Source organism: Nanorana parkeri, unplaced genomic scaffold, assembly GCF_000935625.1.
Source record: "Nanorana parkeri isolate BGI_ZX_2015 unplaced genomic scaffold, ASM93562v1 scaffold826, whole genome shotgun sequence".
Lineage (NCBI taxonomy): Eukaryota > Metazoa > Chordata > Amphibia > Anura > Dicroglossidae > Nanorana > Nanorana parkeri.
The window spans coordinates 357,866-429,954 of record NW_017307094.1 but is presented as its reverse complement, the minus strand read 5'-3'; the positions used below and the strand labels follow the sequence as shown (position 1 = coordinate 429,954).

Sequence of the window (72,089 nt, the reverse complement as noted above, 5' to 3'; positions counted from 1 at the left end):
CAATGTCAAACTTCTTCCTACTCACAAAACCTGACAGCATGCTTGCTAAAGTCACTGCAGAAACGCCCATGCTAACGTACATTAGAAATCCCTTGCTGGCCACCATCTGCTGAGGCCCTCACTCCCAGCTCTATTGCACATCCTCAGCAGCCACAGATCCTGGAGGTCTGTGTCTGAGCACTGATGCAGAGTGCTGGGATCACACAGGGCTTACCGCAGACACAGCACAGGATCAACACAAGACAGAACCAACAGCTCTGTGACTAAAGCTGACCATACAATATACAACCTGATTGTACAATCTCCTTTAGATCTACCATTAACTATGTAATGCTTGGGCCTGCCTGATTTGTTACAAATGGAATGGGTTGTTTAGGTTTGGCGTCATATTACATCATATTGTTAAATCTAAAAGGAGATTTTATAGGGATAGTACAGTCAGATTGTGCATGGCCAGCTTTAAGGCCTGGTTTACACCTGGGCGTTTTACAGCGCTGATCGACTCGCTGTAAAACGCCCAGCAAGTGAAATCCCATACTTTCCTATGGGCATGGTTCCCACCTAGGAACGCGCTGAAAAACACCCTACGCCCAAAGAAGTACATGAGCTTCTTTGGGGCGTTTTTCTGCGCGTTTCCATTGGTATTCCCGAGTGTGGATCTGGGTTAACAAAGCGGTAACACTCGGGAATACAGCGTACAGGTCTTACCTTGTCCGCGATCCTCGCTGTGTCCTCCAGCGGCGCAGGGGGGCGGAGCCGGCGGGAAGTTTGAAAGTGAAAAAAATATATATTTTGTTTTAAAAAAGAGAAAATAAGGAAAAAATAAAATCATACCACCAGTGAAACGCGCGTAATACTGAACGGAAAAACGTGCTAAAAAACAAGCTGAAAAAATACTGCCGCCAGCAGTTAAGTGCAAGTGTCATCATTACGTGCATGCACGATGACGTAATGCACAGGCATAATGACACATGCATGATGGCGTCCAGGCGGGTGACACCCAGCGGCCGCTCCGGTTGACAGCCGGCCTGGGGATGCCTATGTATCTGGAAAATGGCCTGGATGGGAAGGGGGTTTAACACCGCGGATGTCAACTGGTTAAGCAAAGTTTATATAAATAACACTGAAATGGTCAGGGAGAAGTTAGAGGTCTACCACCTGCCACTGTCAGAATGCAATAGTCCAGAGGTAGGCAACCTTGGACCTTCAGCTGTTGTGGAACTACAAGTCCCATGAAGCACGACTCTGACAGCCAGAGACATGACTACCAGAGGCATCATGGGATTTGTAGTTTCATAACAGCTGGAGTGCAGAGATGGATCTGCCACTGGTTGCTGCCTGTCCACCGCCTGCCCTTTCCAGAACTGGTAGACTTTCTCACTTTATGGCGAATAAGTCTGCCAGTTCAGGATAGAAGCAGCCAAGGGAGGAGGGTGGGCTCACAATGAGTGGCTTAGCTCCTCTGTGGCTTGCACAGTACAAAAAGCTGACAGTGGGGGAAGGGAAGTGTTGACCAGACAGCATTTTAGGAAACCGAATTGTTCAGTTTAAAAACCTGGCCGGTGACAACCCTCATCTAATGTAATCCTACACTGCACTGGCCATGTCTTCCCCCTCTCTGGTCTTTGCTTGTCTCTTCAGATCCTGCTGCTAGCTTTACAGGAATAGCACAAAGGAAATGTTGGAGTGGGCAGCCCTCCCTCCTCGTTTCTTCATGACTACACATCCCAGAGTGCTTTGCAGCTACAGGCTTTATATATCTGTTAAAGCGTGCAATGTGTACTCACTCTACGTCCTTTTTTTTATGCCCACAGCCTTCTCTCTGGTTGCAAAAATTGATTTTTCTCCCACCTCTGACACTTCCAGGAGTGTCGCCCGAGATCCCGTAGAAGCTCCCCTCCCCCTTATCAGATACAGGAAGTGCTGTGCAGGCTTAAAGAGACATGGTCATCAATAGGCAGTTTACAGAATTTGGAACAGTTGCCCATGGTAACCAATCAGTTTCTCTCTTTCACTTTCAAAAGTTAACTGAACAAACTGAAGAAATAAACTTTTGGTTACGATGGCCAACCGCTCCAGATTTTGTCTGCTCCCGTTTTAAATCATTCCCCCTAGTCATCAACTCACAGTTTACAGCAGGGCAAAACTCTGGCCCTCTATCTGTGGTGACGCTACAAATCCCATCATGCATCTGTTTCTGAGAGTCATGCCTGTGGCTGTGAGAATCTTGCAATGCCTTTTGGGACTTGTAGTTCTACAACAGCAGGAGGGTCAGCATTTGCCTACCCCTGGTTTACAGGCACAAAATATATGTTACAAATGTGCAATGGATACTCACCGTGTCTCCTTTTGCTATGCCCACAGCATTCTGGTTTCTTCTTCCACCTCTGACACTTCCAGGAGAGTCAAAGCTGTGTATGAGAGCTTGCAGTTATACCCCTCCTCATCCTCCTCTCCCTTCCCTCACCATGAGGTCAGCAGCTTTCCAGGCAGCTGAAGGGAAGGGGGGAGGGAAGTGGAAGTCTCATCCGGTGACAATGCTGATTAACCGTTTTGCTGCTAGAGGGTTTTTTCTACACATGTGTTAAAATGCACATCTGAGGACTGAATATTGCTTACAACTCTCAAAATATTATGAGGGGAATCTATCAATTCGGTCACATCAACAGCATCTTTTAAACTGTCACATCCCTGATTTCTAATGACAGATTTATTGTCCTCATTTATGTTTCCTTCTTAAGGAGAATTGTCTCTAAACTGTGGCAAGCTTGCAGGGAACCTCCTGGATAACAGCTGAATAGCCTTGAAGTCATTATGTAACTGGAGGGCATGAAGCTGAGTTATTTTTGTGATACTTGAAGAAGTGCTCAGGAGGACTTCTAGAATGTGCGACAGTTTGGAGGTTTTTTTAGGCCACATTCACACAAGAAACGGCCGGCACTAAAAGCTCTGTGTTGCGTGCATGGCCATATCGGGCAGCTCCCGGGAAGGACAGGCGCTGCGTGTGATTAGTATGCAGCCCCTGTCCTTCTCTATGGGAGTACATGGCCCGATCCATCCTGTCAGCGTACAAGTACGCTCACCCGAGATCCATAGAGATGGACAGGTCCCATAGAGATGGACAGGGTCTGCGTACTAATCACACGCAGCACCTGTCCTTCCCCCGGAGCTGCCCAAAACGGCCGTGCACGCAGCATGCAGCTGTATGTGCCGGCCGTTTCTCGTGTGAATGAGGCCTTAATGTTACAAATGCTGGCAGCAAATACTGCGCATGTGAGAAATTATGCAAAATATCGCAAAAAATAAATATGTTGCAAGAACACTTCAAAATGCTGCATAACTGAGATAAAACGTTGCGGTTAGTTAGTAAGACATTTCGGTCTTTGCAACCAACATTTTTTGTCACAAACAAGTTGATAATGTGTTTTCTGAATGACGAAGCTATGCTGTATGACCATTACCCATGTGCCTCAGTGTTCATAAATAATGCATTTGATATCATCTAAATTATTTGAAATTAGGAAAATTAGAACATGGAACAATGCAGAATGTAGAAGGCCTCGTTCACACCACACACCGTGCGTTCTGGCGAGAATGCACTGCATCATATTGCGGCCGGCTCACTATGTCTGGTGTGAACGAGGCCGAAAGCAATGTTAGACAAAGCTTTTCCAACCCTGTCTGTATAGAACTTTGAGACGCCATTAACCCTTTGACTATCAAGGATGTGAACCACACATCAAAGCTATAGATGAGCCTGGGCTTGGTGCAAACCCAATCCACTTGAGTTTGCTCAAGCCAGCTCAAAATGGTAATGGTAACTCAATCAGTGGCAGCAGCTGCAGTAAGGGCATTTTGTGCCTTTGCGATGTATAGCTGTGGAGTGGAGAATTCCCCTCTCCGCAACTGACGGCAGGGAGCAGAAGGCAGCAGTCACAGTTTTGAGCACTCTTGGGGCGAACTCGAGTGAACTGAGTTTGCGTCAAGCTCAGGCTCATTATCAGTCATGGCATTCAGAGGGATGAATCAAGCAATAACAGCTATGAGCTCGTTTTAAAATGATATAACTTACTCTGTACTTTAATGTAAAAGTGAACAGGGTGGCATTGTGCTCCCACTTAGCTGTACAGTCCCCATGCTCACCTGCAGCTCCTGGGAACTCTGGAATGTATGTGTAGCGCTCACCTCCGATGGAGCCGCTGAGTAGGAAATAGGTTCTCCTACCTTGTGGTTCCAGCTACCTGTCCCCTTTGATCAGCAACAGCACACCGACACTCATGGACAGAATGGAGTCTTAGGGTCTTTTGGGATATTTATTTGTGGATTCAACAGGAGAGAGAGTGTTTAGGATCTGTAGGATGTCCTTGGAAATGCTTCAGATGACAGCTTTCTCCCTTAGCAACAGCTAAAGTTAGTAGTATCGTGGCCCCATCAGAGCGACCAATAAATGAACAGTACAGCGTAAGCCAGGATAGTCCAGGACTTTGAGAGGAAGGGACTATCTCTGGATTCAGGTAGCAACAACTGGCTTCTTCTATAGCGATCACCTGGGAAACATCATTCATCCTTACTCACAAATTTCAATCAATTAAAACAACTTTTAAAAAATAAAAATTTTCAAGGAGCAGTGATTTTAATATCACTTAAAGGGTAACAATAAAAATTAAAAATTCCTTTACATATCGTGCCTGGGGGGGTCCCCTTAATCTGCCTGTAAAGTGCAAATCTGTACAATGTATATAACCTGCTGCAGCAAAACTGACATTTCTAAAGAAAACATTTTTTTATTTTTTTATTTTTTAAAGCGTGCAGTTCCCCCTCCCAAACAATACCAGACCCTTTAGATCTGGTAGGAATGTTAGGAGGGACCAATTTTATTTTTAAAAAGCTTGGGGTTTCCCCCTAAAGTCATACCAGACCCTTAAGAGCCAAAAGCCTCACAGCTGGCAGCTGGGCGGAGCCAGCCGTGATCTCACGGCTGGCTCTGCCCATTTGCAATGACAGATCAGTGTTCCCAGGGGACACAGTGTTACCTGGGGATGCTGAACTGTCATTAAATAATGACAACTGGGTGGAGCCGGCCGTGACGTCACGCCCAGCTCAGCCCAGTTGTTATTCATTGGCCGGGACCTGCTAGAATACTCTAGCAGGTCCCGGCCAATAGAAAACAGTTGGGCGGAGCTAGCTGTCACTGCTAGCGATGCCCAATTGTTTTTGTTTCTTTTTTTCTTTTTTAAAGAAATCTTTATTTATTTTTTAGATTTATCATTTATTTAAATTTTTTAAAAATGTTTCTACTTATTTTCCCCAACTGTTTTCACGGAGTCTCTAGTCTGAATGGTACCACGAAGGAACCGAGCAGAATAGCTGAGCCGAATGCCGCTCGGCCGAATGCCGCTGGGCCCCTAGGTGAATAGGAGCGAACGGCAGCAAGTGAAGCCAGCCAATTCAAGCCAGCCAAAGCAAGCTGATGTACAGCTGATTTCAGCTGATGTACGGCTGAAATCAGCCATACAAGCCTGAAGTGAATAGCCGAACAGCATTCGGCTCACTTCACTTCGGGTGGGTTATTCACTCGACTGCCTTTGGCAGCTTTGTGAATAACCCTCTTAGTTACAAAGAGTAGAGGGCTGGGTGAACCTACAGTGCTAATGTCCCATGAGAAAGAAAAAAAACAAAGGACATCAGATCTAAGACACCAGAAATTAAAATAGTAAACCGATACTAGAATATATACTATATAAATATAATGTAGATAGAAGTATAAAGGATCCAAGTATTCAATTCTAATGGAATAATCTAAATAAACTATTCTAGTGAAAAACTGGCCAAATATATGTAACGGCACAGGAGAGGATAATTGCAATAAATGTGCAAATGAAACAGTACACCAAAAGCATATCCGGTGACCTTTGAGAGAGAGGTACTAGAGGGGTCAGTGAAATGCTGTGGTAAGTTCAAGACCTTCGTTAAGACCCTTGGGAGACAAACTATTAAGAGAATAAATCCACTATGCCTCTTTATGAGTCTCTTGTGTCTAGGGATGCTCCGATACCACTTTTTTAAGACCGAGTACAAGTACCGATACTTTTTTCAAGTACTCACCTATACCAATTACCGATACTTTTTCTTAAAGGGACAGGTCACATTTTTTCTAAAGCAATACAAAATCATGATTTTAGGTCAGTTTCTTAATATTATGAAGAACATGAACATGAAATGAATATTTACATGAGCACATGTCCAGAACACTGTATAGTTTGGCACAGCTATATCCAATTCTGCATACCTGGCTTTATATTATAAGAACTTTATAATATAAAGCCAGGTATGCAGAATTGAATATAGCTGTGCCACACTATACAATAATACAGTGTTCTGTTGGTACCACGAAGGAACCGAGCAGAATAGCTGAGCCGAATGCCGCTCGGCCGAATGCCGCTGGGCCCCTAGGTGAATAGGAGCGAACGGCAGCAAGTGAAGCCAGCCAATTCAAGCCAGCCAAAGCAAGCTGATGTACAGCTGATTTCAGCTGATGTACGGCTGAAATCAGCCATACAAGCCTGAAGTGAATAGCCGAACAGCATTCGGCTCACTTCACTTCGGGTGGGTTATTCACTCGACTGCCTTTGGCAGCTTTGTGAATAACCCTCTTAGTTACAAAGAGTAGAGGGCTGGGTGAACCTACAGTGCTAATGTCCCATGAGAAAGAAAAAAAACAAAGGACATCAGATCTAAGACACCAGAAATTAAAATAGTAAACCGATACTAGAATATATACTATATAAATATAATGTAGATAGAAGTATAAAGGATCCAAGTATTCAATTCTAATGGAATAATCTAAATAAACTATTCTAGTGAAAAACTGGCCAAATATATGTAACGGCACAGGAGAGGATAATTGCAATAAATGTGCAAATGAAACAGTACACCAAAAGCATATCCGGTGACCTTTGAGAGAGAGGTACTAGAGGGGTCAGTGAAATGCTGTGGTAAGTTCAAGACCTTCGTTAAGACCCTTGGGAGACAAACTATTAAGAGAATAAATCCACTATGCCTCTTTATGAGTCTCTTGTGTCTAGGGATGCTCCGATACCACTTTTTTAAGACCGAGTACAAGTACCGATACTTTTTTCAAGTACTCACCTATACCAATTACCGATACTTTTTCTTAAAGGGACAGGTCACATTTTTTCTAAAGCAATACAAAATCATGATTTTAGGTCAGTTTCTTAATATTATGAAGAACATGAACATGAAATGAATATTTACATGAGCACATGTCCAGAACACTGTATAGTTTGGCACAGCTATATCCAATTCTGCATACCTGGCTTTATATTATAAGAACTTTATAATATAAAGCCAGGTATGCAGAATTGAATATAGCTGTGCCACACTATACAATAATACAGTGTTCTGGAGTCTGGACATGTGCTCATCTATTTTCCCCACTATGGGGATACAAGCCTTAGTTAGCAATATCTACATAGTTATTGCTTTATTTAATTTCTTTTTTTTAAAATATTATATGCAGTTAAGCAGCATTTTTGTGCCCAGCCCCCATGCGGTGCTGCAGTACTAATAGAAAATTATTTTGTTTTTACCTGGAGATGCGAACCATTTAAATTACCCTTTATCTCATAATTACTTGTCAACCAGATCCGTAACCAAATGAACCATATATACCAAAAAGATAAGCCAGCTAACAAGCGTGGCTGGTTTAAAAAGGGTTAACAGAGGATCGGGACAAGTATTCCAATTACAAAAAGAGTTTATTAGATAAAATATCAGTTTTGGACATAAATATCATATCACTAACTGGTTTTAAAAAAAAACAAAAAAGCATGACATACAATTATAAATCTTCAGGTATCTTCAGGTATGCAGATCTGTTTGTATAATGTGCTGTCATTCATATATGCTAATCAGCTGACACAACGTTTCATATAACGTATTATCCTTTGGTGTCCGCTGGTATCTGAAAAACACGTATTAATCTCTAGTGGGAGAAACAAGGAAGTTACATAGTAGCACCTTCTTAAAAAATCTGTTAATTTCCCATATGGTTTCAGCTGATTAGCATATATGAATGAGAGCACATTATACAAACAGATCTGCATGCCTGAAGATTTATAATTGTATGTCATGTTTTTTAGTTTTTTTTTAAAACCAGTTAGTGATATGATGTTTATGTCCAAAACTGATAATGAATCTAATATTCGGCCAATCAGCCGGAGAAGAGGTCAGAATGGAGCAGATGACTGAGGACTTGGTGGAGGAGTTCGCGGCCATCTTGTTTCATTGAAGACGCTATGGAGGTCCTGTGTGCGGCGTTTTCGGGTCCTTGAAGATGGCGGACGCGGCACAGGTACTCGTTTTTTGTATCAGAGTATTTGCACGAGTACTCATGCAAATACTCGGTATAGCCGCCGATAGCAATGCTTGTATCGGTATCAGAGCATCCCTACTTGTGTCTATTGCTTTCGTCAATGTCCGTGGAGGTTATTTTGACCCCGAAGACCTTTAGTCCTTCGGGGGTTCAAATCATGTGCTTGTAAGAAATGTTTTGGGAGTGAATGATTGTCAACGTTTTTCAAAAATATTTTTTTTATGCTCCCCGAACCTAGTTCTTAATGTTCTTGAAATGCGTCCCACATATAATTTACCACAGGGACAAAGAATCTCGTAAATCACATATCGGGAAGCGTAATTGATAAATTATTTGATGACAAAGCTTCTACCATTGGGCCCTTCAACTGCCTTTTTCCTGTGCCAGATAAAAGATCATGCTCCGCAGTTGGGTGCATTACATTTAAAACACCCTGTTTGACCAAATAGCCCTTTGTCTACATTGGAGCTTTTGACTTACTTGATTTTGCTTGGTGCTGATCCTGTGAAAGAAAAAAAAAATTGTCTTTGAAAGTTGTCTTGACAACCTTCTGGTGCAATGGCAAAACTGGATGTCCAGGGTCCATAGTCAAAGCTGGAGTTGGAACAGTCATTTTAGTAACAGGTTACTGCTCTGAAAAACATACATTAATTCATGGAAAAGCCAACCATTGATAAATAAAATGCCGGTAGGAAACATTTTGCTGTCTGCCGTGTTTTATGTTCTGAAACAAATGATATCAGTGTTGAATCTATTCTCAAGTCAATTGAATTAGGATACATGGAATTAGCAAAAGCACACATTATGGCATTCAAGCAAACGTTTTATTCCCAACTATCAATTACTATTGGCAACAACATTGCCTACAAGCTTTGAAACAACTTAGAGACCTAAGATGCCTACGGATCCCATTAGAAACAACAATAACACTACAAAGCATGTAGATAGTCATATCCCCTGCCCAACTTAGAGTGTATATGTTGTATTAGAAAGGTTGAGAAAGTTAGAGCAAATTTGAATCCAATACTCTGTATTGTATTGCTCTCCCTGCATGCTTGTATAATAAATAAATTTTTCATTTTAGCTTCAGCAGCCTTTATTGAAACCCCTCAGTTTGGGTTTCTCTGTCATTTTTATTTTTTTACAATAGAAATGCATTACTTCTCCACATTAAAAAAAAGAAATGTGAGACAAAAAATTATGTAAAGTTTTCATGGCTCAAAATTGTCCTCATTGAGAGTGATAACTTGACTCTTGTATTATTCCATTATCCCATGTTGTAAAGTTTTTGGATATTTATTGCTAAAAAAATCAACAGCCATAAAACCCATTATTAATTTTTCCTGAACCAAATGTAATCCTTATAACATTTTAACATTTAACATTTTATTCCATTTAGCCCAAAGCCACTGCATGGCTGTTCGCAGCTCTTGGACATCATCACATACAATGCAGGCTTAGCAGTCCTGCACTGTACTCAAGGACTAAACAGCATTGGCCACATCCTGAGAACCTGTGAAAGGGAGAAGAATTCTGTCTTCGGTTTAGCTAGGAAAAAAATAAGCATTTGGGCTTATTCATTAATTTAATCCACTGAGTGCATGGTGGACACCAGTGCATTGTTAAACGGTCCTCAGAGTGTCTAAATATTGGTATATAACAATGTAAATATAAAGTGTTATTGTTTTCAAAATTGGTTTCATTTTAGAAAAAAAAAACTTTGTTGACAAAAAAGTTTACCTCTAATTTAATGTTCTTTTCAATATTTATGAAAATTAATACTATGCCCTTTTAGTATGATTAAGAACACGGCATTAAAAATGGATTTGAAATACATCAGTGCATTTTCTCGAAAATATGTTAGCACATACCTTCAAAACAGTTATCTTTTATATGTTTTGGTGACACCCAGTGTCAATGGAACACCAATTAAACAGTGCAAGGGGAGGGTGTGATGGCCCTCTGTGGTATATACAAACAAATGTGAACATAAAGAACATAAAGAACACAATGTGACAATCACAAATACCTCCTACCCAAGAGCAGGTAAGTATGAATTACTGTGTGACAAAACTAATAAAGGTCTATACTCCTATGCAATCACACTTCCTAAGTCTGTATACATGGCTATGTGCTTCTTCATGAAAAAATATTTGTGTGGAGTTTCCGCCACTCCTTCACAACTTTTGGTTTAATGGCCCTGCCTCTTGATGTGCCATCAAGACATTTCCCTGCATTTTTATTTGTCTTCATGTATGCAGCTGCAATTTTGTTATCACATAATTCCTGTTGCATGCAGTCATGGTACAGGCCTGATGTGATGACAGCATTGCAGCTCCATGCAGGAGGAAAAAAAATTGCAAGGAATTGTCGGCTTGACGGCACATTAAGACATTTAAAAAAAATTATATATTATAAATACTGTATGTAACATTATATTTTAAAGAATCCAAAAAAGTAGCCCAAAAATATATTTTCATGTTCATTATAAATAAAAATAAAATATACACATTTAACATAAAATAAACATGCTGTACAACAATAATAGCGGGCAATATATTATAAAAACAAATAAATACAAATTGAACAATCTAAAAAGGGCAATACAATTAGGAAATAAAGGAAATTAGGAAATAAAAAATGTCAGATGTCAAAAAAGAAAACATATATATGCACAAAGCTACCGAGCTACCACAGAGGTACCGAGCAGAATAGCCGAGCCGAATGCCGCTCACTGCTGTTCGGCATCTATGAGAATAGGCCGAACAGCAGCGAGTAGCCTGCTGGAGGTTCGGCTCAGCCGATCCAGATGTTGGATCGGCTGAGTCTAACTCCTTCTGCACTTCGGGTCGGCCGATCATGCTGACCATGTTTGGCCGACCCGAAGCCACCCAATGAACGGCTGATTTCAGCCGTACAAGCCTGAAGTGAATAGCCGAACAGTGTTCAGCTTACTTCACTTTGGGTCGGTTGTTCACTCGGCTGCCTACGGCAGCTTTGTGAATAGACCCCATAATGATTAACAAATGTAAACCAATGCTATTTTAAGTAAACAAATGGCAAAGAAAAGAAGACTTTCAAAACTGAATTATAATTCCTGTTGTTTGGACTACTATTTTATGGCCAAATTATATTTGGTGTTTTTAAGTTCAATGGTTGTACGTGTCGGGCATATTGCTGGTGTTACCTTATGAGTATTTTGCATACTTAGATCTTTTCTTTATGTTTTGTAGTTAAAAAGATTGTTGGTTCACTGTATGGAAGTCTGAATACTATTTACCAATACATATCTGTTATTGTGTTGAGCTCGAAAATCTCATGATTGAATCCTCATAACCAAATACTTATACTTAACTTAATACTTAACTTAAACTAGTAATACTACTAAAAACTAGTAGTACTACTGGGTAACATTGGATAGATACTTTGAGGGCCATTTGAAGCCCACATGTTCGCCTTTTCAGGAAACTTTCTGAACAGCGCACAAAGGTATTAGGATACTTATACTTTCATTGCTAAAATAACATGAATTATGAAAATTGCCTGAAGTTAGACATGTGCGATTCGTTTCGTTCCGAATCGAAATTCGGATGACATTTCGGAGATTCGTATATATCCGAATTACAGATATAACTAATTCAAACGAATCCAAATTTCCGGTTCCGAAATTCGTTAGCGGTAGTCTGTACGAAATTTTGTTTGTTTGTTGCAACAAACGAACGAAAAAAACTTTCGTATAGACTACTGGTAACGAATTTCGTCCAAATCCCAAAACAAATTGACTTTCGGACCTGAATCCCGAAAAACGAAATAACGCAAAATCTAAATCAAAGCAAAACAAAACAATTTTTTTGCAGGTGCACATGTCTAAATGGAAGTATTAAATGCCACTGTTCCAGTGCCAAAAAATTGCATTTGTGTCAGTTGAAGGAATGCTGACCTTGTGTCAGTGAGCAGTGTGAGTAGTAAATGCCCCTATGTCATTGGTCAGTGGAAGGAATGTTAACCCTTTGTGATTCATCATTGTGATTCATCAGTGGGGAAAATGTTGCCCATGTGCTAGTGGGATTAATAAATGAGTGAACAGGGGAGGAATAGTTCCCCTATGTCAGTTATCAATGGTAATAATAAATGACCCCGTGTTAGTGCTTAGTGGAAGGAATCGTACCCTGGTGTCATTTGTCATGGAAAGGTATGATGGCCCTGTGTGAGTGACCACTTCGAGGAATTGTACCACTTTGTGGATGGCCAGTTGGAGGAACTGTGCCCCTGTGTCATTGTTCAGTGCGAATAATAAATGCATAGGAGTCTGTGGTCAGCAGAAGGAAAGGTGTCCCTGTCTAAATGGCCAAAATAGTGCCCCTGTGTCAGTAGTAAGAGAGCCTGCTCATTATAATTCAGTGGCATTTACCTCCATGTATACCTTCATGTCCCACACAGACAATGTAAGCTGGCAAACTGCTGCAAATTAAAAATTTGAGTTCACTTTAGTGACATTTACTACTCCTTGTAGGCTTTTTATGAAGATGTAAATGTAGGGCTTGCAGGAAGTCACTCCAAATGCCAATGTACCTGTAATGATGTACTACCCATGTTCATTTGTCCCTGTTGCATCTTTACATGAAAATAAGATAATTTCCCATGTAGGGGGCTGTGTAAGCCCAATATAGTACACAACAAAAACAATTAGCCTCCTAAGAGCCAGACGTGTTCACCAGACCTCCTGATGGAGATGGACTTGGCTGTGTGTTGACCCAAGGACACGACTTACAGGTTCACCCAACTCAGCTAGCAGCAGATGAAGACTCAAAGTTCAGGATTGGCTACGGACACAGGTACAGGGAACAAATCAAAGGTTAGGAACAGGCTGAAGACTAGGACTTCCATGGACAAACTGAAGGTAGGAGCAGACTGTATAGAAGGATTTCCAAGGACGAGGCGAAGTACAGGTCAGACTGCAGAGAAGGATTTCCAAGGACAAGGTGAAGTACAGGGCAGACTGTAGACAAGGATTTCCAAGGACAAAGCAAAGCATGGGGCAGACTGTAGAAAAGGATCTCCAAGGACAAAGAGAAGCACAGGGCAGACTGTAGACTGATTTCCAAGGACAAGCCTCAGTACATGGATAAATGCCAAGGAATTCAGTTGCAACAGCAAACAGGGGCCTCAGTATCTAGCTTAGGAAAGCATTGCTCGGGCAGCGTGCCGTGTGCTGCCCTGGGTTTAAATAGAGTATGCAAGAGGGAGGAACCATAGGATTGGCCATGAGCTGACTGCACTGATTAACTGAGAAGCTCCTTACGAATCAGCAGGAGAACGGCTCACCCCTAAAGCTGTCAGACTAGTCCAAGAGTGAGTTAGGAAGAGAGCTCATGCCTGGAAGACTACAAGTAAAATCACAGCCTTGCATGCCTGCGGGAGTAGGGGTAAAAGGTCTGCACATAGTTGCGGAACTACAAGTGACAGCTCAGCTGCAACTCTGCAGCTGAACTGTGACAAATTAGTAGTAATTGAATTGCAATAAAAATGTATTTGTACATATGATTTTCATTTAGATCATCTATCACAGGGTTCAAAATTTCCACTAGCCCCCTTGCAATTGGCGAGTGAAAAGTGCATGGGGGCAGGGGGAAATTCATCAGGGGTGGCGCCGCCGGCAGGACGAGGGGAGAAACTGCAGCCGTTTCAGCAGTGGCGATCACCCGTTCAGCTCTCCCCTTCTCCCCTACGGCCGCTCTATAGCTGCAGCGGCCGAAGAGGAGAAGAGAAGGGAGAATGTTCAGCTGGCTGTCCGTCATCTGCAGTCTTCCTCTGCCCATGTGGCTTGGAGGAAGACGGCAGAGCTCCAATTAGCTGGCTGGCAGGACAGCGCGGGACCTGAAGGGAGGCTTCAAGTCGGACAGATCGCTGTACCCCCCCCACCAGGAGAAGAAAAGGGCACCTGAATCAGGTCAGCCATGTGCACTGTGCGTTCTTGCTGACCTCTGCACTGTGGGTTCTTGCTGACCTCTGCACTATGCGTTCTTGCTGACCTCTGCACTGTGCGTTCTTGCTGACCTCTGCACTATGTGTTATTGCTGACCCCTGTACCGTGCATTCTTGCTGACCTCTGTACTGTGCGGTCTTGCTGACCTCTGCACTGTGCATTCTTGCTGACCTCTGCACTGTGCATTATTGCTGACCTCTGCACTGTGCATTATTGCTGACCTCTGCACTGTGCATTATTGCTGACCTCTGCACTGTGCATTATTGCTGACCTTTGCACTGTGCATTATTGCTGACCTTTGCACTGTGCGATATTGCTGAGCTCTGCACTGTGCGTTATTTCTGCCTTACACTGCTGACCTCTGAACTGTGCTTTATTACTGACCTCTGTACCGCTGGACTCTGTACTGTGCGTTACATTACTGAACTCTGTACTGTGCGTCATCCTGCTGACCTCTGTACATTTCTGTACACGAGGCTGCTGGAGGCTTCACCTTGTTACATTGAGGCAGCATTGATGCACCCCCCCCCCCAACACCCCCACCAGGAGAGGAAGAGAGCACCTAAATCAGATCAACTGTGCACTGTAAGTCCCTGTTTTTTCTGTGTGAAGGTGCCCATACACCTGCCGATTTTCGGCGGGTTGGTGGCATGCTCGGAAGACGAAAGCCGCACGGGCCAGTGTGCGCAAGCGCATACTGCCCACTCAGCATTACAATCATCAGCAAGCCCTCACCTCGGCAGGCAAGGCTTGCGATGATCGCAAGGCTTGCGATGATCGCAAGTACGATCTGCCTGTCCAAGATGGGCAGGATGGTTGTAAGGTGTATGGGCAGCTTAACACTGGTGACCTCTGCACTGCACTGAGTTACATTACTGACCTCTGTACTGCTGACCTTTGCACTGTGCGTCACACCGATGGCCTCTGGACTCCGCATTGTTACTGATCTCTGTACTCTGCGTCACACCACTGTCCTAGCGGAGTTAAGTCCGGGGCAGGGTAGGGGTTAGGTGGGGTAACTGGTGGCGAGTAACTTTTAAGGCCTGGCTAGTAGCTCAGGACTTTAAATTTTGAGCCCTGATCTATCATCATATCCTTTTTTATTTTATATACAATCCATTATAATTACACCAGCATCAATCTACTTATTGATCAGGTTGTGGCCAGGTAAGCAGTGTGCTCCCATGTGGGCATAGAGAGAAGGCAATGACATGCAAGCTTAGGATCAGCCATATGCCTGCCTTCAATCCCACTTAAATCTAAGCCATTAACAACTACAGTTCCCACTGCATGGTAGTTCAATGGTAGTGGTAGTGTGCCCCAGTGATGCTGCACAACAAACGAACGAAAAGTAAAGTTGTTATATCCTTGATACCTCCTTCAGGTGCTTGGACATAGCTGTGCTTTCTCTATCCAAGTTATGATGTCATAAATTTCACAAAAGTAGTTTTCTCCTAAACTAGGAACTTTTAAAATGACATAATTAACATTTTGCTCTATTATTTGTTGTACTCCATTAGATGCAGACCTGCAGACACCGTCTTATGGGCTTTCTTTAACCCCACATAGGTTACGCATCTGAGATTCAAAGAGGAATCCAAGGGTGTAGCCATCTTTATCTCATCCCAAGTAGAACATGATGGGGAGGGAAGATACATTTTAAGTGTTCCAGAGTAGTAACCTGGGGAATGCTTATCTGCCTAACCATAATCAAATCTCTGCCCTACTTTCCATTTTGGACCGATTAGAAGACTTTGCTGAAGGCCTGCTGATAATGGGCGTTGACATTAATTGTACCCTGGAACCCTCCCTAGATTCTTCTACAGGGCAATCTCATGTTCCCTTATCCCACCTTAACAAGGCTAAAAATAAACTACACTACTTTCAGCTGGTGGATGTTTTCATCCGACTTAACGAGATTACACTTTGTAAGCTCACCTACACCCAATACATAGCGGATTAGATTATTTTCTAATTTCCCACCATTCACTTAATTGGTCTCCTAGGGCCTCCATTGACTCACATTTCTGGTCCGAACATTACCTTATTACCCTTTCTCTCCTCATCCTGGATTCTCCTAGACATACTCCATCCCGGTTTCTCAACAAGCTTCTTTTACAAGATCTCACCACCCTCAAGCCAGTATGCTCTACAATGTTTCACTTTGTTCTTGTCCATACACATGATCTTACATCTCTCCCAACATAGTGGGAAGCTCTGAAATGCCTTATAAGAGGGGTCTTAATCTCACATAACTCCCGCTTGAAAAAAGAGAAATCTGTGGCTTTCTGCTCTGACACATTAGATTCAAACTTTAGAATCTCATACAAATCTGCTAATGACTCTACCATTTTCCAAACTTTGGCCCGGTAACATACTCAGCTTCATGAACTTCTTGATCAAGTCAACTTGAAGCATAGAGATTCTCTTAAACGATCCTTCTACAAACATGGTGAAAAATGTGGACGAATGTTGGCCTCTATTCGATCTAAACGTACCTGAATGTACATACCCAAAATTGTATCTGTATACTCTCACTTGGTATATAGCTTGGATATTGCAGAGGCATTTCATGCAACCTCAAGACATCAGCCTCTTCATCCTCCTCGGAAAGATCAGACGCCCTTCGTTATATTCAGTCTACCCCAACACTATCTGAGGAAGCTAGAGATCATCTCAATCAATCCTTTACCCAAGAGGAAGTGACAAATGTGATCCTGGATCTTTACACTGCAATGTCATCATATTAAATACTTAAAATTACCCAGTTACCCCTGTTAATTTTACGACTTGAACCACCTTAATTACCTACCTCTGTTACAGACAACAGCGGTGAGGCTCCAACAATGGTCGCCTCAACCTGGTCAGGTAGAATGTGCCTTTTTAAAATGGATATTCTTCCACGCTTTTTAGACTTGTTTCAAACAGTGCCAGTCTATCTTCCAGCTTCCTTTTTTAAACAGGTGTGGTCTTCCCTCCTCAAATACATTAGGGTCCCTCAAACTTGCTAAGTTATGATACTCTTTACTCATTTGTCGCAATGGAATGGAATGGGGTGATGGAATGGGGTTAACTGACCTGAAAGCCTACCATAAGGCGGCCCTCCTGATCCACATTGTGAATAGGATATTTAATAGACAACACAACATCTCGGTGACCTTAGAAGCCCTGTTTTCTCCCTCACCTGGCCTTCGACAACCAAACCATTATAGCCAGCAACGGAGAAGCAGAGTGGTAAACTGGTCCTTAGGATAGAAGATCTGTTAGGGCCCAGGGAAAGTCAATTAGTAATCTGACGAGCTCCGTGTTCCACATCTGCCTGTGCTAGTTTGACGTGATGAGAATCACCTAAATGAGTCCTTCTGGCTCTGCAGCATCTACACAAACTTGCTAGAGTGGAAAAGGAGTTTTCTTCAGAGGTGAGAAGACGTCCGTACTTCTAGGACACGATCGAGGACACGATCAAAAAACTGGTGCAAGATGGGAGTGGGAGGGTTTATATTAGGCTGTCTTACAGCTTTGTTGGTTCAAGCTGCTAAATGCAGCAGCATAACCCAATGTACTAGAATTACTTGAGCCTGTGTCTCTTACTGAACAATTAAGAACATTTAATCTATATTTACTTTGGTTATTTTGCTAAAAATGTGTGTAAGCTTGCATGTGAACATGTTATGTTTTAACTTATTTGTTTAATAAATATTGTTATTAAAAATACATCCTTTGTATACTGCCTTTCCTTGTAAAGGGATCTGTCTTTTATTGAGATTGCATTGTCTAGATAATTAATAAAAAATCACCTAAAATGTCTACTTAGGATATATCTTTATCTATTGATCCCCTAAGGTGTAAGAAAAATTGATAGTACAGTACAATAGATGTTTTAAACTGAAAAAATTCTTAGATTTCAACAAGCACTGCAAAACAACATACCCCTTCTAGAGTGTGGAGGGAGAGCACAGGAAAGAAACATGTAGCAAAATAATTTTAATGCAGCGCCCAACAAAAGGGTATAACCTATAATAAGCCAAGTATCAATTAACAACTCTATTACATAACATTTTTAAAAGATTAAATAATACCTCCATAAAAATCAACTCTTGCAATGGGGCTACCTCTGCACTGCAAGAGTTAACTGCTAATTTTGGTCTGGGGCACATGTGTCAAACTCAAGGCCCAGGGACTGAATCCGGCCCACCAGGCCATTTCCTAGACTTCTACTTTCAGATCTAGGTATTAACTTATTACTAAAACCGGTGATAATCGAATGCAGAGGCAATTATGATAAAGATTAGATGTATTTATATAGTCGTACAGATACAATATTGTTGTTATAATGTTGGCCCACGATTAAATTGAGTTTGACACCCCTGGTCCAGGGGCTAAAATAATGAAAATATCATCACCTGATCTATGCTCCTGCTTGTATGATAAAGCAGTCCCCATAGCCAGGACCCATGAAATCACCACGCCTAAAGCAGGAGGATGCTGAAGGACATTCCGCCTGCAGAATGGAGGGGGAGGGAGGTGAGCAGTCACCACCACAGAACTAAGGATCAGGTAAGTATATTTTCTTTATTTTAGCCCCCTAGACAAAAACAAGCAGTTAACCCTTGCAGTGCGGGGGTAGCCACACTGTAAGGATTAATTTTTACATTTTCTGGAGTTTGTTTAAGTTAAAGGGAAAGACACAAACTGACTTGTAAAGTTGAAGGTGTTATGACAACTTACAATCGACTACAAACGGTAGTTGACAATCTTGTTTGACTGAATATTGCAGTGCACAGTATCTGCTACATTAGCTTTTCAATGTAAAGTGATGACTGCTAGCAATGTGAAATCAACACATGGTCTTAAGAAAAAGAAAAGGTATTTGTACTACTACAAGGCAAACTAAGAGGCAAGGTCAATTATTCTTGGTCTGGTGTTGATCTCCTTTTTTTTCTGGAAATGAATCTGGAAAACTGTGTGGCTCTAAAATCCAAATTGTCTGGTTTCTCTATTTTGACTGTGTTAGGTGGCATTGAAGGCTGTTTAGGAACCCACAAACTTGTCTTATTGCTTTTTGCTATTCTGAGGGTGTCCTGCAGGATAGGAATGAGATGTGTATTTGACACTGCTTTATTCATGTTATACAGTAGCCATTTTTTCCTTCTCTTGGGTGTAACCAGCTTAGTTCCTAAAGGGGTTGTAGCTTGCTGAAAAGTGTCTGGCATTCGGTCAATGTAGTGGTTGTGACTTATAGCCACCAGCCTTGCTCTGGCTTCCATTGCATCAATAGAAAAATGGGTGCCTTTAGTGTAACAGTTCAAATAATTGCTATGGAAGACCTCTAGTGCATCTGTATGGCAATTCCACACCAGGTGATCTAAATCTTCTATGAGCTTAGGGTTGCAAATTATTTGAGAAATGTTGTCATAAGCAATTGTGCCTTCTTTCAGCCATAATGTTCCAGAGTATTCTTCCTCAGATAATGGTGCATGCGCACATTTATGATAAAGCACACCACCCTGCCATTTGTGGATATTTTGTATATGGTTTAGAAGAGACAGCCATTTTTCTTTCAGCAGAACCACATTGCCCTTACTCGTCTGAATACTCCACCAGAAATGTTTAAGGATTTTGGATATCCATGGTTTTATGCTTATCCTGCTGCATCCACGAGAGGCAGATAATAATTTTCTTTTCAGATGTTTGGCATAATGCCGAACATTATACTGATAAGGAATGTTTTGATATTTTGTCCTCATAAGTTTCTGCACATTGATGTGCCTGTCAGAAGCAAACAAAGCAATGTCTTGTCCACTCGATTTTGCTCGGGACATGCAAATATCCAATCCAAGACTCTCCATCTCCATGGAGGAAGTGCACTGAGTGCTCTGCACTACCTCAAGATCTAAGATTTTGTCAGATATCATATCCATCATTGTATACACACAATATTTGGTGTTGTGAGCAGGACTAGCGCATTGAATGTTAGCACAGATGGCTACTGGTGTGTTTCGCAAATTGTTTTGCATCTGCTTTTGTTGTGCCTTCCAGGAGTCATGGATTGATGGAAATATAAAAAGCCTCTGATACTGGTGGAATTTTTTTTCTGAAATATGGCGAACACCAAAACATTTAAGAAATGCTTGAATTTTCTGAAAGTTGTGGCCAGTTGTCAGCAGACTTGCTGCAAGCAGAATGTTACCCGCATAAAAGCGGTTGATTTTGGGTTGACTTTCCCAAATTCGAAAGTAGTGCCCATCTTCACAACTGCCGCGAATAATAACTGCTGACCCATGATATTCTTTGTTGTATTTATGAACAACTTTACTGCAACCACTTGGATCTTGACACTTTACCTTGTGAAGTAGATCATCCAGACACTGTTCAAACACAATATATTTTGATTCTTTCACCATTTCTGCAATAGGATCTCCAACAGCATTGGGACTGGCATTGCGTTGCTCATCCTCTGAAAAGGATTGCTGGGCACTTATTTCCGTAACATACACACTATCTTGTAATGGTTTGTAGTCCTCATCTTGTCTTTTATCTACAGTTTTCTCTTGCTTTGATCCCCCACCTAATGTAAATGCAAGAATGCTACCTTGAGTTTGCTGTTCTTCAGCCTGTAAAGGCGGTTGTGGGATACTAAACTCAATGAATGCACTTAGAGGATCTATTAACAATGCTCTAACACTATCCTGGTTTGATGGTCCTTCTATGCATTCAAAAGGCAATCGTGCTCCAAGATTAGGGCATGCTGTTTCCTGAGATTTTGCAACTTCCACATTTGGGGTAGTATGAGTGAGAAGGTAAATGTGCTCTACTTGTGGCACTGTAGGACTCCAGATGTGAGATTCTGTTTGCGTGGACTGATCAAGCATTTTTTTACCAGATGCAGGTGACATACCACAAAGGAAGCATACAGAGCCATCAGCATCAGTTTGGCTTTCTCGATTTTTTGATTCAAGAATGTTAAACTCCTCAATCAGTGGTCTACCAATCGTCGGTTTTGGAAAAATAGTGGGTAGAGCTGTGCACTTCAGTTTCTTTCGCTTACCCGTATTAACATAGCTGTCTTCAACAAAGTGAGTGGAACACAAGCGGTACAAATCACTACGCTTCCCTTCCAGAATTATGTCTGCAATCTCGTCCAAACGTTGGAATGATTGTCCAGTCTGCAAAAGCCATTGCTTTATTCTCTCAATTGAATTTGGAAAACCATGCAAAATTACACTTGGATTAGTAGGTTTTCCTCCAGTCTTGTGAGGGCATTTTGTTATTATGCACTTAGGCATGATGAAAGTATCTCTGGGAAGCTGGAAACAATTCAATATATTAATAATTTATCAATAATTGCAGTAAAATCAGAAGGATTACATAAAAAGAAGAGAAAAAAGTGTTGATTTCCAATATTACCTTTCCAAGGCAGTCTGTATTTAGGTGTAACAGACAATACTTTGTTGTATGCAGGCAGCACTTGAAAAAAATAATTGCACTTTACCTGAAAAACAAAGTAAGCAATAAATAAGGTCTTTTAATGCTTTCTCCAATACACCACAATAGGAAATGAATTACAAACTACAAACATTGCAATAGATGATGACAGTAACAAACCTCAACAAAATAAGGGATTGCCAGCTATCACTATTAATTGTAATTTGAATTTTGATGTAAGGTACAAAGACCAAAAATCAATGCACAAGTGCTGTCTTGTGTTAGGCACAGAGACTTCTTTATTTATTGGCATAGACTGAGATCACTATGTTGCATGATATTTGCAACAAAATGTAAAATACACTTAAATTAATTTTATTGCACAAAAACAGAATATAATACCCATTTTTTTGTAAAATATAAAAGATGGGGATGTGTCGGGTAAATAGTTACCAAACATGTTAAGCCTTAAAATTGTGAGTGCCCATTAAATTCCAAAAAAACTACCATATCCAAAATGGCCCATAGGAAACACTTTAAAAGTTTTTACAGCTCATCAATTTAGTGTTAACAGTGATTGATGGCCCTACAATTCAAGCTCTCACTTCGATATTTGCAGTATTATGTAACATGTATGATGCAATCGTCATTTTTGCGTGTAAATGCACCTGAGACTTGTTTTCGTTTAAGTATGCGTGTACATGGGGGGCGAGATAATGTTTTTTTTTTTTTTTTTTTTATATGCAATTTCAAATTTTTAAGCTTTTTTTCACACTTAACTTTATTACTAACATATAGGGAGATAACAAGCTATCATAATCTATATGATAGAAAAGAGAATGTGACAGGTCCTCTTTATGGAGACATCAGGGGTCTATTAGACCCCTGATGTCATCTATACAACCCAAAGAAGCTGAAGAAGCACAGATACTTCTTCATCAGCTTCTTTTCTGGATACAGAAGCCAGAGAAATGAGAGACTGTAACAGGAAGTGATGTAATACACATAACTTCTGGATTCAGTGATCGGGGGAATTACCATCCAGCTGGGAGGTCCAGTGAGGTAGGGACAACCAAATCACTCATGCTTCCTGAATGCTGAGTGTAAGACCCAATATATTACAAGCTTGGATTAGAATGTTTGAATTTTTTCTTGGGAAAGGAACACTTAGCTTGAGCTGGCCCACAATGCATTTTCAAGCATTGATCAGTCTCCCCATTAATCCATCTAAGCCTATGAGGGGAATTTATAAAAACTGGAGCAGACAAAATCTGGAGCAGATTTACACTGCAACCAATCAGCTTCTCTTTCTCATTTTTAAATCTTACTTGAGCAAACTGAAGAGAGATGCTGATTGTTTGCCATGGGCAACTGCTCCAGATTCTGACTGCTTCAGTTTTCGATAAATTCCCTTCTATGTCTTTTAGACTATAAGCACTCACAGGCAGGGCCTTCCTACCCATCTTGTCTTGAATTGTATTGTAACTGTCATGTCTTCCTTATATTGTAAAGCGCTGCACAAATTGTTGGTGCTATATTAATCCTGTATAATGATAATAATATTACTAATGCAGACACCATCTGAAATGTATGCATGTGGACCTTGCGGAATTGCTTCCACAGCAATTGTGTATTAAAAGGTATGCATTTTAATACATCCATCGGCTGATAATAAATGTAAGCGCTCTACTATTGTTAACTGCTCTATGGAAAATGTAATTCATTTGACAGTCCTCACAACAGTCTAATATTCATATGGTTTAAACCTTTTCTCCAAAAGAAAAAGAAACTGTTACTTTAACTGCTTTAAAAGTTTTAGCAGGAGTTACACTTTAATGTATCACTTGATTAATTATATCTATAACAACATGACCACAAGGTGGCTGTGAAAAATGTATTTCACTACAAAACATTGTTGTCACCCTGCTGACAAAAGTTGAAAACTAAGCGATCTACTGGCAGGATCACCAGGTAATAAAACTATGGGGATACAGATAAACAATAAATTATGTCATGCAACCAGCATTCTACTTCAAATTACCTATGTGGTCTAGGAGATGTAGGGATGACCATTTTGGCAGTATTTAACTGATGTGGCATAAGCCATTATGATATTAGCCTCTTATTTTACCGCCTAGGTTGCATGGCTTGAAAAAAAAATCTACCTGCAAAAAAATGTTCTCATTTTGCTTTGCAAGCCCTGTGACATCCCCTCAAGCCGTGCATAGCAACCATTCAGCCTGGGAAATTTTGGAAGTCAATAAGGTTGAGATTATGGGGAGGACCAAGGGCTGGGGATCATAGCAGATTGTGGGGGTTAACATTGATGTTGTAGTGAGGTGAAGGTTTCATTAGCGGCACACAGATTATGCTACAGCAAAACATCCAGATAATAGTGATAGGCCTGCAGGGGATTACATTATAATAATATGGTCTTCTGAAAAAAAACTGTCAATCCTGACAGAACATGGGCTCTAAATGGGCAAACATTACAATATAAGGGCTACAGATGGGCAATTATTACAAAATAAGGTCTACAGATGGGCAATCTTTATAATGTACATGTTACAAATGGACAATCATTACAATATACATGCTACAAATGAGCAATGATGCAATCATTACGATATATGGGCTACAAATGGGCAATCATTACAATATACATGCTACAAATGGGCAATAGTTACAATATAATTATACAATATATGGGCTACAAATGGGCAATCATTTCAATATGTGGGTTACAAATCAGCAGTCATTGCAATATACAAGCTACAAATGAGCTATCGTTACAATATATGGGCAACAAATGGGCCATCGTTACAATATATGGGCAACAAATGGGCCATCGTTACAATATACATCTTGCAAATGGGCAACTATTACAATATAAGGGTTACAAATGGGCAATCATTACAATATACATGCTACAAATAGGCAATTATTACAATATATGGGCTACAAATGGGAAATCATTACTATAAAAGCACTACAAATAGGCAAAGATTACAAAATACATGCTACAAATGGGCAATGATTACAATGCATGGGCTATGATTTGTATATTGTATATTGATCACAATATAGGGCTACAAATGGGCTATGTTTAATACGTATACAGTCTACAAAGGGCCAACAAATACAATATATGGGCTACAAATGGAAAATCATTGCAAAATACAGGCTACAAATGGGCAATGATTACAATACGCAGACTACAAATGGACAATCATTACAATATATGGGCTACAAATGGGCAATCATTTCAATATGTGGGTTACAAATCAGCAGTCATTGCAATATACAAGCTACAAATGAGCTATCGTTACAATATATGGGCAACAAATGGGCCATCGTTACAATATATGGGCAACAAATGGGCCATCGTTACAATATACATCTTGCAAATGGGCAACTATTACAATATAAGGGTTACAAATGGGCAATCATTACAATATACATGCTACAAATAGGCAATTATTACAATATATGGGCTACAAATGGGAAATCATTACTATAAAAGCACTACAAATAGGCAAAGATTACAAAATACATGCTACAAATGGGCAATGATTACAATGCATGGGCTATGATTTGTATATTGTATATTGATCACAATATAGGGCTACAAATGGGCTATGTTTAATACGTATACAGTCTACAAAGGGCCAACAAATACAATATATGGGCTACAAATGGAAAATCATTGCAAAATACAGGCTACAAATGGGCAATGATTACAATACGCAGACTACAAATGGACAATCATTACAATATATGGGCTACAAATGGGCAATCATTTCAATATGTGGGTTACAAATCAGCAGTCATTGCAATATACAAGCTACAAATGAGCTATCGTTACAATATATGGGCAACAAATGGGCCATCGTTACAATATATGGGCAACAAATGGGCCATCGTTACAATATACATCTTGCAAATGGGCAACTATTACAATATAAGGGTTACAAATGGGCAATCATTACAATATACATGCTACAAATAGGCAATTATTACAATATATGGGCTACAAATGGGAAATCATTACTATAAAAGCACTACAAATAGGCAAAGATTACAAAATACATGCTACAAATGGGCAATGATTACAATGCATGGGCTATGATTTGTATATTGTATATTGATCACAATATAGGGCTACAAATGGGCTATGTTTAATACGTATACAGTCTACAAAGGGCCAACAAATACAATATATGGGCTACAAATGGAAAATCATTGCAAAATACAGGCTACAAATGGGCAATGATTACAATACGCAGACTACAAATGGACAATCATTACAATATATGGGCTACAAATGGGCAATCATTTCAATATGTGGGTTACAAATCAGCAGTCATTGCAATATACAAGCTACAAATGAGCTATCGTTACAATATATGGGCAACAAATGGGCCATCGTTACAATATATGGGCAACAAATGGGCCATCGTTACAATATACATCTTGCAAATGGGCAACTATTACAATATAAGGGTTACAAATGGGCAATCATTACAATATACATGCTACAAATAGGCAATTATTACAATATATGGGCTACAAATGGGAAATCATTACTATAAAAGCACTACAAATAGGCAAAGATTACAAAATACATGCTACAAATGGGCAATGATTACAATGCATGGGCTATGATTTGTATATTGTATATTGATCACAATATAGGGCTACAAATGGGCTATGTTTAATACGTATACAGTCTACAAAGGGCCAACAAATACAATATATGGGCTACAAATGGAAAATCATTGCAAAATACAGGCTACAAATGGGCAATGATTACAATACGCAGACTACAAATGGACAATCATTACAATATATGGGCTACAAATGGACAATTATTACAATATTGAATAATGTGAATGTTTACCATTAATTTAATAAATTATTACAATATGCGGGCTACAAATGGCCAATCATTACAACAAAAGCATATAGAAACCATATTCTGTGCAATAACAAATACAGTCTAAAAAAGCCTCAATTAATTCATACAAGCTGATACAGCACTCTAAATATCCAATCTCATGCTAACTCCACCCAAAACGTAATGGCCAGGATTTGTACCTAGTATTGATCAGCTCAAAATGTATAATAAATATGACTAACCACAAATAATATGGTACTCCAAATACCCTGTATCACAACAGCTCCACCCAAAAGTGAATGATGTTATTATAAATTCAGAACAATATTTTGCCATCACATATTTGTATGTATGAGGTCAGAGCATTCAGATGAGTTTTGAACACATTTCTGTCATTATTTTTTTACTTCCATATTTGGTCTGTTATCATAGTGACTAATTTATAAAAAAAAAAGCTATGTTGTTTATGTGTGTCATTGTCGGGTTTTTTTGTTTTTTTTTGAAGACCACATTAATCTGCTTTCCTAATAATGTTGGTCTCACCTTTGGATGAGATGCAGCACAGCTTCCATTTACTGTGTGTCTTCTAAAATTACCATTAGACTGCTTTCTACATTGCACTTTTGTTTCCTTCTGCTGCCTGTATTATTGCTTCAAACTGGCCATACCCTAGTCAAAGTTCGTCTGAATCCTGCTGATGTGGCCTAAATTCGACCAGTGTATGGCCCGTCATCTGATGGAGACTACAAGTGGCTGTTTCAACAAACATTATGAGGGCATGGACTGCTGAAGTCATCAGGAGTGCATGCATGTAGACAAAGTGTGGCTGCAAATAGGCTGCAGGAGATGCAACAAAGGATTCTTGTTTCCATGTTCATGAAAAACACATAAAAGAATGTATCACCAGCACACCAATAATTCTTCATTTGGAAAAAAATCTCTTTATTGATGTTCATTCAGCATGTACAAAAAGCAACATTTGGGAACCAAGCAAGGTCCCTTCATCAGGCAATTAGTGACATTTAAGTGTGAACACAACATCAACCTATATACCAATGATGAAATGCAGAATACCAATCAAAATGCTGCCTCCCCGACGTCAAAACAACATCACATCCCTGCCATTGTGCTCAAATTAAATGCATTAAAAAGGCATAAAAATTATACTCCAGCCCAAGCAGAAGGATGATAAAATTGGTCAGGTGGCAGAATACCTACATGGCACTTGCACCAGTAGCAGTAAACAGTGACCTGCCACTGTAAAGCAAATATGTTGCGCTCGGTCTATGTGAACCAACTACACACTTAAGTGTTAATAAACAAATCTGTGTAAAATTACGACAATCCATGTGAAAAAATTGATGCAAGTGGATTATTTACATAGACATTTATTTATTAATTTATTTACATTATTGACTAGAAGGTTCAACACACAAACATAATAAGAATAATACAAATCAACACTGGAACCTTCAGAATTAGTGCCAGTGATCAACCTCATTGGTTCGGCATGTATATCCCAAAACATGTGAACCTCTGGCTAGCGGTGTAGTAAAACAACACAGAAAATTTTAATTTAAACCGTGATATTAATTCAAGTTGTGAACAAACTTTGAGAAGGAAGGAGGAGCTCTGTGGTGGCCCTCCAATACTCCTTAAAAAAACCGTGCAAATAAATCAAAACTCTAAAATAATAACAGCAAAGAAACTGACATTTCAAGGGGCATGTATCATTACATGCATAACCAACGAACAGCACTTAAGAAAGGGCAACTTCCCTCTCTCAGTCACACTTGATCAATCTGTCCCGCAGTCCTCCAAACATTCACTGACAATTCCCCAAGAGGGGCTCCTTGTTAAAAAGGTCTTTTAAGTTCTGGTTTTCCAACCCCTTCTAATGTCTCCTTGTCAAGTACCGGCGTGGATCTCTCCTTCTCCTTCGGTCACCTGATCCCTCGCCGCCCGGAATGGCGGCGTTCACCTAATGGTGTCCCACAGGGAAAAAATTGAAGGAGACAAAGAGGAGGCTATCTAAGTGCAGTAACACAAATACTTATTTCATAAAAGAACTCAAATGCACTTACGGAAACAACGAAAAAAATCGAGCTTTTGAGCGTTAGCAGCACTCAGCTAAGAGAGATGTAGGCAGGTTTTCCTTTGACATGTTTCGTTCAATGACTTTCTCAAAAAGATTCCTTTTTGAGAAAGTCATTGACAAAATCGAGCATTTGAGCGTTAGCAGCACTCAGCTAAGAGAGATGAAGGCAGGTTTTCCTTTGACATGTTTCGTTCAATGACTTTCTCAAAAAGATCCCCTCTACTTTTAAAAAACACCCTGTAAACATCTGAGGAGAGCAGTTGCTGGAGTTTTTGGAGAGGAATGTTGTCCCATTCTTCCCTGATATAGGATTCTAACTGCTCAACAGTCCTGGGTCTTCTTTGTCATATTTTTTGTTTCAAGATATGCCACATATTCTCAATTGGTGAAAGGTCTGGACTGCAGGCAACCGGACTCTTCTGCTACAAAGCCATGCTGTTGTCATAGATGCAGTATGTGGTTTAGTATTGTCCTACTGACCATATGCTGCTCCAAAACCTGGATATATATTTCAGCATTGAAGGGGCATTTCCAGATGTGCAATCTGCCCATTCCATACGCATTAATGCATCCCCATACCATCAGAGATGCAGGCTTTTGAACAGAGCACTGATAACAAGCCTGAAGGTCCCTCTCCTCTTTAGTGTGGAGGACGCAATGCCCATGGTCATCAAAAAGAATGTCAAATTTCTATTCGTCTGACCACAGAACAGATTTCCACTTTGCAACAGATCATTTTAACGGCTGTGTTTCAAAATCATTTTCTTCTTTGCATGATAAAGCTTTACCTTGTATTCTTGGGTTCACAGACAGTGATTTTTTGACATATGCCTGAGCCCATACAATGATGTCCATCGCAGAATCTGTTTTTAATGCAGTGCCACCTGAGGGTCTGAAGATCATGGGCATTCAATATTGTGTTTTGGCCTTGCCCCATGCACACAGAGATTTCTCCAGATTGTTAGAATCTTTTGATGATATTATGTACTGTAGACAGGACAGCCTTCAGAAATTTTGGGGGGCCCCTTACACCGCAACCCCCCACCGCACCGCCCGGTCGCCCGCACCGCCGCCACGCTGAGCCAGTCACACTGTTATTATAATACATATACAGCTACTCCTCACTTAACAACCTATCTGTTTAATGACCGCTCGGACTTACAACCAGCTGCTATTGTAATTGTACGAGAATTTGGGTCAAGCTCATCTTACATCATCCTTTCTCAGTCTATGTCTCATTCCCGCAGTTGGTCAGTCAGTCAGTATTCACTACTGTACTGTACATTGGTATTTGCAGTATGCAAACCTAAGTCATGTACTGTATATTAGAGCTGATTTCCTCTATTCCTCACTTAGTGACCAATTCTCTTAACAACCTAGTCGTAGGAACGGAACTCGGTCGTTAAGTGAGGAATGTCTGTACTGTATATAGCTCTGACATATATATACTGCAATGCTGTACAGAGAACACTGAGCCAGTCACATCAGTCTCTGTACAGAGGAGCTTACACTCTAATGTCTAAAAGATAGCCGGCTGCAATGCGGGCAGTGCATTCCGGCCAGATTTAGACGGAATGCACTGCTTATGGTGTGAACTAACCCTTAGTGATGCCCTGTACTCCGGTGTTAGTGACGCGCTGGACGCAGGGCTTAGTGATCCCCTGGACGCAGAGCTTTGTGACCCCCCCGGACGCAGGGCTTTGTGACCCGCTGGACTCTGGGATTAGTGACACGCTGGACGCAGGGCTTAATGAAGCACTGGACGCAGGGCTTAGTGACGCGCTGGATGCAGGGCTTAATGACGTGCTGAACGCAGGGCTTAGTGACGTGCTGGACGCAGGACCCACCTGAGACCAAACACATACCTGAGAATGATCCTGCAGAGCCCGCCATAGATGCTGCACAGCCCATCTGATACTCTCTATGGTGGGCTCTGCAGGGGTCTCAGGGATCCAAACCTAAAAGAAGCAATTTCAGGGAGGTGTCCCTCTCATTTCAGAGAGATGCCCCCCCCCATCCGCGGAGGGGAGGTTAGGGGGGCTAGGAGAGAGCACCCCCTGAAATGATGGCAGATAGCACAGGAAGCAATAGCTTCTTTGCGATCTGCAGGTTTTTTTTTAGTATTCTGACAGTTGCAGTCGTCATAATAATAAAAAAAAAGCAAACTAGCTATTGCACCCGCCCTCTGGTGCTTTCAATCTCCAGAAGAGGACCTGATAGAAAACTTCAGGTCCACCTCTGCTGATTCACAGCAGCAGTGGGTGGGTAATTGGCTATTACCCATCTTTATTTCTGACACATTCTGACTCTCTAAGATGCTCTTTTTTTACCCAATCATGTTTCTGATTGGGAAAAACTACAAGTAAATGCGCATCACCATGACACGCGTTCCCACTTTGCAATGGTGTGAATGGGGATTCACAGTGCTGGAGATGCATAGCACTGCCATTCATTTGAATGGCACCCCAAACGTACCTCCCATCTGCAATGGGCTTGACTGCACTGCAACTTGCAGTGCCGCAATACCATGCATGGTGTTGCGGTAAACAAAACTGCATGTATGAACTTTCATACAAAAATCCACCAGTATATAGTCATCTACAGGGTTTACTTCTACTTCAATGTTATACTGAATCCTCTTCATAGCAATTTCATGTGAAATAAAGATTCTATCCCTATATACACATTCATACTGACTTTGATGTAATAGATTATCTAAGTCTGAACACTCAGGACAGCCATTTCCTTATCATGTTAGAGGAAAACTTCTAATGTAACGCTGCCCTACACTGGCCATGTCTTTCCCCTGTGCCCTTGTAGTAAATCACAGTTTGCAGACTCAATATATAAAAGCATGCAATTACTGTAGTACTCACTGTACCTCCTTTTGTTTGTGGAATGCCCATAGTACTCTCCATTGTTTTCTTCCACCTCTGACACTTCTGGGAGTATCAGAGGCTATTCATGCCTAAGATCCCGCAGCTTCTGCTTTAAAATGAGCAGCTTTCATTAAAATAATACCCAGTGATCCTACCAGGAAGATCCTTATTCAGGCTCTTCCTATTGTAGGGTGACACTGCTTTGTCTTTTTTGTCTTCCAACTGTGCTCCTACATTGTCACCCTGTCACACAGGCTTTCAATGGAGGCTACTGTTTTAATAGACATTACACAGGCATGTTGTCACCATAAGAAACCAGGCATGGAGTGTGTGAATGTGAACTAGAAGGGAAAGAGGCTGCAGGAGATCTTCATTACTGAGATGTACCAACACATAAGAAAGAAAAACAAGTATTTACACATATATAGACACATAGGGTGAAATGTATTAAAACTGGAGCTGACGGAATCTGGACCTGCTGTGTGTTGCAACCAATCAGCTACTATTTCCTCCCGTTACCCTAAGGAGAACTATGGGGAAAAGACTTAACCCCATAGCTCTCCTTTAACTGAACAAACTGAAAAGAGAAACCGATCCAGATTTTGTCTGCTCCAGTTTTGATAATTTCCATCTCATTTTGTATTGTATTGTAACTGTAATGTCTTCCCTATATTGTAAAGTGCTGTGCAAATGGTTGGCGAGAAGCAGGACAAGAACAAGGAGGAGAAGGAGAAGAAAGGAGAAGGAGAAGAAGAAGGAAGGAAAAGAAGGAAGGAGAATGAGAAAGAAGAAAAAGGAGAAAGAAGAAGGAGAAGGAAGGAGAAAAAGGGAAAAAGATAAAGAAGGAAAAGGAGAAAGAAGGAGAAGGAGAAAAAAGGATAGTGAGAAGGAAGGATAAGGAAGCATAAAGAGAAGGAAGGAGAAGAAAAAGAATGAAGGAAAGAGAACGAGGAGGAAGGAGAAGATGGAGAAGGAAGGGGGAGGAGGTGAATAAATCCTGAAAATTAACCCGATATACACTCTTTTTTTGCTTTACTGGATGTGAGTTACCCAGTCTTCTAATGCTGACCATATACTATTAGATTATCTATCAGCTTCCTCTTACCACACATAGCAGCATGGTAGATCAAATTTTTCCCCACTGTCAGGGCACATGAACATTGACTGCAGCTATTTGGCTGAAGTCACTGTTTGGCCAAAAATGTTTATGCCAGCTCCTTTGCCAAAAGTCAATTGATGTATAAACTTTGCCAAGCTAAGAGGGCATTACACTGTAAGAATCAGTATTAAACTGGCCATACACTTTGGCTGAGACCTGCTAATCCAGTAGAAATTCAGCCACTGAGTGACCCCCTCAGGGCCCCCCATTTGCCAAAAGTTATTATTTTTTATAGATTTTGTCAAAGGAGTCAGTACAAAAACTGTTGACCGATCAATGGATGCAGCCAATCAGCTGCAGTCACAGTTCCGGGATCCTGACCACGGCACACCTACCATTGTCAGAATACAAAAGCCCAGCAGCGGAAGGATAGCCTATGCTTGGACTCAAGCATTTTTTCTTCTTCAGCCCATGGCCCAAAGCTGGCCAAACACTAGCAGATTTTGAACAAACCCTCAGCTCATTAAAACATTTAATAATGCCATCAGAGTCTTGACGAATGTAGTTAAAAATGTTGTTTGTTTCTAACATTTGATTTTGTAATGAATGTAGTTTCTTGAACGAAAAACGAATTGACTGTTAGAATTTCGGTTGTTCAAGAAAAAATTCCATCCTGCTCTTTCAACTTCATTTGTTGCTAGAATGTTGCTAGAATTGAAAACGATTGTAAATTTGACTCCATTAGATAATACAAAAACTGAATGTTCCCAAAACAATTTTTTTAATGAAAATCTAATGTTGTTTGCCCAGCTTTATTCCCAATTCACATTTTTGTGCTGCGTGAAAGCGCACTGAAGCGATGCACTTGCAGTGCCACTACTTGTTAATGCCCCCCAAACATGGCCAGTAAAACATGCACGTGTGTCAAACGCACACAAACATGTGGTCAAATAACACGGGAAGCTCACAGCTGAAAATTCTGCATAAGCTTCTTTGGAGTATTTGTTGCCCTTGTGGCAGCCCATTGAAATGAATTACAAAAACACACACGGACGCACTGTGCGTTCACGTATTGCGAAAGTGTGAATGGGGGCCTTAACCTGAACACCTCGAAAGTAGGGTTTCCACCTTCTCACTGTAGAAAAACCTGAAAGTGGGGTTGGGAAAAACAAGCTACTGCCACAAGCCGGCAAGATTTATTCAAACTTTGGTATGGCTCGATAAAAGATGGTGTGGATCAATATACTAAGATCAAACCAGTGAAAAATATATTTGGAATTTTTATAACTCAGCAAGGAACCTATAACTATTATTTTCCTACACAGGCAGCAATACATTATGATAATTGACCCTGGCAGTCATATGTTATATTTTCCAAGAAGCCTAGAGAGCACTAAATTCTAACAAAAGTACTAAATTGTAACAAAGCCCCCCAACTAATCACTAATAGATATTAAAGCTGCCCTATAAATGATAAGAAACCCCAGGCAGGAATAAATGTATCACCGTCGCAGACAACAGTATCACCTAAGATTTGAACCACGGGTGGCAGCCGGCTGGACAAAATTCAATTTTAGAATCGATGAAGCCAGGAGGAAAATTGTCGTCCGAAAGGGTGCCGATACCTGTCTCAATACAATAGCTGTCAATGCAGATTTTTAGCGTGCATGGGGTAATCGAGTGATTCCTACGAGCTGTACTGTACAAGAGAAATCTACACATGTATGGCTAGCTTAATGCAGTTTGACCACATGCTTGCTGCTGTCATTGCAGAAAGTACCATGCTGTCGTACTTCAGAAAACCCTTGTTGGTCACAGGCTGCTGCAGCCTTCGCTCTCAGCTCTTCTGCACATCCTCATAAGGGAACCCAGAGGTGCACTATGCTTTACTTTGCTAAGATCACACATAGCTAACAGCCCAATGTTTAAGCAAACAGCACGGGTTTCGCACTACACCAGGGGTGGGCAACTCCGGCCCTTGTGCTGTGCTTTAACTACAAATCCCAATATGCTTCTGCCTTTGGGAGTCATGCCTGTAACTGTCAGTCTTGCAATGCCTCATGGGACTTATAGTTCCACAACAGCTGGAGGGCAAGTGCGGTCTACCCCTGCACTCAAGATGACCCTGGGGGGGGTCAAGCCTACAATGAGGGCTTGGCTCATCTACGAGCTGCACAGCAAGTACAAGAACTGTTCAAAACCTGACCGGTGACAACTCTCGTCTAATGTAATCCCACACTGTACTGGCCATGTCTTCCCCCTGCTTGTCCTTGCTTGTCTCTTTATATTCTGCTGCTAGCTTTACAGGAATAGCAAAAAGGAAATGTTGGATTAGGCAGCCCTCCCTCCTCGTTCCATCCTGACTACACATTCCAGAGTGCTTTGCAGCTACAGGCTTTATATATCTGTTAGAGCGCAATGTGTACTCACTCTACATCCTTTTGTTATGTCCACAGCCTTCTCCCTGGTTACAAAAATCGATTTTTCTCCCACCTCTGACACTTCCAGGAGTGTCGAGTCTTTGTGTGCCTGAGATCCCGTAGACGCTCCCCTCCCCCTTATCAGATACAGGAAGTGCTGTGTAGGCTTAAAGAGACATGGTCATCAAAAGGCTCAATCTATGTGTTACAGGAATGCAATGAATACTTACTAGACCTCCTTTTGTTATGTCCACATCTTCTCTCTAGTTGCAGAAATTGCTTTTTCTTCCATGTCTGATACTTCCAGGAATGTCAAGACTTTGAATGCCAGAGTGCCTGCAGCTGCTCCCCTCCCCCTCCTCAGCTACAGGAAGTGTTGTACACTGTCATCAACTCACAGCTTGCAGGCTCAGTATAGTCGCACTGTATTTCCTTTTGTTTTGTGCATGCTGTTCATCCTGGTTACAAAGATCACTATTAGCGTTTTCTTCCATTGAAGACTCTGTATGATTGAGAACCCACTGTTCCTTCCCCGTTGTAACTTCAAGAAGTTCTAAAAACATTCAAAAAGTGTGGCTGAGAAAAGTGTCTCAGGGTTACAGGCATTGTTATTTACACCATGTACAAGGTTGCATAGTAGGGATGCACCAATACCAAGTACCGTACTCAGTACAAGTACAAGTACAGATACGTTTCCAGCTGCAAGACTAGACTAGAGAAAAATTCAAAAGTTAGGGGGCAGATGTCATTTGTAAGGAACACACGGAGCTCCCGGGATTTGTACATTTGTTACATATTTTAATGTAGGATTTTGTTTTTATAAATATAAATAAAGGGATGCACCGATACCATTTTTGCAAGTACAAGTACTGATACTTGCCCAGGTACTTACAAGTACTGATACATTTTTGTTTATTGTCATGTGACAATTTTTCTAAAACAATACAGACTAATGATTTAATGACCGTGGTGGAGTGCCAGAGCTAGGTCACAGCTGCAACAGCTGCAACCCCGGTACTTCCCGTGAAAATGGCAAGTATCGGCACTGGTATCTGAAAAGTATCGGTGCATCCCTACTGCATATGCATAGCATTCATGAATTTGGAGCAAACCTATGAAACTGGCGCTGCCTTGCAAAATAAACTTTGGGACAGATATATAAACACTGATAAAGTACATAGATATGTCACATCTCTGTCCAAAATGTCACATATGTGTCTGACAGATTTCAGTTGGATCCTCAATTTCCAGGAACGTCGCACCTGAGGTATGTGTCACATACTGCGACAGACATATACAATATGAACGTGCAACAGACTAGTACTTCATCTTACTTTGCATCACTTTCTTATTACCGAAATGTCTGAGTTTATGTATTGAATATGCCATAGAAAGAAATATGACGCAAATAAGAGCTACGTAAATTAGGTGCAGGAGTCAGTAGAGGTCCAGAAAATGGCTCAGAATGTTTTTGAATTTGGCGCAGGCATTTCTTAGGCTGCATTAACGCCAGAATTTTGGTGCATATGCAATATTGAATTCCCCTGACTGCCATCAACTGAATTTTTAGGTTTAGAATGTCTGGTAAAGAAGAACTTTACCCACCAATTTCCTGTCTTCCAAAGCAGTTACTTTTAGGCTCTGTTCACACCTAGGCATTTTGTTGCTCAAAGATAAGCACAACAAAGTCCACGAGTCAAGGAATCCCATTTATTTTTATGGGCACACACCTGAGCATTTGGACGCAAGCAGAAAAATGCCTGCCGCTGGAAAAACTACATGAGCAACTTTTCAGTGGGAAACTTCATGCAACAAAATGGGCAACAAAGCTCTCAGGTATGAACAGGGGCCGATAGAATTCCTTTTCTTGAGCGTTTTGTTGCGCCTAGCTTTGAGTGACAAAACACCTGGGTGTGCATGTCAACTCTCAAGGTTACCTGTGTGCTTAGTTCAACTGAACTTTCAAGTGCTCAAGTGACTGGTGTCATAGCTGATCACATGTGCAGCACCGTGACAATTGCAATCCAAACAGAAGCTAAGATTACGTCTTCCTAGGCTGTAAGGGATAGGAGGGTGTATGCGAAGTGTACTCACTGAGGGGAAGTTATCAAAACTGGAGCAGACAGAATCTGGAGCAGTTGCCTATGGCAACCGATCAGCTTCTCTCTTTTATTTTCAAAGCTTAGCCAGACCAGCTGAAAAGAGAAGCTGACTGGTTACTATGGGCAACTGCTCCAGATTCTGTCTGCTCCAGTATTGATACATTTTCCCCACTGCATATCCTTTAGTTATACCACAGTGTTCTCCCTGGTCACAGTAATTGTTTTTTGTTTCCTTTTTCTTCTTCCACCTCTGACACTTCCAGGAGGGTTGAAGCTCTGTATGCCTGAGAGCTCCCAGTTATTATTATTATTCAGGATTTATATAACGCGTTACAACAGTACAATGCAAGACAAGGAGGTTGGGGTAGGGGTGAGCTCAGGTTTGGACCAAAGACATTTCAAAGCTATATCTGTAAAAAATAAGTCAAGGCAACTGGACATGCTGTATTTTTCTTGAAACGTTTCACTGGTCACCCAACCAGTTTTCTCAAAGCTTTCTTGAGAAAGCCTTGAGAAAGCTGGTTGGATGACCAGTGAAACGTCTTCAAGAAAAATACAGCAAGTCCAGTTGCCTTGACTTATTTTTTACAGATATACCATGGCCTGGATGAATGACAACCTTCACAGACACATTTCAAACCTCCTCCGAACTCTGAACCACTCTTGAAAATAGAAGGAAGCTCCTTCCTTGCCATCAGCTGCTGGTGGAGAATTCTCTGCCCGTAGATTGAAGTAAGCAAAGGGTCAGGATGAAGAGACATCATTTGCCTGATATGGCTACATGCCTTTTGGTCAATTATATTTATCTAATATGGGTTATGAAAATGTCTTCAACACAAGCATTCCACCCCTTTGTTTACATGTAGCTGCTGGGCAGAGAATGCTTGTATTACAGCTAATTGGGTGGAAGTGTTCATGAAACTTTGTTGTTTGGAGAAGCTCAAGTTCAGAACCTGAGCTCATCTCTGGTTAGGAGTAGTGATATGCAGGGGCTTGGTGCAGTAATCCTGTGTTAAAACTTTTCATTCTTCAGGAGCTTCCTGTAATAAAGACCAGTCGCTGCTGCTCTTTCTCCTTTGTGCAAGGTGACTCGTCTCATATCCGTCCCACCTGTAGTTTTCTACAGGTACCCGCCGTCTGGAGTATCAACCCTGGTGAAATACATAGGTCTATCTCCCTGGTGATCCAGCGGCTTGTTAACCCACAGGTAGCCTCCTCCTGTGACCCCCCAATGGAATACTTTACCTCTCCGATGCATGACCTCCAGCATTGGTGTACTCCCTTTTGTTTAAACTGAACGTCTTTCTCTTGAAGAAGCCCCTTGGGTCAAAAAGCGTCAAGATAAAAAGGCACTTTGTGGCATTATTGGCAGCAATTCTAACTTGTTATTTTTAACAGCCATCAAATGTTTTTAGCACCATTAAAGACCTATTCATGAAGATTTACATTTGTTTATTCCTGTTTTGATGACAACCCAAAATGAGGGACTTTCTTTCACTTTCAGTGATAACGGTCACCAGGACCAATAGGGGAGGTGAGTCTTCCCTAAGAGTCTTCCAGAAGGCTCGGTTCACATCTAGGCATTGCAGGAACGTGCATCAAAAGCGCAAAAAATATGTGTTTTGTCCCCTGTTTGCAAAACATGCACAAATGCGAAACACATTTGTGTTGCCATTACTAGTTAATGGCACTCCAAATGCGGCTGCAAGTACGCACATTCCTCCTCCTTGTTTGCACGTGTTATAATGTGCACAAAAATGGAAACCGCTGAACACCTGTCACGAAAAATAATCCATGAGCTTTTTGCCGCATTTGTTTAACCGTGTTTATGAACCCATTTAAATCAATGTGGATGCGTGGCAAACGCAGTACACAAATGTGCAAAAATGCACACAAGTTGGATGCGCATTCCCGCAAAGCGCAGGAATGAACCAAGCCTAATAAGGACTCAGACAGCAATAAAAACTTGACAGGTGTTCTAGTCTCTCTACACTCTATCCAAAACTGTTTTGGCTTCACTTGCACTTTAATGTCGCTTTATGACTAGTGAAAACAAAATCCTAATTAAATGCCATCAATCAAAAAAGCGCATAAACTCCACCCCAAACTGAATATCCCAAAATTCACATATGAAAATGTGATATCAAAACTTGAAACATCTGAAAAACCACAACTTATTATGGCACTCCAAATAACCTATAGCACACACACTCAACCCAAAAGTGAACAGTATTTTGATCATTTAAAACAATGTTTTGATATTACATGGCCCCCCAAGGTATATCTGACCCCACGCTGGCCATGCTTTTCCACTGTCACCCTCCTGCTCATGTCTCCAGATCCTGCTTCTAGCTTCATAGTAATATCTGAAATAAAGTGTGCAAGTAGGAAACCCCATCCTCCTTGTACCTTCCTGACTTCACATCCCTGAGTGCTTCAATTCACAAGGGTTGACTTACTAAAAGAGTAGAGGCTGATCACAGTAAAGTTAATGTTCATGAACAGGGCCGCCCTTAGAAATTATGGGACCCCATACAGCCCAACTAAATCATGTCCCCCCAACACAACCCACGGTACCATAATACCGTTCATTGTGGTGGAAAAAAGTAGTGCATGGGCTACTTTTTTCCATTGCAATGCATGGTATTGTGCTGCTGTGTGTTGCGCATTGTGGCCGGGAGGTGGGTTCAGGTGCCTTTTAAATGAATGGCAACACACCTACTGCACTGTAACACATGGTAGGTCTGTTGCGTGATTTTGCATGTGTTGCATGATAATGTGCGCTAATTGCATGGAGCTGTGCAATTAACCCAACACATAGGTGTGAAGGGCCCTGAGACCTTGTCAAAGAGGCATGCATGGGACCAGTGGGAATCTGACAAACAGCGCCCCCACCTGGTCAGAGTGTGCGGCTCCCTCCTTCTGCCTGCAAATGTTGCCAGCTGCCACATTTCCACGGTGCTCAGAGTCCTCACAATCTCTGAACTCCAAAGTCAGAGCTCCCTTTTGTGCAGCCGTTATTCCACTAAGACCTTTGGCTCCACAGGCTCACTAAAGTGAAGGTTAGAAGGAGCAGATGTAAGAAGGGAAGGAAATATCAGGGCAGAGAGAAAAGGGGAAGGAAGCAAAATGAGAGAGAGAGCAGAAGAGAAAAGGGAAAAATATTAAAAAAGTGGGGTCAGGGGGCAGGAGGGTGATTTGTTGGTATAAAATGGGGTATGCTGTGGGAGGGTGATTGGAGCGAGGTAGCTTTTTTGAGTTGGAGCACCCTGACTGGGTGGCTGGCCACAGAGAGTGATGCATTGTGAATAGTCTGAGAGGGCAAAGGAGACGATCTGTTTATATTCCTGGGAGTTTTTAAAATTCAACCCAACACATCCATGTGTGGATATATTTGGTGATTTTTGGTGATGTCTTGGGTGATATAGATGTGTTCCTCCCATTCTGCTTCTGATCCTGCTAATTTCTGTCAAGTTTTGATTTAAAGTGCCCAAAATAATGTGCTAAATATTGGTAAATATTAGAATTTCCTGGCAGGTATTTAAAGGCACTTGGAACAGACCTTAAAGAGAGGGTAGTATGGTGGTCAGTCCTGTGGCGTTTTTGTGCTGTCTTCTACCTGCAGTTTTTTCCCCAATCCTTTCCATATATGTGCCTTACATCCTCTTTGTTTGTGGGCCTTCCCATAAGCAATGCTGTTGGGTTATCTGGCTAGTCTGTGTTAGTTGGTACCAATTCACTGTAGGTTCATGTTCCCAAATTACCCGATTTAGCTAGCCTTGTTGGTTCCTGTATTTGACCCATCTCCTGTTTACAATTTTCTGACTTGTATTCTTATTACCACTACATTTAGGCTTGCTTCACACCTGTGCATTATGTTAACATGCAGTAATGCATGCCACACTGACACACATGTACAGTAGGGGCTGATGGACATGCATTGCATCACAAAGTATATTGTGAGTTGTGTTTAAAATGTGCAGTACACCTAGCCTTTACTGCATTGCTTGGACTGCCTTAATGCAACACACATTACCACGCAATACAATGTGCCACAACGCAATGCATCAGAACGCTAAGGTGTGAAGTGAGCCTCAAACATCCTGCTTGCTTCACCTTCAGCAAAGTGCTCAATTCTTGCACATTAATACACATTTTTTGTATTGTGTCAGACCAAAAAAAAGTGCATGCAGCATTTCTGGCCATGCACTGCACGGCAACACACAATATACCATAGGTTAAAAGAAAAAAAAAGGCTTGAAAAAAAGAAAACTAATGCAGCTACCGCATCTGGTAAATTGTAATATATAACATTTTATTCTTGGCTTTAGATCCACTCTAATTTACTGCTATTTCATTGAGTGTTTGATATTGTATAGCAGTGCAATAAAAAAAGGTATGTGTTTGAGACTTAAGGTTTGGTTTGAAAAAATGATACTGCAAAATTAATTTCACATGAATATATTATAACAACAAAATGTGTACAAATAAGATATAAAATGTACAAATCATCCCAATACAGTTGTTTGTTTTACATTTTAAAAAACCCTTATGAATGAACCCTGTGTTATAGAATAGTGGTTGTATAGATTGTAAAGTAATTAGGGACATATTTTTTGACTTATTATCCATCATTTTCTTCACTCTCCACAATTATGGTTCCACTATCTTCCTTCAGAAGTTTTCCACCTGTTATGAGAAAAAAATATATATTTTTATCATATTTTTGAAAATAAGATCAAAGGCTCGATAGAACATGTAACATGTATAATGTTAATGGCGTTCAAGATAGAGCGTTCCACCACTAAGGATATAGATTGCAGGTGGCTTATTTGGGCTGGTAAGTATAGATCAGGGCTGCCCAACTGGTGGCATGTGGGCGAAACCTTTTTTTGTAGCGTTGGATGTAGGGCCAGGCAGACAGAGAGATTGCAGCTCTCCCTGCGTAATCAGCGTAATCAGTATAAACAGAGCAGAGAGAAAGGCTGTCACACAGCCTGTGGCAGGGAGATCTTTTGTAATCAACAGGACTGAGCTGTCAGTTTGACAGCTTGGTCCTGTTCAGCATCCATTTATGAATGAAAGATATTGCTGTAGCTTGCATTCATAAATTACTATAATGTGTAGAAATTAATTTTAACCACTCGTTTAGCAGTTTATTTAACCTTAGTTAGCTCTATGTAGTTTTAATTGTTAAATCCCCTGAGCATGTTTTTTATGTTTTTTTCAACATTTATATGTAAACGTTTCACATTTGCATTCATTAATTTTAGTAGTGTCAAATTTAAAAAATATTGAGGGAAATCTATCAAAACTGGAGCAGACAAAATCTGGAGCAGCTGTACATGGCAACCAATCAGCATCCACCTTTCATTTTCAAATCTTAACTGAATAAACTGAGGAGGGAAGCTTATTGGTTGCCCTGGGCAACTGCTCCAGATTTTGTTGGCTCGAGTTTTTATAAATGTCCCTCAGGGAATATAATTCTAGTGGCCTGTTAAAAGGGAAAACATGTAGAATTAAATTTGTAATTACCCCAATTCATTTTTAATAATGATAACATTTATAGTTAAAATGTAAGGTAAGCCTAGTTAGCCTGGACACATTGTAGCAGATCCACTGGTATACGCTGTTCAAATAAACCCAAATTTATTTTTGTAAAACAGTAAACAATGATGTAAAAATATAGTATCATTGGTGCCTTATGTACAGTATATCATCTATGTTGGAATAGGGGTTCTCAAAAATAAAATAAAATAGAATGCCTCAAAGGTTATCTTGAAAGCCTCAGAATCCTGATCACACATTATACATAATTATGTGTGGGTGCCTATATCTAACTGCACTTAAACAGGATAATACAGACCCAGGTAATTGTTAAAAAAAAATGTGAAGCTAATATTAATCTTACATGATTAAGAGTCTTGAAGAAAATCTATATCTGCCAGTTACAAATACAACCGTGTCTTAAAATGTTTTAAAAAGGCATTGTATTTTGATTTGACAAAGCATTTCTGCCAAGCAAAGCTGCCGAGGAGGGCGGCTTGCGGCGGTGTCCAGTTGATTATCTCTGAACCGCGGCGCTAGGCGTTTGCGTACCGCGGCAACAGCGGAGCAGCCGCCCCGACGGAGGGTGCCGCCCTAGGCAAACGCCTAGTTTGCCTCGCGGTAAATACGCCCCTGAATATGATGGATATATAAAGTCCAGAAAGTTCATTGTGATAACTTAGCAGCATCTAGTGGAATGATTATAAGACTGCACATCAACAGTGGCTATTTGGTTAGCACCGTTCATTTGTATTTTCTGTGTGCTAGATTTGTCAAAGGAAATTATCTGCATGGTATCTGTATGTCCTTCCTAGCACTCTGGTTTCTTCACAAAGTCCAAAACATACTGATAGATACAATTGCTTTTGCCCAAAACCAATCCTACCCTTTATATAACATTTAGGACATTTATATAAGTATTTAGGACATTAGATGTTGAGCTCTGTTGGAGGAAGGGGACTGATGGTTCTTTAAAAAGTGTCCCAGACAGGTTATGGTAAGGTGAGCTAAAAGAAAGCAAAAAGGCCTCCACTAAACAAGCAGAAGCCAAACAAACTCCACTGTCGAATTAGGGGCCATTCTGACATAGATTTCACACTTCCTATCAGCAAACTGTTCACACTTCCTAATAGTGCCAATGCTTGCCTCTCATTTCCTGCCTCCTGCACATTCTTATTGACCAGTGAGGCTTTCATGTCACAACATCCTGACATTTGATTTGATTTGAGAATTTGGGAGGCTTGTCAGTGGTGCTCAACTTTCTCAATATAGGAGTATGCAAGTGTGGCCCTGACATTGCTAAAGGGCAAAAAATAGTCACACAGTGAAGGTAATGTTACAGAAAGTGAACAGAGACTCCAGACATGCAAGCAGGAGATGGTCCGAGACTAAAGATATGCTACAGGAGATGGTCACAGATCATCCATGAACAAACATAATATTAAGTACATGATGTTAATATTCATGGTAAGTATCTTTGTTTACCCAACCAAGTTGCCATTTATTGTTATTATTTTTTTACTACTTCAGTAATAAACCACTCAATGGTAGTCTTTGAAGCTCAGGTCTCAAGAGATACTTTAGAAACTATTCCTGTAACAAAGGAGTAATCAAATATGTGTTATACCCTCATTAGTATTCATTAAACTCATTTCCTGTTTTCTAGCCATATAAATTGATTAATGTTTTATAATGTTAGTTTATATTATTTTAGAGCTTTAACATAAAGGCTAATTTGCATTGTCTTTTAGCGTACACAAAAGATAGAACATTGCAACCTGAGAAAAACTGTACTTATATACGAGTACATCAAAATTACATTTCAATTTGTGAAGTATTTTGGATACATTTGGCAGTAACTACAACCGGTACTATATTTTTAATAACGTGTCTAAAAAAAGAAAAAAAATTTGTCTTACAGAATTAAGATGGAAATTGAACGTTTTTACTACGGAATATTGAATAAATGCATGGGTGTCACTAGTGCCAGGCACCTGGGGGAAGTGCTTCACATCTCTTGCTGGGTGCCCTGGATTCTAACACCTTAAACGTCTGCCTTTTTATAAAGTTTTGTCACTGCACTGCTGCTGCCAGTTTGCTCAGATTTTAGATACTATGGCAGCACAGAGTCGAGGGAGGTTCCCCTAAGATCCTTCTCAGCTGTGATGTGCAGTGTTACATGACACAGCTGAGTGGAAGACTTTCCCCACACTGTGTAGTGCTGCTGTATCTGAGGTCAGGTGAATAGACTTTAGGTAGCTAGGGGGAACATCTATATTGGGGGAGATTTGGGGAAGGAACTGTATTGGGGAAGAGAGGGAGGAAAGGTCTGTACTGAGAATTGTAAGGGTATGACTGTAATGTGCGTCCGCATATATGGGTTCAACAACTGAGCTCTTGATATTTCCTCCTGCCCGTGCACCTTTCCCCAACTTTTCCCTTGAGATTGCTAACACAACTATCCACCCTTCCTCCCATGCCAAGGTCCTAGGTGTCATCCTTGATTTGAATCTCACCTTTCTTCCCCACATCCAATCACTATCCAAATCCTGCCACCTTCACCTTCGTAACATCTCCAAAATACGCCCCTTCCTCACCAATGAAACCGCAAAATGTCTCATCCAATCACTTGTTATATCTCGTCTTGACTATTGCAACTCCCTCCTCATTGGCTTTCCACTACACAGGCTATCCCCCCTTCAGTCTATCGTGAATGCAGTTGCCAGACTCATTCACCTAACCAACCGTTCAGTGTCTGCAACCCCCCTCTGTCAATCCCTGCACTGGCTTCCACTCGCCTAAAGGATAACATAAAAAATATTAACAATCGCATACAAAGCCATCCACAACTCTGCCCCTGGCTATATTTCAAACCTGGTCTGAAAGTATCACCCTAACCATCGGCTCGGCTCATCGCAAGACCTCCTGCTTTCCAGCTCCCTTGTCAACTCCTCCCATGCTCGCCTCCAGGACTTCTTTAGAGTCTCTCCCATCCTCTGGAACTCTTTACACCAACCTGTCCGTCTGTGGCCCACCTTGACTGCCTTTAGGCATTCCCTAAAGACTCATCTCTTCAGGGACCCCTATCCCACCTCAACCTAACCGCTCAACCATCACGTTCCCAAACAATTCATCCCCACACAGCTACCTCCTCATCACTTCCCTCTCCCCGTTAGATTGTATGCCCTCATGGGCAGGGCCCTCCTTACCATCTTGTCTTGAATTGTATTGTGATTGTAATGCCTTCCTTATATTGTAAAGCGCTGTGCAAATTGTTAGCGCTATATAAATCCTGTATAATAATAATAATAATGAGTCAAAGTGTGTAAACATTCACTCACATCTGGAATTGTGATTCATAAACCTATCTAGCTGGTTATATACTAATTTACTAATATACTTTGTTGAGCCCATTATGCCCTCTGCCTCCTCCAATAATCAATGGCCTTCCCATAGTCATGAAAAGGGCATTCATGATGCATGCATGCCCCAATTTGGATACTTTGTTTTGGAGAAGTAGTACAGCCCCCAGCAGCTGCACAGTGAAGATCTCCATAGATTGTGGATAGGGGAGGTTAAAATTCCCCAAACTTAGCTACTGCAAAAGTTTAAGTTTTTCTAGTCTGCACACTATGCTCTGACCATGAGCATTAAAGCTGAAAGCTTTATGTTCTATATATGGGATAAAACAGACAGAAAAAATTTAATTCTGTTGTTTATTGAAGTCTGATGCCATCTTGTGGCTAAAGCTCATATTTTAAGACATATTTTAAGGAAAAATACCCTTATTATTTGAGCCTTAAAGTAAACCTGTGGAAAGAGAAATCTAGTGGTTGCCATATCTGGCCTCCATCTGAAAATGCTCATCACCTGAATGTTATGCTGACCAACTGGCTATAATTATAGAGTCACCAACCCAAAACATGTATACATAGCCAGAAAGTAGAAGAAAAGTCAGAAATCCTAATTTGCATACTTTTTCTAGGCTAGTGACCTAAAGTAAGGCAAGAGGGTTAGTATGAAAAACAAAATACATTTTAGAAGGAGATCCATAAACTTAACCTCCATATCAGATTTCAAGTTAACATTAAAGTGTATGTAAAGCCAAAACTTTTATTGTTCCAGTTTTAGATAGGGTAGAGAAGGGTTAGACCCCCTATTAGGTACATTTTTGCTCTCTGTGTTCCACTAGTGCACAGGACATTGGAGGAAATCTCACCAAAGTGAATATCTATCTTATATTAGTTGTCAAAGGAACAAGGGTCCCCAGTAGAGTATTTTCCCTCACCTCTTACTCTGATGACTGATCCCATTTTGTTGGATTTCCCTACACTTTCTGTCTCTGTGGCCCTGGTCACTGGGGTGACTCAAACAGCAATAAAAACCTGGCAGAGGGTCTTACCCTTCCCAACTCCATCTCTCGCATTATTTTGTTCTTGCATGCATGTATCAGTAAGTGTCTCTGTATTAAGATACATAAATAAATAATAGAAATAAAAGTAGCTTTTGCTTTGCTTTGATTGAAAACTAAAATGTTTTAGTCTGCTTACTGTACCTGAGAGAAGTGGTGATGTGTGCAATGCAGGAGTGTCTTTTCTTCTGGGTTTTATCAGGATTGGCTCTTTAGTAAGAACAGAGATTTTGCTTGCTTGTTGTTTCTCTATTTCATCAAACTTCTTCAACAGTATTTCAGAAAAATCTAGAAAACATGTAAAAAAATATATAACATCAATCTAAATATTCAGTATATATAGTCCCACAAATACCTGCCAGTTAAGTTCCTCTAATGAAGTTTCCTGTGATGGGGTGGCAACACAGCTGCACTGCTCCTGAATTCAAAGCAATGTTGCCACTCTAATGTAGGCTTTGCCTGCTTGCACTGGAGTGGGATGAGAAGATGTAAATTCAGCATTGTCACTGCTGAATTGAATGCCTGTATTTAATCAGCACCTCGTCATAACTAGTCCTGCCCACTGCTTTACTAATTAACAACACTGCCACTGTTGCTGAAAAACCCTACCATTTTAGGCTGCAGTGTCTGGAAGGGGAAGCATTTGCGGCACAAATAAATGATGATTTGGCTCAGTCAAGAAAGGTAAAGGATATTTTTGTTTGCTTCATGAGTAACTGGATTTGGAACTTGTTTAGACTGCCATATGGAGCCTTTAGATATACTGTACTTTATAGTCTTAGGATACTAGGAACACCCACTAATCTTCCAAAAGTGAGTCTCAGAAAGGAGTTACATAGATCTGAATTAATCGAGGAAATGGTTAGGAAACATACTTTCATGGTTAGGGTCTAAATAAAGACCTAGGGGATGCAAGGAAGCAGAACCATGCCATAACGAATAATACTGTATGTTCTTTAGTGGAAATGTTATGATTTTGTGTGTGACGTTGTTTTAGCCCATTAAATAAAAGGATTTTAAATGGTTTTGAATGACAGATGTTATTGGAACCACAGATTCTGGAGATGTGCGGATGCAACATATACAAGGATATGAGAAGGTAGAGCCATACAGATACAGACACACAGGCACATACACAGAAAACCACAGGTTGAACTGGATGGATTTTTGCCTTTATTCAACCTCACCTACTGTGTTACTATGCTCCTGTTATCCTGTTTAAATGGAAAAGAAAAGCATATCTTCAGTGAGCACATATTTCCAGTTGTTCTTACAGTTTTTACCTTAAAGTATCTTTTTATCTGACTTCTATATTTTACAAGCTCCTATTTTTGTAATTGCAATACAAGTAGTGATTTATTAATTAACAGCTACAGGAAGCTCGTAGTGGCTCAGTACAATAACTCTGTGTGCTGTTACAACAATTGTATGAAAATATGATGCAATGCATAGTCATGGTTAATACTCATATTATTGAGAATTTATATAGTTAATTTCCTTAAGCTATTACCAGCATTACTTGCATATTATCAGTATAGCTGATAATATACTGTCATCTTATGGTCATTTTGGTTATAGCAATAGAGGGGGTTCCCTCCCATTTTATGATGTATTTCCCTTTCTTCATCATTATAAGTTTCTCATCAAAATGGCTGCTCGTCTCATGGTCACATCTTATGCTTGCATTGAGGAAAATATTACCATCTTTGATATGCAAATACCGTCATTTCTATCATCTGCTACATCCAGTTGTCTGCTGTAACCTGCATACAATAAAGATCTTCGTGGATAAAAAAAGGTATTTGGAGAGTTCAGCTATCTGATAAAGACTATCTGTGGTGATTGTATCTGCTTATACAGGTCAGGAATAGAGATCTCAGCAAGGAATAAATCACTAACACAATGGTTGGAGTCAGAATACTCTGCTCAGATGAGATCAGTCACATAGGGAGTGCATTGTTTTCAGTGAGTTAGTTAGACTTGTATCATATCTATTTGCCCTTCTCTGAAGTGCCTGCAATTCACCTTTTGGGCCTCCTTCCTGTCATAGTTGCTGTTTTTTTTTTAAACAATTCCTTAGCAGCTGCATTTCATGGCTTCCCTCTAGATACTTTCCTGTGGCCTAATAAAATGACTTTAACATTATCACTAGGGAGGTTCAGATACCAAGTACGGCAGATACCAATTACTGATACACTTTTGTTTAGTATCATGTTTTTCTGAAACAATACAGACTAATGATTTCAGGACAGTGGTGGCGTGCCCAGGCACAGTCGAAGCTGCAACCACTGCAACCCTGGTAGTGCTCTTGAAAATGCCAAGTATCGGCACTGGTATCTAAACTGGTACCTGAACATCCCTATCACTGATGAACCCAGCAAAGTGAACAAAATTACCAGTTTTCATTTCCCCTAAAATTTAGGTAAAAATTTAACAGTTTAATGCTTGTTTTACAAAATGCGTATGATTCATTAGAGAAGACAACATTAAGGTGGCATGTAAGGGTGCAAATGGCTTTAAAACACTCTTTAAGTTTACAGAAGTTTCTTTTAACTATCCAGGACCTGTTTTTGTTTCAAAAATTACCCTCATGAGCCTCCTTTTAAGGTTTTTTTTCCACCAAAAATAGAAAACAGACAACAAGATATAAAAAATGTAAGCAATAGTACACAAATAACAATCACATACACAAAAAAGAAAAAAATTATTACATACAACACTAATGATAAGCTAAATTACCCTTTATACAGCCCCCCTCAAAACAAAAATCACCGATGGACGTAATTCCACAGCTAAATTAATTTTAACAAAATCACTCAACTCATCTTTAGTCATAAGACATGCACAACCTAGCTGGCCATACACCTATAGATTTTCGATCGATCATTTTCGTTGCTGCCAAGAACCCTCTTTCAATTCTAGGTCAAATAGCCCATTATGCATAGACCAATGTCAATTCCAATAATCGTTCGTTAGCAATACTAACTCACCGAATTTCGTTGATCGATAGAACGGATATCCTTTTGTGCATGTGCAGTGTTTTTGTTGCAATTTTTTGAAAAAAACACTAATTCATCGACTTTCGTTCAATTCGTAACAAGTTTTCCAGCCTCACCCTTTGAGAAAAAATCGGCCAGGAGTACAGCAATAAAAAATTGTTGGGTTCCCAGCAACTGATCGATTATCGTTCAAAAGACCATGGATGATTTCCGAATGAAAATTGATAGGTGTCTGGGCACCTTTACATACTTTGATAAAGATCACCTTGACCACATCTGCTCTAAATTATGTGACATTAATGGGCTCAAGAACTCAATTTTCCTGTTCTTCAACCGCAACCTTCTAACCTTTAACATTTCTATCCCATTTTCCCTCATACCTCCTCTCACCCATTGAGATTGCGACACAGCAAGCCATAGTCTCCTCAGACTCCTTTGCTTTCTTCAGCTCCATTCTCTCTTACCTTATTTATTCTGACATATTCTTGCCAAATTACACTGCCCTTGCTTTACTGTCCCCAAAGCCTTGGCACAATAGTCACACTCATTCCCTACATAGAGGCACACACATAGATAAAAGAAAATTGGGGAATCCTATCCCTGACATGAATGTCTTTAAATATAAATTAAAGATACAACATAATTCATCATAATCAAACAAATCAAGTACTTTTCCACTCATATTGTTGCATTATTTAAAGTGCAGCACTGCATTATAGGTGATGTGTAAATATAATGATATGTTGCAAAGTAATCAGAGAGGTTTTGGCAGGGATGGGCCAACACAGGGTGCCTTGGACAATGTGTGGTAGAGGCGTAGCTCTCCATCCACTGTATCTCATGAAGTTACAACCTAGCATATAAAGGGTCAGTAGAAACCTAAGCCAGGAGAAGCCAGTAAAAGAAAAATACCAGTCCATTAAGGTTCATTACATTTCTCACATATCACTCTAAAGCTTTGCAACCCAAAGTTGCAGCTTGCCTGCCCCCTGCTTCAAAATTTAGTCCCAGTTTGCTTGGTCACTCTCTGTCTTTTAAATGATAGGTGTTTTGTGGCTGATTACTGCCTCCACCACACCTCAGCCTGCTACGGAAATTTAAAAATATATTTGCTGATGAAACACATGGGCACTTAGGATAGTAAGCAGGTGAGATGACTACATGACTGCTGATTGTAACATATCAGGGCTTTCTTCTATCCATGGTCCCTGACTCTCTTTTGCCTGGCTGTGGGAGAGACAGACTATAGCACAAGACCACCATGATGCCACAAACTGATCTCGCTGTTAGCTGCAATGTCTACTGAACATTATGGAAGATGAATGGGAGAGCAACGAAGATACAAAATATTCTCTCATCTCTTTTGTTCAGTGTAAGGTCTGCACATGCAGCTGAGAGAAAAGTTATAGTGTGGGGGAGGACAAATAATGTTAGATGAAGAGGAAAGAGTGTGAAGGTTCAGGTCAGTAAACATAGCCAAGGATATGGAGCTAACCACATATGATTCGTTTTTACAGCCTCTGTTGTACAGTTATTGAGGATTTACAAACCTCAACATACTGGAGCTTGTAGTTCCACAAACGTTAGGCTGCCTATTGTCACAACAATAATGTGAGCATTTCACCCTTAAATGGCACTGGCATCTAAAATATCTGTGTCTAAATCATTGTCCCTGGATTTTTTTCTTCGCAATGTTGTTTCTACATGCTTGAGTGACACCTTTGTGTTTTTGCTTAATGCATTTTCCATTAAAATTTTCATGGAAATGCATCAAAATGTATTACAATGCAGGTTTTAAGATGTTCACCAACGTGCCATGACACCAGTACATGTATCATGACCCACATCAACACGAATGATCATGCATGTTGATTTTTAGGCACCAGTCATACTGTTGCACTGTGTTAGCTCACAGGAGTTAACATGTGTTCTGCTGCATGTTAACTTACACAACATTAATGCACCTAAAAAGGCATGTAGCATTTTTAGCAGTGCGCTGCAAATAATGTTAGTGTAGTGGCACATGCTGTGCCGCAGTGCAACACATGTCAATTGCTGAGGTGTGTTGGGCTATGGGTTATTCAAAATGATTGGCACTACATCAAAATGGGAGTTGTGGTAACACGTCCATTACCATAATGATGTAAATGGGTCCTTAATACAAAGGGCAATGCAACATGCATTGAGAATATGTAACAGTGTGCACTGACATACATCAACATGCATTAGCATGTGTTTAGATGCACTTCCATCAATTTCAATAGAAAATGCATCAGGGGAAAACAAAGATGTGTGAATCAGGTCTTACTGTAAGCTATGTTATGAGAGTATAAAACTCTTCAGAGCCTTGGCTGAAAAGGTGAGGGAAGTCATCTCGATCAACAGAAACGTGACACAAACCCATATCGCATCTGTGCCTTTAAAGACAATAGGAGGGTGCCCGACTTACAGTGATATTGCGAAAATCCAAAAGAACAACTGGGTAGCACAGCTAAAATTACAGACCTTGTAATTTACTAAGGTCTAAGTTGCAATAACAACATTGTGCAGAAACAAAAAACAAAAATAAAACTACCAATTTTTCAAAGACACTGTCACCTCCATTTTCAAGGTGACAGACAATATGGAATCTCAGCACAGATAAATACACCCAACCTAAACAAAACTACAGCCTACCTTTGACCCTAGAGATTTCCTTGTGCAGTCATCCTTCATTGCATTAACAAACATACAGTATATTCAGCGTGTTTACGGTACTCCAAAATACAGGTCACACTCACTATACAAAAAAAGCCTAGATAATGAGCTAGCCAGCCATCTGAGAGAAAAAGCAGTTCTCAAACATCAAGTTGTGTAAACTACATGCTGCAGTTTAGATGGAAAGCGGTTTGGACTCCATAAATGCCATTACTGAGCATGCTTCTAAGAGACTGGAAGTGATCTCAGTGTGAAAGCAGAAATGATGTGGAAAAGGCAGAATGTAGCGGAAAGAACAGGAACTGGAAGGGATGTAAAGCAAAGATGAATCATCAAAGGAAGATCAATGCTATGCAGAGTGATCTTAAAGCGGTGCTTCTCAAAAAATAAAAAACAGTGAAACAGAAAAGCCAAATTATACAATAATTAAGAGGCAAACAAAACAAAAAACAACAACTTTTTAACCAACTCAAAAAGCAATTAAAGAGCATGCCACCATCTTCTGCCAAAATAACAATGTTAAGGGAGTTCTCCACCACTTCGTAAGAAAATTAAAAATTCTGCAAAAAAATAGAGGAAAAATTCCCCAAAAAGGAGGAAAATAAGGGAAACAGAAAATGAATGAAGGGAAAAAAGGGAGATCCTGCATCAAAAATTCCAGGAACAACAAGACATAAATAATAAGAAAACAATCAGAAAACCAATCAAAACATAGCAGTCCAACATGGACTAATGCCCTCAGACAAAAAATACTTTTTCATGGTAATTTAAGTATACTGCAAAAACTGTCAGAACACTGTAACTATTGCTCCAGTAAAAAGCACAGGTGTTAAGACCCCTCAGTGCCACTATATGCTGGGAATGTATAAAAAAAGATTGCAAAAGCATTTTGTTTCTGTCACCACCAGCATTTTGTTACTGTGCAGCATACCAGACACTCCCCTTGTTAAAGACATGCCACACAATAAAGAGGCCATTATGGCTAGCACGTTTTGTCGGGTTGGGATGCACTTTGGCATCTTCCCCATGGGTGCCAGAGGACCTTGCACTGAGTTTTGGTATAAGGTTGGATTAAATCATTGAGATTTGTGATTCTTATGTCATTGAGTTTGTGACTAGAATCCTTGCCATTGTAAATAAATAGGACCTGTTGGAATTGTTGAGCTTACCTGGTACAAATGGGGGCTTGTGGAAGGCTGGTGTATCTTTTCTCCTAGGCTGTTTTTGGTCCATTTCCACTGTTGAAACTTGATTGTTATTTCCACTCCTTGCTTTCATTTGGAGATCACAGTTCCTCATCAGTTGTTCAGAAAGGTTTTCTGTAAGCAATAACAATACAATGCACAAACGTGCACAAAAAAGTTGTATTAAAGTTAAAATGTTTTTAAGCCATTTCAAATGCTGAATAAATCACTTACAATGAATGCTTCTCCTTGATGTTTAAAATGTAATTTTCTGCAAAATCAGCTTGCCCCCTGAGCACTGGCCCTGATATCCTGTTTTAGGGTGACTCATTTCCCTTGCAGAGTCATATGGAGCCACCCGTGTGTGTGCTGGTAAACTGTGTGTGTCTCTAGAAACAGAGGTTTTAGTTGCACAACTTTTGCAAAATATGTGGAAGCCACACTGCCTCATCAAGGCCCCTCTGTGTACTATGGTCCTAACTCTAATCTATGAGAGCCTCCATCTTGGAGCATTTTAAGTGCCTTAAAAGAGGAATGGGCTGCCTACTGGCGAACCTGCACCCAATTCATCAGTTGCTATATATGCTCCAAGATAGAGGCACATGTGCACCTTACTTTAAAAGCTAGTTATGAATTGATCAGTGCATTTGCCATTGGTTTCAACAAACATAGAGGTACAGAAAAGCAAACTGCTCCCCTGCTCTCTGCTCCACACACCTATCTCCTCCCTCTTTCTCCAAGCTAGTAGATGGGCAATTGCTGGAGACTGGGCTGTCCCTTGTGATCTTGTACTAGGCAGGAGGTTCAGAAAGTGGAGCTGAGAAAGTTGGAGCCAGCTGTTTGGAAACATGATAACTGTAAGTGCCTGGGCAAAATCTAAAGAAATATTTTGTTGGGCAATGTACATTTGTTTGTTCGGTCTGGATTCATTATTGAAAAAAAGTTTGAGAGTTTAATACTACTTTAAGTATGTTCTTTTAGTTGATATTTTATAGTGATATTTTATAATATATTATTCTAATGTGTATATATATAATTGATGACAAAACATCTCTTAACTGTTCTTAATGACAAAACTTCTGATAAAACCTGTTGTGATAATAAACTATTGTTTGTGAATAGGAATAAATATAAAGTAAATGTTATTAGAATTTGGCTACAAAAAACTAAAACTAAATAGAAACAGATTCAGCCTTAAAGTGAACATAGTGCTCTTTGTTGGGCATGGTGTCATGTCTCGATCTATGGATTCTGGAAAGCTTGCACGGCATAGTATAACCTATATTTTTACTTTCCTGCTGCTATCAATAGCTAACGTAGTGCAATACTTTATTGAGGAGAACACAATTTAACCTCACTCCACACTTTAGTATATAACCCCCCTGTAGCATGTAATAATCAATTACCACAGCAAAGAGTTAACAATCCCATTCATTCAATTTGTGACCCCAGGAGGAGAAATAATACACTTTCCCTTCCCATCTGGCAGGATGTCTGTTACCAGAAGGCTTGTGATATCAGCTTTCTACATTTCAGCAGGGTCAGTCATTATCCATTGTGCTTGAGAGTGACTCTGGATGACTCATCATCATATCTAATGAATTATAAGACATAAACTCCAATAATGGTATTTACCTAAAAGCTTACAATGCTGTTCTCGTTTATCCAAGATGTCTTCTGAGATATCTATTGGCGGCACAAATTCTGTTGACATAATTGATTTTTTTTTTCACTGTAAAAAGAAAAGCTTCAGTAAGAGTTAAATATTCACAAACATGTATTTGCAATACAAATGATAAATTTAGCCTGTTATGTGTTTAAGATGTTCAGTTCAGAAAATGTAAGTTGATTATGGTACCATAGCTACTCCATTTTTGAAAAAAAATGACTCCACCTGACACTGAGCACAGTGGAGTTCCTGCAGAGTTCATTGGAGAGATTCATATTTTATTTCTTCAGTTTAAGTTGGGCAATGGGTACCAGAAAGCTAAACTTGTGCATGTTGCTTTATTCTTTATGAAACTATAGTGACTGTATTTTGAAGAGCAAGCATTTATTACAGTTTCATAAACGTACACATGTGCATTGTTTAGTACAGTGATATATAAATATCTCCCTTGGTCATTTCAAAATAATTATATCAGAAATTTAAAAATATTTCACAACATCATGTCCAAATCATACTGTGGATATGGGCTTGTAATATCTATGAATAATTTATTTGAATCTGTTGGCCGGATGTCAACATTATAGAACAGATAATATCCTGAGAAGGCTGCATGCTTAAAAAAATCACTACATTTAGAATAAAATGTTTTATTTATAATTTGTCTATGTACCCGGGACAATACAGATCAATGAACTTGCACTTATTATTCTGGGCTATTCAGAAGATTTTTTTGTATATGTCCATTTACAACCCAATTTGTTCCATAGCTCTAATATTGTTGTTTAAAAAGAGGAACTTATGCTAATAAATTATGGAAAAAACAAAATACATTATTTTCTCACTATAGCTTCTGCTGCCAGCTTAAATTACTGTTGTGTACCATAATCAAGATAACACTACCTCTATAGCTGAGTGATACACTGCTCAATTAAATGATTAATTCCTGATATTGATCAAAATGGGAAGTGAGAGAGCTGCCCATCATCACAGCTGTAACACTTTCAAATCCCCTTCATTGTTTGTTTTGTGTTTAACCTTGGCTAGAGCAGAGTGGATGGGCTGTTCCATAATAAGAACTAAAAGTCCATAATCAATTACACTGTATTACCAGTATGTTGGAAATTTTCTGCTAGGGGGCTTAAAGTAACACTAAACTCAGGAGGTAAATATAAAAATTTAAGTACCCTAATTATTAACAATAATGTAGCTCATTTGTGTATCACTCAGCTGTAAATCCTCAAATAATCTCTGAATTGGTGCTGACACTGTCCTTCCTTCTGGAGGGTGGCTACTTTTGTTCTCCATGGTTCCTGTGTGTGTTGTACAGTAGCCACCACTCCAAGCTCGCTCCAATGGTAGACTATCATTTCAATACAAATTAGTAAACTAAGCGTAAGATTGTAGTCCGTCATGGACGCGTGCTTGGAGCTTTTTCGGTGCTTGCAAAACACACAGGGTCCCTGTGTGTCCAAAGGAAACACAGGTAGCCACCCTCAGAAGGAAATACATTATCAGCACAAATGCAGAGAGATGATTTGAGGATCTACAGATAAGTGATACACGAATTAAGCTAGATTTTGTTATTAGTTAAGGTACTTGAATGCATTTTTAAGATTTAAATCTTGGGTTAAATGTCACTTTTACATTTTGATAAGCTCACCGTTAAAATTTGCAATTTAATGCTACCCAACCTGATATCATAATGACATATGTATCCCTACTGAGAAGATGGTTAACTGTGTCAATATAAGTTTCACAATGGTAAATTGTCATTTCACCCAGATGTAATAAATGCAATCAAATGTCTTACAATGTTTACCAGTTCATTACATGTTTGCCTTGCTGTTGTAAACACAGTATAAAAGTTTTAGAGTTTTAAATATTTATTGACAACAGTTCTCATAGCACCATACCACATGAAACCAGATAATTAGCTGATGTAAAAAATTATTTTTTTCTCCAACACAGTTAGAAAAAATAATGTCTTAATATTTTTTAAACTGCAGGTAGAAAGAAAAAGAAGATGTAAGTTTGATCAAAGACATTGTACTTACAAATAGTGCAGGACTGTGTGGGAGCCTCGTGTGAGTATTGTTGCTGGCCCAGCTGATCGTGCCTTCTGTTCTGCTCTCCTTTTAAATGATTGGAACATGAGTTACCATGGAAACATTCTGTCTATGACCAAGCACAGTTAAATTAAATTACAATTTTATAATCAATTACAATATATAATTTTGTTTAAAAAAAACACAATTCAAAGAAATACACACACTTATGCTTGTAATATTAATATGCAATGATATCACACAAAGATGATGCAAGTTTGCTGATGGATGAATTAGAACAGTGTTTTTGTTTTCTTGTAAGACATATTTCAGTTTGTTAAGACAATATTTTAATTTTCTTTTGGATATATTGTAACATCTGAACATGTACAATTAACGACCCTAAGAACAAATCCTAGCTCTAAATTTAAAAGGAGACAAAACCATAAAAATAACAGACTGTTGCAATTAATTATACAATTAATTAGTTATTTGGACCAATGCCCCACATCCTTCTTCGAATTTGAATGGAAAAGTACATTATAATTAAACATTTTTCCAGGTGCTACAGTGGCAAAATCCACAAATCACATTTTATAGAAATTTTTATTTCTTTATTACAAATAGCTTATAAAACTTCATCAAGTTAAAATGTTTTGGTTTTGTTTAGTTCACAAGATCTCACAAACATTAAAGGCTTAATTTGCTGCTAATGATTTTTAAAAAATGCCATATACATTACAGCTCACATTGTAAGTTAAAATATTAGCATCTGTTTTTAAAATTATTCTACTTTTCTTGCTGCTGCTGTGGGTTCCCCCTTTTCATCCTGTCTACCTAGCATGATGGACTGACCATTGGATGTGTAGCCCAAGCCCTTCATGAACAAGCACTTGGCTAAGAGACTTACCTAAACACACACACACCGTGCACTTTCTCTCACAGCAGGAACTGAGCTCCACATACTGCATGTGAGAAAGTGGACTGAGCATGCATGGTTAGGCAAGCTGAATTCTTGTACCTGAGTGCTTGTTTGTGAGCAGCTGGGGCCACACATCCATAAAATAGGGACTTCACTGTAGCAGAAGTAAGAAAAGTAAAAATATTTTTTTTAAATGGAGGTCCATTTTTTTAACTTTCCCGAGGTTTACATAAAATGAACCTTGGCGTATTCGCTCATCCCTAGAGAATAATACCTTTGCTGCATACCTTTAATGCTTAAACTACCTCAAAACCAGCATGCTACCCAATCCCCCCCTAATTACCAGGCCATTTTTCAGGTCTCTGATAGTTTGATTGACAATTACTCGGTCATGCAATACTGTACCCACATTATATCATTTTATATCATTTTAGATAGAGCTTTTTTGGCAGTATTTAATAACCACTGGGTTTTTTTTGGTTTTTTTTACTATATAAAGGGTTATGAAAAAACTTGTTTCCCTTGTTTTCTGATGTAAGCATATCAAATAAAAATGCCATGACTTTAAAAACACTTTTTGGAAAGTGGATACCCCAAGGTCTAATCTTATTTTTTGCCCCACTTTTTTTAATGTTCCAGTATTGAGGTAATTAATGTGCACTTAGCTTCCTGGAGGATGAAACTGCATTGCGTACCATAGCTAGATGTCATAGATAAACTCCCCCACCTCCCAAAACAATCCCACAATCATTGGTGGTCAGAGGCATTTTACAACCCCAGTAGGCAATCCCATGACATTGGATGTCAATGTCATTTTAACACCCCCCTCCAAAAAAAGTCCCACAATCATTATTGGTTAGTGGGATTAAAATAACAACCCACCCAAACCCCATTTTTAGTGGTCACTGACACTTTAAATTACCCTACCCCCAAAATAATCCCACAACATTAGTGGTCAGTGGATTTTTAAACCCCCATTCCCACATCACTCCTTCCTCTGCTGCAGCCTGGATGATTTAATTGATAGATTATTCTACTGAATCCTCATTGGTCCCTTCCTCCATTGTAAGACTAAGGGGTGGGCTCTCTAATATGAACAATGCCACTGTTTACATTTGTGAACACTGTGGTTGGCCATGACAGTGATCCAATGACACAGAGCTGCTCCAATCAGCTCTGTGTCTTTTGCCGATTTTGTCTATATTCCCCACTGTCTAATGACCAAAGTAATTAAAAAAGACATACAGGTATGTCCACTCAGAAAACAACAGCTCCCCTTACCGAGTGTTTTTGTCCAATGGCTGGTAGGGAGGTGGATAATAATCTTGTATTTAGAGAAATGTGCAGAATGACATTGTGGATGCCTTTATAAAAATGCTACATACCTAATTACCTTTGGCAGGACAATTTTCTGAGCTATTTGCAGAAAGTAATTGTTAGAGGTTTACAATTGTTGGAGCACATTAGATAGAATGAGAGCAACGTTTCACACCCCAGTAACTTAATATATAACCAAGATCATATGATTATTAAAACCATTACCAGGTATGCAAGGCCCGGAAAAGTGGGGCTTTTAAGAAAAAATGTTGCTCTCACAATGAACTTAATAAAAATTAAAAATATATTTATTGCAATGAATTAAAACCATGATTGTATTAAAGTAAACACAAAATTAATACATTGATATTGTGCATAGTCCAAATACAAAACAGTAATTGTTGGAGTGGTCTGGTTGATCACAGGGAGATTGATATTGTTCTCTAGGTGCCTCAACATGTTTCGCCGAAAAATGGCTTCCTCAGAAGGACTTCAATCCTAGAAGACTAGTTAATATACAATAAATCAATAACGATATTGGTAAAGAAAAATCAAACATTCAATATACAAAAAAGAAAACTACATAAAAACAAAAAAATAAATAAAAGACCTGCAACTTGTTAAGCCAGCGAAAAACGAGCCAAATGGCAACAATTAATTGTTAGAGAACTTGAATCAGTTTGACAACCAATACAGGTTCCCTTTAAGGAAATAATATTTACCTGACTAATGGGCAACTTGTTATGGACAATGGCAGCATCCTATATTCAAGAACAACATTTAGGTGATGTGTAAGGCATACTTACTACTGAGCATTAGCCACAGAAAACTAATTGTACCTATAGGGTGGACTGTCCCCTTTATTGAGGGACTGAACTCTGGAAGTTGTGCCCAAAAAAGGCATGCAACGGACAAAGAACTAGTCACCAGTATTGCCGCTTGGTCTCCTTGCAGCTGCTCTTTCCCCATTACTTACTTAATTTATTAATTACATAGCATAGCTTTTTCTGCACTGTGTCTCTTTGTGGAAGCAGCTGATTTGGAAGAGACAGGGTTTTGCTCCCTCATGTCAGAGCCTCCAGCAAGGAGAACAGTGTGCAGCACTGTAGTGACATCACCAAATCACATTACAGATCTTCAGAGACTAGCACAGATGTTCAAGCCCACTTCCTGTGACTTCACCATGATATTAAGGATCATGAACAAGGGGTGGACTGAATAAAATCAATTTGTATTACAAAGAAAATGAAAAATGCCCTTCTTCCTTCTCTGAAGAAGTCAAAAGTAATAAACCATGGGGGAGGATTTTATGTGATAAACTCTTTTTGCAATAATTTAACATTGGGCTCTAGGTCAACAATATTTCTCTGTCATTTGTCCATTTTGCATAGTATCAGAAGAGGAGCATGTGAATAGACATTGCTTGAAGTGTAAATTAGCTGTTCATTGAAGAAGCCAGGTCTGATGAATCTAGGAATATTGCTCAATAATGCTAGTTGATGACTGGACTGATTTGTGAGTGTCTCACAGGAGAGATGCAAACAAAAATAACACATCACTCATTGATTCTTCTGAGAAAAAGTCACTGTGAGGTCCTTGAGCAGTAAGCTTACATCTAAAAGATTATCTTCCTGATGGCGGCACAATGGTGGGAGGAAGACAGTAAGAATGATAATTCTTACTGTCTTCAAATACCATCTCAATTTTCTATCTTCAGCATTGTAACATCTAAAGGACAGTTTATGGTATAATGATCTTCACAACATTTAAAACCTGTATATAAGCTGTTACTTTGGGTAGGTTGTGTATTAGACGTTTTGTCAGGAATATTATTAGCTAGTCTTGCTTTTAGGGGGGTGTTGATGTGGATTGATATAGTTGGTGTAGTGCTCACCCCCAAAGGAGCCACATGAATAACCTGGGTCATCACTAGTTGTCTAGGGGATTTGGTCTTCAGCTGCCCCAAGTTTATTAACATCTTCATACTGGGGAGAGAGGGTATAGGGATCCTAGATATCCAGGGTATAACAGACATGGACTCCAGACTCACCAGACCTCTTTAGCATCTCAGTGTAGATCCATTTGTAGCTAATTGAATAAGAATTTGAGTAGCAGATGAGAAGGGAATGAGTACAGATCCTCAGATCCTCAGCAGGAGAGACACCAGACTTGCTCCTGAGGTCCTCTATATTTCAGGCACCTCCAGTAGCCATCATCTTCCCTGGTTCTCCTCCTATGGCAACAGCACAGGCCTCCTCCATCCTGGCCTAGTGAAACTCTTCCTGCACTGGGGGGTAGGCTACTAATCCATGACTGGTCCCAAACTAGACTGAGCACATAGCAATTCCCTCCAGTGTATGTACCCTATCCCAGCATGCACCGCTGATTGAGAGAAACCCTGTGATTGGCTACTGTACTGTACATGCACTCACAGTGTCCCTCATTGGCCTGTCCCACAATACAGCAGAATCACACTCCACCCAGGTAGGTACAATCAATGCCAGACACCTGGAATTAACAAAATAAATGCCAACTATAATTCAACCAGGCTGACTACAGCCATGGCAATCACTAAATGTCTAGTAGCCACCTCACAAAAGGTGATGGGGCTATATAAGCAACATCGAAGAGAGTGCACAGCTACAGTAAAGGCAATTAAGCATCTTGGAAGACACCTGTGGTCATATATTGAACTGACTTGTGGATATTCAAAAAAGGTTGGCTATAGTGGATCTGAGGACTGACGATTTAAAAATGTTACTCCTAAGAGCAAAATCACACATGGACTCGCACACGCAAACACCACCTCAAACATAAATGCATACACGCAATAGGTTGGACTTGATGGACTTATGTCTTTATTCAACCTCAAATACTATGTAACTATGTAACTATCTTCATAAAAATAACATTGCCATAGTTAAACTTCCTGAGAAGTCTAAAAGCCCAATCTATGTCTCCTACATAGAAAACTGGCTAACCTCTGCTTTTGGAAACATTATCCTCATTATGTTCTGTTGTGGGAAGGGCTCATGGGGTCTTCTTGTGCAATATCCTCCACTTCATGCCTCTCCAATACCTATAGTATGTTGATTAAATATCTTAATGACAGAGACAGTTTTTTTAGGAAAGGCAAGTGAAAATGTACCACTATCTTTAAATGGTATCATGGTTCTTGTTAGAGATGCATGGACACCAGTTTTTCGGTATCAAGTACGAGTGCCTGTTATTTTTTATTTTCGGTACTCGCCTATACCGAGTACCAATACCGGTGCCATGTGCCCTGATTATCAGGAAGCCGGTGGTCTGTCAAAAGAAAACCAGCTTCATTTGCTGAGGCTGCCTGGCTTCCTGACCAATCAGGAAGCCAGGTAGCCCAACAAGAGGTGCTGTCCGGCTTCTTGATTGGTCAGGAAGCCAGGCTGCCTAGCAACAAGTGAAGCTGTCATAACCCACCGCCCGGCTTCCTGATTGGAAAGGAATCCGGCTCCATGCTCCCTCTGCACTGCTGGTCAGAGGAAGATCTCCCTCTGACCGTAAGTTCCAGTATTGGAAGTAAGTATTGGAGCATTTGGGTGAGTACCAGTACCCGCCCATATACTCGGTATCAGTATCGGTGCATCCCTAGTTCCTGTCTATTCAGAGTGTTCAGCTGAGATCAAGAGCTACGCTTATTGAGATGAAATTATGGTGTTGTTCTTAATCAAAGACATAAACTAGCTAAATATGGCAGCCTTAAACACTCTGTCCCTTTGAAATGGTCAAATTCTTTGATAATTCAGTAACCATTAATGTATTCTCCACTAATAAAACCCCTGGCCTGCTTTTCTTAGCATGGTAGAAACTAAATATTGAAATGGCACCACAACAAGTTCTTAGCCACTTCATTACTGAAGATGTGTTTTCTTTTTTGCACACATATGTAACAATCTGATTTTTTGGCTGAAATCTGTTTAACCTTTTCCCTGCCAATGACATAAGGTATATGGCAGAACACAACAGTTCTAGCTGGTCACATCAATATATACCTTACGATGCTGGCTTTCACCCTTCTTCTAAAAGCTCATGGTAGCTTCTGCGACCATGAACTTATAACAGAAGGGTCCCCCTGACCGTTCCCTGTAAATTAATAGCTGTCATTAGTGGTTGACAAATGCTGTGACTCTGCAGCTCTCTCCTCCCCACAGGGAGCCAGCTGCATGCTCCAATCTGTGTCCCCTCCGATCCCGCTACTCTTCCCTACCTGTATCGGCAGAGGCAGCGGGGATCAGAGGGGACACAGACTGCTGCAGCCGTTGGGAAGGGGGAACAGAGGAGAAAGCTGTCACTGTCAGGTTGCCAAGCAGGGAGGAGAGAGCAGCTTTCCGGATGGAGAGCGGAGCTGCGCACGATGCCAAGTGGAGGATTAGCAAATATGTGCAATATTTGCTGATTTTTCCATGTGCAGAACAAACATAGAGTGATCAGTACTGATCACTCGGTATTTGTAAAAAACTGAGGACATAGTAAGCTTACTATGCCCCCAGTTATGAATGAACAGGAAGTGCTATACATGACTTCATGTGGATTCATAATTGGGGACTGTGATGTTGGGGAGGTTAGCACAAATGGCGAGTGCTTAAGGACCAGTCATGAAGCCGTTTTCACAGAACAAAGGACAGTCTTTTATTAATTCCAAAGGCAGAAAAAGGAAATCCAACATAAATAGCTTTAATCAGCATACATATCAGCTCACCCTTCACAGGTTATCCTGTTCAGTGTCCCAGGACCTTACGGTTTGCCTCAACAGAATCTCTTCCTGGATATTCTGTGCCTTTGACCATCTTTTGAATTCACCCACACACCTTGTGTGACTGGCTCTCTCTGGCTCTCCAAGCCTTCCAGCCTCCAACACATACACAGCCTCCTGGCTTCACTCTGGCTTCTGGGTGGAGTCCGCCTGACTCCTGGACACAACCTGTCCCTCTTCCCAGCAGGAGCCCAGAACACTAGCCAGCACCCTTCCCATAAGTGCTGTGCTCAGGTGTGCAATTAGGGGCTGGCCACTATTAAACAATGGACCCAGGAATGGAGATTTCATTCCTCCCAAATCTCTTTGAAATCTCCCAGTTCCAGCATCCCATGCCAAATCCAGGTTTTCTAGGGAGAGAACTGAAAGGCCAGTTCTTTCCCAGCAAAATAATTTGTTTCCTGGAACTGCTCAGCCCCTCTGGCTGAGAGTCCTGGGTGACTACAACCCCCAGTTCTACCGTGGGATTGCCGCACAACACCACAGGGACATAGTAATCACTTACTTGGTCAGTTTATGAATGGACATGAGCACTCAGTACAGAGGCTTCCTGTCTGTTCATAACTGGGGAGAGTACTATGTTTTCTAAGTTTGAATGAACAGAACGTCTCTGTACTGAGTGCTTCCTGTTCATTTAGTGCTGGGACTGTAGAAAAAGAGATTGAGGACTATGTGTTTCCCTGATATTTCCCTGACAGTAAAAAAATAAAATAAAATAAGAAATAATTAAATAAGAAAAAAACACAAACCCCCTCCCACACACACACACATAAGATACACGTGCAACAGTGTGCACCATATTGCGGTGTATGCCATGCAGTGCTGTGCGTTGTTAGAACATATCACACTGCTTAATTTTTTCTTTATAAAATAACCTTAATTCGACTGTGTGGAAGCGCATGGCGAAGTGTTGTGATGCATTGCTGTGCCTTGGGATACACTGTGTTGCGATTGAACATTTGCGCAATTATCACAGGACCTGAAAAACTAGTACCACCCTCTTTTTTTCTAATAGTCCTGTGCTTTCAGGAAATGTATGGTTTTGGTGGTATTTTACAAACTCTAAAAGTAGCAGTTGAAAAGTAAAAATAAGGGAAAAAATTGGAAAAATGGTGTGGCTAGCTGAGGTCAAAGTGTTACGCAGGGCTTGGCAGAGAAAGGGTTAAACCCATAATTTCTAAACGCAAAGGTACTGAGGATGAAACAAATATTAGTTGCAATGTTTTATGTTGCACAATATTTGCGCAGCTGTTTATTAATTACATTTTTTAGGAAAAAGACTGTAAAATAAATTTTGTGCAGATAAACACATTATCATACCCATGGTGGTGTAAATAGATACCAAACATATCAAGCCTTAAAAACTACGGTACCCAAAATTGTCAATAGGCGACACTTTAAAAGCTTTTAAAACATATCAAGTTAGAGCTAACACGGTGCGATGAATCATCATCATCATCATCTATATCAATTTAAGACATGAATTAAGACAGGGTTGTACTTTGTCTACCTTTCTTGTTGGTTTGGCTTGTTTAAAAAACCGTGTGCTAACAATACTTGGCAGTTTACCCTAATTTAAGGGGCAACCCATGGATCAGTACAGTTAAACTACATTTATCTGGATTATACAATAATAGCGTAAGCTCAGGTTTAGACCGAACGTGGTCCAAACCTGAGCTTCTCTGGACTTGGAAGGAGTTCCTTCTGAACACAGAAGGAAGCTCCTTCCATGTGGCCAATCAGTTGTGGGTGAGGAATTCCCCACCCGCAGCTTGACATAAGCAAAGGGGCGGGATGCTGTAACGTAATTTACCTTATGTGGCTACATGCCTATATTTGGTAAATTACTTGCTATGTCATAAAATGCAAATTAAGTCAACCCCTTTGTTTATATTTAGCTGCTGGGAAGGGATTGCCCGGCCTGCAGCTAACTGGGTGGAATTGCTCTTGGCACTTCCTTGTTAGAAAGAAGCTCAGGTTTGGTCACAATAATATACCTAGAGGGATCAGGGCAAACATTTCCATGTTTACTATGTCACTGTGTTGCTTGGGTGCTTTTAGGTTTAAAACTAACCTTAAAAAAAATCAATATTTTGTTAAGATAAGTTTGCTTCGGCTGAGGCTGAGAGTATAATACTTAACACATGTATGGCAATGTGGGGTTTCATGGAAAAGGCACATTTCCTGAATAACTACAAGAGGAAAATGAATAGCAAAGGGCAGATGATCATAACCTTTAAGAACAAATTAAAACTCACCAATTAAAGTTGGTGATAGATTTAACCTTGGACAGACTCTTGCAGGATGCATTTGTGGGTTTGACTGTGGGTTTGAAGACAGGGACAAAGGAATAATCACAAGGTTGTGTTGGTGACAGGTCTAAGCTTGGAAAAACTCTGGCAAGAGGCAGCTGGTTTGACTGCAGATACAGGGTGCAGTGATGGTCCCCTGGACTACACTAGTAAGCTTGCAGAAGATGGTACAAGTAGGTGCTTGGATCACTGTAGAATTCACTGTTGGTGAAACATGAAAATCTCAACACAAAGAGAAAATAAGCATTACCATTGTGGATGAGGACAAAGGAATACTCACCAGATGGTGTTGGTGACAAATCTAAGCTTAGGAAGATTCTGTCCAATAAAGTTAATGTCTCCGCGCCTCTCAGGATCCCAACGATTTTGAATAGTTAATTATGTTTCAACAAATGCTGGAGGCTGCTCATAGAGAGGGATCAGGGCTTCCCATGACAAATGTCACTAAAATATACAAAGCAGAACGCCAACTCTAAGTATAAAACCATTTTTTGAACATGATATAAAAACAAATGTGAATATACTCACAAAACGATCAATAATCATCAGCTTTCATATCCTAGAGTTAAAGACTTCTCACAAAGGAATAAATGCATTCTTGACTTCTAATTGTTATAGCCGCAGGTTAGGATAGATTCTGTAAAAACCAGACGCTGTAGATTAGCCGACGCATTTCTGGGGCACACCCCCTTCTTCAGAGCCATGGCTTTATATATTTTAGGCAGATTCTGGCAGGAGGCAGATGCAGGCTTGACAGTAGGTACAAGGTGGAGAAATGGTTCCTTGGAATGCACAGATAACTTGAATGATTGTAGGAGTCACTTTTGGTATAACAGAAAATCCCCAGAGCAAAGAGCAAATAAGCATGATCATTGAGGACAAAGACAAAGGAATATTCATCAGGTGCTGTTGGTGACAGGTCTGAGCTTGGGCAGATTCTAGTAGGAGGCAATACCCCGAGAATTTACAGAGAGTATTTGTGTGTCCTCCTTCGGACAAAAGGATTCATTTGGAACTCTGGATGGGGGAGATGCCCATTCACTGGTGACAATTACATCTCTGAGCTGATACCGACAGTTGTGTTTCCAACCCATTACGCCCGCTTCAGTCTAAAGATTTTTGTCTTTGTGGATGAAAACACTGGTCAAGCCTTCGGAGGCCAGGTGCTACACTGCAGTGCTTCAGCATGTATACCCAGTCCTGAAGAGGCCTGCATGACATGTTACAGAATGGTTGTCATACTGGTTCCCTAGAAGAATAAATACAGTAACAGCCGTCAGCCTCAAAAAGAAGAAGGGGGATTACCATCAGCTGCCCTCAGTGTGGGAGTTCCACCCGAAACCAAAAGGAAACAACTTTGATAGACCTAATATTATTAATAATTATTTAAAGGTGAGAGGCTCTGTGAGGGGTGTCAGCACCGTGGGTGTTTAATTGAGGTGGAAGATAAGAAGAGTGAATCAATTTTGGATGACTGCCACACACAAGTTTATTGTTATTTCTATAAGAAGAGTGAACTCATTCAGAATATGTTTTTGATCTTTGTCAGACACTAGTTTCTTGTCACGTTTATGAACACTTATTGTTGAGTGACACACTTTATAAAGATGTTTAAGTTTTTTTTGGCACTTTATAACACAATTTTTTGTTTATTTGTTGATATATTATATTAGTTGTATTTGTGTTTTTGAGTGCGGCGCATAATATTTTGATTATTTAATATTTGAAAGGATATCACGGTATTCACTTTTAGTGTTGCAGCTGTAAATGAACAGTTTATTCACTATACTGCAGTGCCCATTGATGAGTTTGTAAATTGCAATCATATCTCCACCTATTGTATCTTTGCTAACGAGAACAAGTTTCATTTTTGTAGTAGAGCTTCATAAGTCAGGCCCTCCATCCCGCTTATTAATTTCATTGCCCTTCTCTGAAATTGGTCTAGTGCAAGCAAACATCCTGAGGATTGAGGTGACCAAACATCCTGAGGTTACCAAAACAGAACTGCATACTCCAATGAGGACAAACCAGCATTTTATAAAGTGGTAAAAATATGTTTTTATCCCTTGCAAAAATCCCTCTTTCATTGAAGGATACTATCACTCTTGCATTCAGCACTGATGAGGTAGCATGATGAGTGTGTGAATGCTGTGAAGCTCCTCAGAATCTCCCCAATCAGATAACGGGTGGGTGGGAGAAGCAGACAGGGGGAAGGCCAAGAGTAATTTTGTATTAGGTTAATGAAATGTTGGAACTTGGAGCCTGGATGGTCAGATAGTGATTATGTAATTATTAACAATTTTGGTTGATTTTAGCAACAGAGTTCATTCAAGCGGACCATGACTAACTCTTAGTTTATGTTAGAGTTACAGTTTAATGATTGTTTAAATCTGTAGAAAATAGGGCTATCATCCTGCTTGCTATTATACAAGGGTCCTGTGAAGGGCTTGCAAACTTAATATGTAGGCTAAATAAATATAGTAAGCATCCCCACACACGCACCCTCCTTAAGAGCCAGGGTGGCTGCGGATCAGCAAGGTTTCTGCACTGATTTCAAAAGGGAGGTTTCAGCGCTGAAATGCAATTAAAAATGCCCAAAACCGCGCTATTCAGCGCGGTTCCATTAAAAGCTGTATGGAAACCGCACTGATCAGCCCAGCAAAAATAGCGCAGGGAGCAATTCGGACAGAGGCAGGTTCGGATCACGCTGAGCCACGTGGTCGCATGTATGGTCCCCATAGCAACGTATGGGATCGTTCATGTCAGCAGATCTGCACAGCCGAACCGCCCTGGTGTGAACTTGGTCTAAATGTTGAGGTTCTACCATAGCACAAGGTGCAGGCAAAGGGGACTAAGACTTTTTAAACCAACACCTCTTTTGTGCAATCCACATCTGGAAAACTTATAGGAGTTCCAGGAAGCAATATTGTGGCCACAAAAAGATGTCAAACTTTATAAGTGTAATGCATTTACTTGCTTTGGTCAACTGAATAATAACTTTGATAATCTCTGATCACTAGTGTTAGACCCCATACTACTCTCCTATCAAAGAGTCGGTTAGATTAAATACACAAAAACCTATACAACATAACATTTTATAATATAAACTTTGTCCATGTGAGACCCGTAATTGTAAAATAAAATGCTAAACATAGTAACATAACATAGTAACATAGTATTTGAGATGAATAAAGACATAAGTCCATCAAGTCCAACCTGTTGTGTGTGTGTGTGTGTGTGTGTGTGTGTGTGTATATAGGTCCATGAGTGTTCTCATTCTTAAGAGTACCTGTACACTTGTACATTTCGGTCTCTCAGGAAGTCGTCCAAAAGCCTCTTGAATGATTTCAGATTAATTGCGGAAACAGATCTTTAAATCTAAAATAGCAGGAAGCTGAAATCTTGAAACACTCTGCAAGGCCTAGTCCTACAGTCTTATTGGGCTATGTCAGTGGAGCAGAGACACAGTATGGGTTACATATCCAGGAAGTGCTAGTGAGTTGCTGCACAGTGAATGTAGTGAAGTTTCAGCACCAGAATGAGTATGCTGACTGATACTTTGCAATCTGTTGCCAAGCCTCTTGCAGTATAATTACAAACCAGAGAAACAGAGGCTAATGCAGTGCTTTTTGGTAATGTGCATGCCACTGAAGCGCATAGTACATGTACTAGCACATTGTTGTGACAATAATTTTGAATGGAACCCGAATGTTCTAAGTCAATGCAGCGCTGATGCACATGTATTGCAATGCACCACAATGATTAGTAACTCACTACAGTGTGTGAAGTGTGCTCAAATGAATGTCCAGTTATTTGGCTGTTCTGTGAATAAATTAATGGGCTGCCTAAAAGTTATATTAAAGTCAATATGTTTTTAAGCTTTTTCAAATGTTGATGAAATTACTTACAATGGATGCTGCTCATTGATGTTTGAAAGTTTTAGTTTCCTGCAGAATCAACTGGTCCTCTGAGCACTGGATCTGATATCCTCTGTTAGGGTGGCTCTTTTACCTTGCAGGGTCCAATGGCGCCAACCATGTGTGTGCTAGTAAGACAAAGACACAGCAAGGCAAATCATTCTCCTTGCTCCCCACGAATCCATCTTTCTTTCTCCAAGCTAGTGGATGGACAGCTGCTGGAGTCTGCTCTATCCTTTGTTATCTTGTACTGGACTTAGGCAGAGTTGGAGTTAGCTGTTCAGAAACATGATGACTGTAAGTGCTTGGGTAAAAATCTCAAGAAATACTTTGCTGGGCAATGTATATCTGTTTGATGTTGATTCATTATTAAAAAAAAAGTTTGAGAGTTTAATACTACTTTAATGCAATGCAAGTTGCACAAGAATGGCTAAGAGTCATTGTGTCCCGAGAGTGGAAGTTCAAATCTTGCTGTATTGCAGAGACAAGGACCTCGTACAGCCTGTTTGTTTTACACCAAATTTATATGTGTGTGTATATGCTACTTCAGTTAGTGCATTATGCTTTTACTGGCAGATTTGAAAATAACCATCAAAGCATAAAACAAATGCCAAAAAAGGGACTGCAAGTACCAATATACAAATGAAAGGAAAGGCTGCGCTGGTAGAATAACTACGTGTGACTTCTGTGTGAAGTCATATGTATTCCAGAAAATCAACGTGATTTAATGAGAAAAGAAATGAATCAATACATGGATCAATTCCACCACTCCTCTGAGAGCAGTTCAAAAAAGACAGGAAGTCTCTGTCTTGACATGCACTCTCTTTTTCTCTAGAGGTGCTAAAAATGATTGTAGCTGGTTATTACAGCAAAGCCAGGTTTTAAGTAAGCAATATAGATGACACAACAATTATACTCTCATATCTAATGAATAAAAGGCAATATTCATATAGATATACAGTATCTTAGGAATGTAGTG

The 72,089-nt window shown here is 40.2% G+C and overlaps 1 protein-coding gene across 1 annotated transcript; it reads right to left on the bottom strand.

The window, feature by feature from the left end:
- Positions 1–41,730: 41,730 nt before the first annotated feature.
- On the bottom strand, positions 41,731–57,917 carry PPP1R17 (protein phosphatase 1 regulatory subunit 17). The gene is made up of 5 exons (XM_018565267.1): positions 57,863–57,917; positions 55,775–55,871; positions 54,125–54,274; positions 47,404–47,547; positions 41,731–41,990 (listed from the first exon to the last, which is right to left on the bottom strand). Exons 2-5 carry the CDS (start codon positions 55,851–55,853, stop codon positions 41,926–41,928), a joined length of 438 nt encoding a protein of 145 aa, XP_018420769.1. The 5' UTR covers positions 55,854–55,871; positions 57,863–57,917; the 3' UTR covers positions 41,731–41,925.
- Positions 57,918–72,089: the final 14,172 nt, after the last annotated feature.

Bases quoted from the DNA above. Each gene is read 5' to 3' on its own strand.
- PPP1R17 (XM_018565267.1), bottom strand. From the start codon at position 55,853: ATGTCAACAGAATTTGTGCCGCCAATAGATATCTCAGAAGACATCTTG. The intron at 47,548-54,124 runs GTAAGCTCAACA...CATGTTTTCTAG, and splicing joins CAAGCCCCCATTTGTACCAG to ATTTTTCTGAAATACTGTTG. The intron at 41,991-47,403 runs GTACAGTAAGCA...TTCTCATAACAG, and splicing joins CACATCACCACTTCTCTCAG to GTGGAAAACTTCTGAAGGAA.